The 70,829-nt window shown below is 45.6% G+C and overlaps 3 protein-coding genes across 5 annotated transcripts; all 3 read left to right on the forward strand.

Moving 5' to 3' along the window:
• The first annotated feature begins 3,416 nt into the window (after positions 1-3,416).
• CD5L (CD5 molecule like) lies at positions 3,417-13,805 on the forward strand. Its single transcript, XM_025430739.3, has 6 exons — positions 3,417-3,594; positions 5,987-6,013; positions 9,099-9,419; positions 10,462-10,779; positions 11,506-11,826; positions 12,884-13,805. Exons 1-6 carry the CDS (start codon positions 3,567-3,569, stop codon positions 12,889-12,891), a joined length of 1,023 nt encoding a protein of 340 aa, XP_025286524.3. The 5' UTR covers positions 3,417-3,566; the 3' UTR covers positions 12,892-13,805.
• Positions 13,806-22,608: 8,803 nt separating this feature from the next.
• On the forward strand, positions 22,609-36,463 carry FCRL1 (Fc receptor like 1). Of its 3 annotated transcripts, XM_025430744.3 has the most exons (12): positions 22,609-23,189; positions 26,687-26,713; positions 28,896-29,165; positions 29,650-29,700; positions 30,218-30,505; positions 30,668-30,943; positions 31,276-31,389; positions 32,411-32,438; positions 33,411-33,493; positions 33,704-33,772; positions 34,429-34,460; positions 35,378-36,463. In XM_025430744.3, exons 1-12 carry the CDS (start codon positions 23,159-23,161, stop codon positions 35,456-35,458), a joined length of 1,350 nt encoding a protein of 449 aa, XP_025286529.3. In that variant the 5' UTR covers positions 22,609-23,158; the 3' UTR covers positions 35,459-36,463. The 3 variants fall into 3 exon arrangements, with proteins under 3 accessions (XP_025286529.3, XP_025286530.3, XP_025286531.3); XM_025430745.3 differs by lacking the exon at positions 29,650-29,700; XM_025430746.3 differs by lacking the exons at positions 22,609-23,189; positions 26,687-26,713 and adding an exon at positions 26,732-28,292.
• A 6,885-nt stretch (positions 36,464-43,348) lies between these two features.
• On the forward strand, positions 43,349-61,505 carry LOC112648856 (Fc receptor-like protein 2). Its single transcript, XM_025430743.3, has 12 exons — positions 43,349-43,592; positions 45,043-45,063; positions 47,686-47,952; positions 48,187-48,471; positions 50,973-51,260; positions 51,657-51,935; positions 52,242-52,358; positions 57,635-57,662; positions 58,604-58,689; positions 58,955-59,020; positions 60,172-60,203; positions 60,293-61,505. The coding sequence occupies exons 1-12, from the start codon at positions 43,559-43,561 to the stop codon at positions 60,329-60,331; spliced, it is 1,542 nt and encodes a 513-aa protein (XP_025286528.3). The 5' UTR covers positions 43,349-43,558; the 3' UTR covers positions 60,332-61,505.
• Positions 61,506-70,829: the final 9,324 nt, after the last annotated feature.

Consider the following 70,829-nt stretch of genomic DNA (forward strand, 5'->3'; position numbering starts at 1 on the left):
CCTCATTCTGAGCTCCTTCTCAATCCTGGACATAATTGGGGTGGAGGAGGAAGGCAGATAAACAGATGAGAGGAACAGAAGGGGATCAGGGGTGCTAGTTATAGGTGTTTACAGATATACAGAAGGAAGAGCAGCCAAACCCACCAGAATCCTCTTTTCTAGATCTTTTGCTTTTGGAAAATCAGAGCAAAGGAAACCTAGTCATTCTGGCAACCATCTCAGACCGCCAGTTCTTACCTGTTCCTCACAGAAAGCACACCCCAGTGACTCTCACCTGTGGGCTCAGTCCCATCTGTCCCAAAGCCAGACCTATATAGCATGGATGCACATTCAAGCCTTGTCCCCCAAAGAGTGACTGCAGTGAATCTCCTGGAAAAATAACCTACCCATCATTACAGTGGTGGACCCCTGTAGACTTGGTATCCTGTTAGCACTTCTGATCTTCTTTTGATCATGCAATCCCCACATAAACAGAATATTTATTTCCCACCAGTTTTTCCTCTTGGAGAGCCCATGGCCTCCCTCCTTCAGCCCTTACAATTCAATGTGAACATAATGGGCAAGACATTGTGTTTCTGATGTTTCTAAAGACTCAGTGATGTTCTCTGGCTGTCAATAGTCATTCACTCATTCACAGAGTCAACAATATTTATTGCATGCCGAGCTCTGGGAATATGAAGGGGGAAAACTCAGGTGGTTTTCTACTCTCATAGAGACCATTAATAATTGGCATACTCATTACTCATAGAGAGGTTTCACCTTGGTGCTAAGACAGCAGAACAGGTAACTCATCCTTCGATAGAGTTCTCCAGTGAGCGTCTTCTGTGCTCTGAGGTGTGTCATGGATAGACATCTTCCAGATAGTGATTCATTCCCACACAGCTTTGGGCTTCCCCCATCCCCTGTATCCCACCAGTGTCCCTCATCTGGATAAGCCTCTTACTGACACAGCCTCTTCTCAATCCCCTAAACTCCCAGATTCTGAAACTTCCACCTTCACTCCCTCCCAGCCCCCTGATCTGGGCCTTGTCATTGCTCAGTACTTCTTCTCCTCTAAGACCTTAAACACCCCTCTCCAAATCTCCAGTACCTTCCCATCCCATGAACTTCCTAAGCCTTGCCTTCCCCACCCTTCCTCAGTGACATCCCCTTTCCCACAGCTCATTTCTGTTTTCACTTTTTCTCAGCCCATTTCCTGGCCTCCTCTGTCTCGTAGGCCCCTTGGGTCGCTCTCTCAGCCTGAACCTCAGCTTGATCACCCCTCAACATACTTTCCTTATGAGCCTCCAAGTCTGGATCTGTGAGGCTCACATCTCACCCTGACCCTATGACTGCACTTGGAGAGGGCGTCACAGCTGCCACATGATGCTCCCCACAGAGGCCGGTTTCCAGCCCTGTGCTGAAAACAGTTTCTCTGCTCACCCTTACCTGGGTCCCCTTCCTCTCCATGATGGTTTCAGCTTTCACCACTTTTCAGAGGCCTCTGTCCAATCCAGCCTCCCTGGCTCCCTGGAAGCAACGTATCCCCCATAACACCCCCTGGACACCATGCCTACCCTGTGCAGTCCCTTACTTTCCACCTATGGTTGCTGACATTTATCTGTATTTTCATCTTCTGTCATGTTTTTTACTTCCAGAAATCTGAGAATTACCTGAAACCATTAATTACTCTCATGTTCACATCCAAAGAGTAAAGTCTTCTTATAGATTCTACAGCTAACTAGGTCATGCAGTCCTCCCCTCCCTCAACAGCCTTCGCTGGCTCCCCATGGATCAGTGTCTCTTTGCTAGCCTCCCTGAGTTAGACTTTCCAGCTCCCCTCCACACTGCAGACAGAACACACACTCCACGTGTGTCCCATCCAACTGTGCCTCCCTGTGCCATCTCCTTTCCTTTCTTCAAGTTTGTGACCCTGCTGGAAAAATATCATTTTGGTGATAAGGCTTTTGTCTTTATTTTTTCTCCCTTTTCTTTCTTTCATCCAGAGTTCCACATGAGAGGAGGAGAAATAAATTGAACCCAGAGACCTGAGCTCTCTGGTGTTTGGTGGGCCATGGACTACAGGAGGTCCTTTCTCCTCCAAATGCAAACTCAGTAGGGTACGTCTGCCTCTGAAGCTGAAGGTAAACGCACAGTATCTGGGATCCCAGCCACAACCTAATTGAGATTCACCGAAAGGAAACTGATGTTTTTAGCCTATTCTGCATCCTGAGTCTATTGCTGCATCATTTAAGAATTTGGAGAGGGAAGGTGTGAGTAATTAGCATTTACAAACCTGTTTGTAATAGCCCCTCCACTATGTGTACCTTTGGATGCCAGTATCCCTGACACCTGTCCAGGCTGAGATCCAACCCTTCCAGACTAGCCTTTGTCATTGAGATGGATGACACTGTTTTATTCATCTACACATGCAGAGGGAAGCCTTTCTTGCTCCAATTCTCTAGCCCATGATGGCTACAAGACCATGTCCCTGGGAGTGCCAAACCCCTCCATACATCAGCATGTTCCCTGTACCCATCACATTCCCCCAGGACTCAGGCTGCTCAGAACTCTACTGAAAACAATAATAAATAGGTGAAGAAATACAGGATTAAACAGGGAGATCAGTAATGAACCAAGCTTTGTGAAGAATGATCTGAGTATTACAGAGACGTGAAGATGTGTCACTGTGGAGGGAAAACCACCCTTTGAGGAGTGGTGGGAGCAATGTTAGCCTATAGAGTTGAGTGCTTCCATAGTGTTGAATAGTTCTTGATGCACAGTGGTGCTTAGTAACAAGGCTGCAGGAAAAAACTGGGGGTCTTACTGTTCAACTGCATCCATCAGATCCTGGTCCTAAGAATGACTTGGTTTCATTACCACAGGAACTTCTTTCCACTCAGCTTCCGAAGGTTTGATAAACCAGGACAGAGACAGGAGAAGAACAGATCCATGGACTAAGCCCTCTGCTTCGCTCTGGAAAAGCTGGTTTGAAGGAAAAGCCAGCCCGAGATGCAGAAATTGACAACTTGACTCTGGATTATGGTGCCTCCAAGGGCAACTGTAGATTTATTCTACAATCTCTAGCGTCTCCATTCTCCAGGAACTTCCATCTGAGGTGAAGGAATCAAAGTTGGTCTATTGCTCCTCATGAACCACATGTGGAGGTCAAGTGTGGTCTCATCTTTGAAGATAACATGGCCCCATTCTGGGTACTGACCTTCCCTTGTGAGAGCTGTTTGCCCCGTTTATGCAGTGAAGGGACTGAAGCAGAGGTGGATGGAACTGGGATACCACAGAACCAGGCCAGGCCAGCCTGGGGCTTTCTGTAGTTTCCTTTTATTTTCTGCATCTTTCTGCCCAGTTCCGGTCACCTCCCTTCCTCTGGGGATATGCTGAGCTCAGCAAATCCAGCTCCACCCATCGGCTTCTGGTCATCTGATAATGCTTCTGATAATGCTTCTGCTGCAGATAGGACCTGCTTCTCTCTGTCCTGCTGGCACACTTGTGGCCAAAGCTGACTATTGCTGCTCTGTGGCTTCCTCCCAGCCTCAGATTTTAGGTCAGCATCTCCAGCAGCCTGGCTCATGGCTCTGCTCTTCTCCTTGATCCTCGGTGAGTATCTCTGCCCCTGCTGGCTGAGGCTTCAGAGTCTGCCCACAACTTTCATCAGAAGAGCGCTCTCCCTGTCAAGCTGGTGGGGTTTTCAAGGCACAGCTTCTCCTGCTCTCCTGCCTTCTCTATAACTGGCAATTTCTAAACTTAATCTATGCCTAATTTATAATTTACTTTGATCACCAGGGTTTTTTTCTATTTTCTTTTATTGAACTGACAAATTTATTATAGTTTTTTCCTATTTCCCTTTTAAATAAATTTCCCTAAGTGCATTCTTTATAAAAAGACAAGTGAACTGCAAGACAAATCCCTTTCACAGATCACACTGTCCAGTTTCCTCTCAAAAGTGTTTTGTATAACATTTCCTTAGGGTACACCCAGATTAATTTACAGTAAATGGGGATTTTGGAGTCAAAGGGATCTGAGTTTCAATCCTTGTTCTTTGATTTCTTAGCTGTCTGAATGATTAAATTACCCTCCCTCTCTGGAATCCTATTTTCATCTGTGAAATGAAGATAATATTATGTTCTTCAGAGACTTGTTAGGAGACTTTTCATTAGATAATGTGAGCTTGGGGCACCTAACAATGCCTACTAGGTCCCTTCCCTAATCAGTCACATCCATTTTATTGTCTGTTTTTTTTTTTTAATTTAAAAATTTTTTAATGTATTTTTTTATTGAAGTTCGATTTGCCAACACATAGTATAACACCCAGCGCTCATCCCATCCAGTGCTCTGCTCAGTGCCCATCACCCAGTCACCCCATCCCCCTGCCAACCTCCCCTTCCACTACTCCTTGTTCGTTTCCCAGAGTTAGGAGTCTCTCATGTTCTGTCATCCTCACTGATATTGTCTTGATAATTCGATGCATCACCAAAGCCCACATTGATTGGGCATTTATGTGCTCTCTGCAGGGGGCTATGTTCCTAAACACTGATGCATCCCCTGTATCACCTGAAAGCTAGTCCTGCCCCATCAGAAGCATCCTATCACCTCTCCCCAGCTTTCCTTCAGCCTCACCGCCTTCATGAAACCTCTCTGGTCTAGCTACCCATAGTCATCCACCCCGCTCGAGAGTTTTCAAGTCACTCTTGGGCTCTATCATTTTCATACCTGCATATCAGGCTTGACACCCTCAGTTTCCTTTGCATGAGCATAGGCTTTGTGGTCTTTACTAAACACATGGGGTGTTATGTGTAATATAAACTTGAGATTTAGACAGTTATAGACAAGGTCTCACTGAGTCTAAGAGTGGCCACATTCTGAAGATTATGGACATAGGGTTGTTTAGAAATTATTTGGAAACAAAGAGAAGGAAATATTCCAGAACAATCCACTGAAATTCTTGGATTTGCCTGAAAGGCTCCAGACAAAAGATCTCCTTCAGAAATATTCCATAAGATATGGTGAGGGCCATGTCAATTCTGTCTGCAGTTCAGAATACCTAGGGCCTTGGGGAGCAGTGATGGACACAGGGCTCAGGACTCTTGGCGGCATTAGAAGGAAGCCTAATGAAGAGAGGAGCCCAATCACTCAGAGGTCTTATAGGAGAAACTATGATGCCCTATGATGTGCTGGTGCTTAAGCCTGAGGGTTTGGAACCAAATGTAGAGCTGCTTTCTGGCCTGTTGATTAGGGGTCAGCAAATTACAACATACAAGCTAAGAATGGTTTTTATCTCTCTAAATAATGGGGTAAAAATCAAAAGAAGAATAGTATTTTGTGACAGGGAAATCTAAATTTCAGTGTCCATAAACAAAGGTTTATTGTAGCAAGGCCATGTTCATTCATACCCATATATATACATGGCTGCTCTCATGCTACAGTGACAGAGACGGTGGTGGTAACAGAGACCATGTAGTTACAAAGCCCAAGTTATTTAAGGTATGGCCCTTTACAGAAAAAGTGTGCTGGCTGTAGTCTGAATGCAGTGCCAATGGTACAGACAAATCCTGCCATTTCCCCAGCTCCATGCTGCCCCCATGGCATTGCTGTCCTCCACATCAGAGCCCTCCTGGTGGCCCCCCACACGCCTTCCTGTGGAGCCCAGAGGCTGCACACCACCCCTCCACTTCAGGCAGTAACTGATCAATTTAATTGGCTAGAATAGAAAGTGAAGCTATCCATGCCTGGGGCAGGGCAACATCTCGTGTACAAGGAACACGTTGGGCTGTAGTAAAATTGGTCTTTGTGGTTCCAGTCAGTGTCCATGTGTCCTTCGGGGCTGGTCATTGCAGGAGTAGGTATCCCTAGGACTGACTTTGGAGGCTCTGTACCCAGCACTCTAGCTTCCCCACAAAGTCTAGCAAAGACTTTCTAGAGAGTTGTGTTGTTTGAACAAAGCCTTGGGATTGATCATATGATCTCACTTGCTTTCTTCTTCCCTCCTCAGCCATTTGCACTGGACCTGGCCTCTTAGGTAAGACTTTGTGGGGTCCTGAGAAGGAGGCCTCCAAGCTCTGGGGATGGAAAACTTGAAGCTTCCTGAGGACATGGGGAGAGGCTCTAGTTCAATAAAATCTTAGTAGATTTCTTCTCCGGTTTTTCAATCCACCCACTCTGTTTATGTAGGTGGGTTTCCACCTCCAGAGTCTGGAAGGGATTGTGGTGATGTTTCCTGCAGGAGGATTCCTTTCCATTTGGTCTCTGTGGCCTAAAACTCTTGGCCATCTCCAAGTAACAAACAAACGGCTTTGTTTGGAGCTCAGAATGTACCTTCCTTCCTTGTAGGCATATCTGAGAGAGGAACTTCCTTTGCCCTGACGGGTTCTACCTGAAAGGCACTTTTGAACTAGAAACACATCTAGTTGTGTGCAGCATGTGGGGTGATCAGCAGTGGGCAGGCTGGATTTCAGTCTCCACTGACCACCTGTGTGAGGGGTCCTTGGACCATGTACAAGCTGCACAGATAGGCCTATCAAGAGGAAGGCTATGATCTCCAGACTCAAGGGGGTGCTGATTGTGGACTATCAGTTTCTTATACATTATCCCATTGGTCCTCTTTCTCTTGATGGTAGAGGCTTTACCAGAGAAGAAGAGCAGCCACAAACTCTGGTGTGGACATGGGGGACCCCATACCAATGAGATGCAATTCAACTCTTTCAGGAGTGCTGCTTTGGGTTCTTAGTCTAACCATTAGATTACATGGTCTTTTTCCTGTGGTGTCAGGGCTGTCCTCACTGCTTGTACAGGGACCACTGCTCTCCAGCTTTCTCATGGCCTAGGTCTTGCTTCTCCACCCCTGCTCTTGAGTGGTGAGCCAATAAAGTAGGCTTGAGGACACTGCCCAGGAGGCAGCTGTCTCAACTGAACTTTCCGCCCTTCTCTCTGGCTTTCAAATCTCTTCTCAGCTGGATTTCTTTGATACTTAGGCTGTTTCTTTCTTACATATTTCTTCTTTCCTAGGAGGTGTTCTAATCGTCCTTTCCATGGAAAAGAAAACTCATTTAAAGCCCAAATTTTACAATTCAAAATCAGATAACATGCGCATGATTGTGATAGCTGGTGTATCCTGGAGTACACAACCATGCCTGCCTAAATGCTAATCTTGCAATGACCCAAATGCTATTCCTGGGTGACTCCTCTTGAGTTATTTACAGTCTGTAAACTTAGCAAAAATGAAAACTCTTCTTAGTTTTTTGTAGTTAAATTTTAAAATCTATTTCTAGTCTCCATTCCTCATTTTGCTTCCCACAAAAAACACATGGAAGAAAAGAAGACACAAAAACAAATGAACAAACCAAATGTCAACTTCCAATGTACTTTAACATCACCCAAGTCAGTGTTTTCTCACTCAGCAACTTCTTCTGGTGTTGATTCCAGGTTTTAGGGAGTTTGTGCAGAGCTGAGACAAGGTAGGCAGTGGAAGATTTGGCCCTTCAAAGTCATTACATTAGTGCAGGTGCCTGAGTCACCCACGTGTCCCATGTAGTTATAGGTGACATTGTTAGGGTAGGTCACAGACCAGCAGTCACATGTGACTCCTCCATGTGCCCCAGACCTGTCTGTCTAGTGCTTTATCCTGGCTTCTCACTTCAGGCTCTTGAAGGGAGCTGAGAGCATAACCACATACATGTTCAACATGCACAAAGCCCAGCACACCTTCTGTAAGAGATGTGGTGTTCAAATTTTTACACTCCCCACTCAAATCCTGGCGGCTTCAGGATCACCCCACACTGCCTAGATGAGGGCATTGTGTGGAGTGTGGTCATTGAGGAGTTCAGTGGGATCAGTTGGGAAAAGGCCATGAAGGAGAACAAGACCATCAAGAACACGTCTAAAGAGTGAGCTCCTACTTCTCCCTTCCCGAAAAGGAGGAACAATTGGGGCCAATAGCCATGCTGTGCTGTCCCTGCTGTACCCTGGTTGGTGCCTGTGAATGTAGCTCACCCAGGCCACTGGTCCATCTCTGCAGTTTGCTCAGCTACCAGCTTCTTTATGCAGCTCTTTGTCCTTTCAGCCTAGATTCTGATGTAGCCTATTCAACATCCTTTCTCTTCTTGACTTTTGTGTGATCTTTTAGAAGAATAAATATTTTTATGTGGAAAAAAAAAAGGCCATGGAGGCATGGCCTATTCAGCTCTTCTGTATCATGCTGTCACTCAGGGGTTGCCAGAGACCTTGTAAGGTTGCCCGAGACCTTTTAAATATTATATCCTGGAGGGCAACAGTGCTGACTATCTTGTTCATTGCTGTTCTCTAAGTTTATAACCCAATACCTGGAATGGAGTATGTGCTCAACAAAACTGTGCTGCCTGATAGGCTCTTCTCTGCTCTCCCACAACCATCTTTACTCTATGTCTTTGTCTTGGTGGAAGAGGAAGAGGATTTCCATTACCCTTTTCCACCCTCAGAGTTATAGTCAGGAAGCAGAAACATGTTCTAGATTCCTCAGAACTTATCTGGAGGCTATAGGGAGACTGTCTCCTACCCCAAGCCCTGATACCCTCAAGATATGAATTTGATGCATCAAAGCTCTGACCCATCCTTCACCCACTGTTCTCTGCATTCCTCTGAGCTGGGTTCTTGGATGCGGGAAGATGTGGTAAAAAGCAACAAGGATAAAAAAAAAAAAGAAGAAGAAGAAGCAACAAGGATGGGTAGGGGGATCATGGATATTAGGAGAGAAAGAGAGTCAGGTTGTTCAGCTAAAATTATTCCTAGACACTCTGCCTCAGTCTGGCTGCCACAGGGAAAGACAGAGTCAAGAAGAAGAGACAACCCAACAGAGAACATCACTTGTGTTCTGACTGGGGGCTTCCACTGCTCAACAGTGTGAGCAGGTGTCTGGAAGTAGAGTTTCTTGGCAGGGTACGTTAAGAGTGGAGCAGAACGAGAACTCAGGGATGGGGTCTTAAAGCTCCTCTCCCTTCACTTCCCTTTTGAGCTCTCCTTTCTCAGCTCCCAATATCCCACACCCTCTATGAGTGGTGGAAGAGTTCCCAGATGCCTGAGTTCTCTCTGGGCTCTTCCAAATGCCCAGCTAAGCTCCCATATCTTTTCAGAGTCTTCGTCCAGAGTGCGGCTGGTGGGAGGTGACCACCGCTGTGAAGGGCGGGTGGAGGTACAACGGTATGGTGAGTGGGGTACCATATGTGATGATGGCTGGGACATAAAAGACGTGGCTGTAGTGTGCCGGGAGCTGGACTGTGGAGTGGCCAAAAGGGCACTCAGTGGTACTTTATTTGGACCACCGACACAACAGCAGCAGAAAATCTTCATCCAACAAGTCAAGTGCCATGGCATGGAAGAGAACCTGTCTCAGTGTGAAGAAGAAGATGCTTTTGACTGCACCCATGAAGAGGATGCAGGAGTCGTATGTGGGTGTGAGTACTGCAGCCCCACACTCTGTGCCACCCACCCCGTGGGGCATGCTAACCTGTCTTACCCCCCACTGTGGACTTCACAAGTGGCTAACTAGCTCTTTGCCCTTTGCATCTTATTTTTCTTAATTGTGGGGCATGCAGACAAACATTATCCTTAGTTAGTATTATTCCTGCTCTTTGGTTGAGTTGATACATTCACCTTAATTTTAACCTAAATGAGAGCTTGCTTCTCTCCTTCACACACATACAAGCACACCTAGATCCATCCACCACTAAGTGTTGGTTGAAGAGTATAACCTGTGTGTGGAGTTTGTGGGAGCTATGGGGAAGAAAAGAGCTGGCAAGGTATGTTTCCTGGATTTCAGCCCTAAGAAAACCAAGTACAATGCATGCTTTTCCAGATCTCAAGAGTTCCACCAACTAAAGAGTGGACAAGAGATACTCTTAGGAAACCAACACAACACTTTGCTTTCTGTGCATTAATAATCCCCTCTCTGTGTGAACTTCCCATTAGACTGTGATTTGGTGGAGGCGCTGGTCCATGTCTTTTCTTTGTTTTCCTGCAGACAGGGAAACAGCCATTAAATCTTTATGTCTGATGCTGAGATCTCATTCCTACTGCTTAGAGAGATTGAAGGTTGGGAGCATTCATCCATGATACTTGAGTGATAATGCTGAAAATGAATCAGAAAGTTTTTGGGCTTGGACACATTGTGTATGTTACTATTGCATTTTATTTTTTAAATATCTACACGATCCCTCTACTGTCCTCTTGTGAGGAACAAACAAAAATATGAATTTGAAAATAATTTGAAAAACTAAAAATGTTACAGAAACAATTAATACACTTGGAACTGAAAAATGACATTCACTCCATTGATTCACTCATCCAACTCTTTCAACAAACATCTATTGGACAATGCTAAGCACTCTAGACACGTTGTACTAAACACCAAGAACAGAGGGATGGTGCCCATGGGGCTCTATTCTGGGAAGATCATGTTCCTGCTTGAACAGACACCTCCTCTTTCCTTTCCCATAGTTCCAGAGAATGTGCGACTGGTTGATGGCCACAAGCGCTGCCAGGGCCGAGTGGAGGTGAAGCAGCAAGGGCAATGGGGCACCGTGTGCAAAGGAAGCTGGAACTTTGCAGCTGCCAAGGTGGTTTGCCAGCAGGTGGGCTGTGGGCGGGCCATACTGACCCGGAAATGCTGCAACAAAGCCACCCAGGGCCAAGGGCCGATCTGGCCGAGAAAGGTGTCATGCTCAGGAAAAGAAATCAGCCTCCAGGATTGCCCTTCTGAAGTTTGGGAAAAGAACAACTGCACCCACGATGAGGACATGTGGGTGGAATGTGAAGGTAAACTCCATGAGTCCAGAGACTGACTAGATTCATTCATGAATTTGATTAAAGAGATTCCATTCAACCAATGTCTATGGAGAGCTAGTTATGCATCAAATGACAGCGACAGAGCCACTTAGTTGTGCTGCTGATCAATTCTTATGTTTTTATGTATTTATTTAAGATTTTTATTAATTTTTTGAGAGAGAGAGTGAGAGAGAGCACATGCAAGGGGAGGGAAGGGGGAGAGAATCCCAAGCAGACTCTGCATGGAGCATGGAGCCCGATGCCGGGCTTGATCTCACGACACTGAGATCATGAACCCAGACAAAATCAAGAACTGGTGCTTAACCAACTGAGCCACTCAGGTGCCCCTCTTGTGTTTTTAAAATGCTAACAATAATGCTTCCCTTTCTACAGGAAAGTGCTTTCAGCAATAGTTAAGTGCCAGATTATGTGAGCTATTACTATAAGGAAGTCTACATAATAGGAACAGAGCATGCCACTACATGTATTGTTGAGCTCTTCCATTTTTAAAAACTATTAGAAAGTCATTTGGTAATATTAGACAGAGAACTGGAAGATCCCAGTTAAGGAAAGGGAATTGAGCCACACAGGTGGAAAGAAGATGTAGGCACAGAAACTCAGGGGAGGGTCTTTTGTGCTGATGGGATTTGAATGCAGAGGAGTTTATCCGTCAACCCCTCTGCCTCCCTCCACCCTCCCTCCCTCCTGCACCCGCAGATCCCTTTGACTTGAAGCTGGTAGGAGGAGACAGCCCCTGTGCCGGGAGGCTAGAGGTGCTGCACAAGGGCGAGTGGGGCACTGTCTGTGATGATGACTGGGGAGAAATGGCGGACCAGGTGGTTTGCAGGCAGCTGGGCTGCGGGGCGTCCCTCTCTCCATCTGTCAAATTCCGGAGAAGATTTGGCCCTGGGGTCGGCCGCATCTGGCTGGACGACGTTGCCTGCTCAGGGAATGAACGGTCCCTGGAGCAGTGCCGGCACAGGTTTTGGGGCCATCACAACTGCAAGCACACAGAGGACGTGGCTGTGGTCTGTGCAGGTAAGTCCTGGGTCGGAGCTCATTGGGGGAGGGGAGGGATGGGGGCTTCTGCCACAGTGGTCACCTTCTTCACACTTACTTCACGGGATACAAGTGAAGCATTTGAGCAATAAATAGAAATAATGGTGATATCAATAATAAACCCCATACTGTAGACTTACTGATGTGAGAGTAAGAGAGATTTTAAAAATTAATGGATCAACACCCTTATATTAAACATGAACAAAGTAAGAATCAGAGAAAATAAACAACTTTCCAAATTCATAAAAATTGCTTTGAAGTGATAGAGCAGAACTACAGGGACCAGTCCTGACTCTGAACTCAGGGCTTTTTCTCCCAGATGATCCCAACCCTCACACCTAAATTCTACATCGTGTCACTCCATGGATGGTAGGTGAACCTGTTGGAATGGAGGTGGGGCAGGGGTCTCTTTGGGAATGCCCAAGAGACAGAGTCTTTCCAGACAGTGGGGGTACATAGGCATCTTCAGGGAAGGAAGGAGGAAACTCTGCCTCAACTTGAGCCAGGAAACGCAAATGCAGCCCCTGGGGGCTGAAGCCCAGCTTGGTAAGCATGGTGGGAACGCAGAGCTGCTTGGTTTAAATACCCTGCTGTGGAGCCAGGTGAGGGCTAACGGTTGACCAAGAGCTTGACAGCAGCTAATGCCAAGAAAAGGAGGGATTTAGTCATGGAAGACTATGGTTTGAGCCCTGCGGCTGCCATTTGAGGCTCTGCAATCTTAGTCACTTGACTTCTCAGGACTTCTTTGTTTTCATCTATAAAAGAGAAAGACACTTGTCCCACTTACCTTGAAGAGTTTTGTGTGAGGGTGAGATGTGTTAATATACGTGAACACTGTGTGTGGCAGCTGGCTGAGTAAATCCCTGGGATACAGCACCTGATTCCAACCTGGCTCACATCTGAGTGGGATGTGAGCCCACTTTTCTCTTTCTGCTTCTGGGGCCTGATCTTCTTTCTTAGCCTCTTTGAGTTTTGAGTGAAATAAATCTCTCTGACGCATCTCCATCCTTACTGTACTTTATTCTTCTCTTTACAGAACAGTAGCCTGGCCTACCTGATGCCTGAGCTGACCCCAACAGGCTCCAAGTGTCCCCTACTTCTCATAGGCCCTGATTGGCTGGGTTTGGGCCCTGGGCTGCAGGCTGTACCCACCTCCCGCTCTGCCCCCCAGCAGGAATCTGAACTCTGTGCCCTGCCTTTCCCTAGAGCCAAGCCCTCCTGTCATTGCCTGGAGATGTGAGCTGTGGAATGCCCTCTGCCGGGGAAGATGAGCTCATAGTCCCCCTCTCTTCCCTGAAGGCCACCATAGCAGCTTGGGCCTGTGCTGCCTCTTTTGCCCAGTCTGGGATCCCCAGACTGGTGCTTTGACCAGTGTGGGCCATCACTGGGCACCATCTATGTCTGAAAGAACATGAAAGGAACCAGATCATTATGTGGAACTTGGGGGAGTCTTTCAGCTCTCTTTCTCACACGTGGGGTGATCGCATTGATAGCACCTCACTGTCCTTCTACTCCTTGGTGGCAGCACATTCTTTCAGGAGCAGAGCAGCGTCCTGTAATTCTAGCTGTTTTCACAGTACTTGGAAACAATGGCTCATCCCCTGAATGCCTGTGATTCAACACCTTTGCTGACCCTCCATAATGGCTAGCCGACGTGGATGCCGTTTATCAAGAAGAATCTCACAAATGCATTCTAAATCATCCAGAGAAACACATGTTGGTGATGCGGCCGCCTCTGGAAGGAGGGGAGGCTGAGGCAGAAGAAGGTTGGGGAGGCGGGACTGATGCCTTACGCCAATCAGATGATACCACTTTCACTGTATCTACTCAGACGCTGGCGCCTGCACATCTGGGGCAAGGCACAGTGATGATAAGGAGCCTTCAACTCTGAGGCTAAGCTGAGCACCTGCTTATGCCTGCTTTTCCGCTGCCTAATAAAGCAGACCTCACAGTCTCTACAGCTGCCTTCCGTGCTGTGTGCTCTTCCTGCCACTGGGAAGCAGGTGTGTCAGCTTCTCAGCCACCGCCTTGGGGGCAGCACTGGGTAGGAGAGAGCCTGCCAGCAGTAGGACCAGGTGTGATACAGAGCCCTATCTTCCTCTCTTCCCTGGCACGGGAACATAGAGCACCCTGGTTTCGTAGTAGAGAAGAGAAGGCCTCGACAGACATTTGGGAATCTACCCTGCTTACCCAAAGAGATTTTGCTTTTGTCTGATCAGCTCTCTCTATCTGATGAGGTCTTCCTGATTTTCCCTACAGACTAGTGTCCTGTTCCCTTTACCCCACAGTAGCTGGAATCCAGAGGCTCGCTGAGCTGACTCCACTGGGCCATTGAAAAGCTGTTTTATTCTCAGTAGAGCAAGTAGGCTTGGAATTTCACAAAAGAACTCCCAACTCCCCTTAATTTCTACATAAATCTTTCGTTTGTTTCCATTCCACTAAGTCCCCTGAGAACCAATCAGGATAAAAGTAACAGCTCCTGGAAGAGACACAGTGAATCCTTTCCAGAAGGAAGAGCTGACAGTAGCCTAGATAATCAGTGTCACTGAGGAGGTGATGTCCACAGTGGGCATGGATGAAAGAGTGCATGAGGGCCTGAACGGATGAGCATGGGACACTGGCTGCCAGCGCTCAGACACTGCTGTGTCTTGCTGGACACGCCGCTAGCTTCTCCCAGGTACCTCTTATCAGAAGACACACCAGCCAGCACCCCCAGCCCCTCCTTGACAAAGTCCGCTCACCTCGAGCTCTGCATTCAGGGGAAGTACTGCCCGGGAGGTCAGGGATTGTGAGTTGGTTTACACCTTCTCCTCCAAGAGGTCTCTGACACCTGACTCCTCCTGACCCATGCCAGGGTCCATATCCTCAGGAACTCTGCACTCCTGGGCCACACATGCAGTGTGCGCCCCTTCAGCTGGCCTGGGGCGGACAGGGCCCTCTAGGCCTGTGGGGCTGGACACTGGCAGTAGCCACCTGCACAGTCTCCACTGCACAGAGGGCCCCCGCCCAGGAAATCACCCCAAGGCAGCAGCTGCAGATTTGCCATAAGCAGTATCCACCTGGACTTGCTGCCTGACGGGGTCCTGGTCCTCACCATATACAGGGCTCCTAGATCCATCTTAGTAGAAGACACTGTGAGCAACCCTCTAGCTTGCTCTGGTGGGCAGGCCACTCTCCTGCCCCTTTGTTGTCACTGTGATATTGTCCCCTGGGTAGGTGAGCTTGCAAGCTCAGGGCTTGTAAGCTGGCATACACCTTGTTCCCCAAGGGCCATGCTTGGGACCCTGCTTATCCCTCTCCTTGTCTGGGTCTTGATCACAGCACACACAACTAACACCTGCGGTGGCTGGGGCATAGTCCCCAGTAGAAGGGTGCTAGCCCCTGAAGTCACCCTGAGGCAGCAGTTACAGATTTGCTGCCATCAGCCCCCATTGGGACTTGCTGCTTTATGGTCCCTGGCTCTTCCAAGCAACCAGGGCTCCCAGGTGTCTCTCCTTTGTAGATGGTGCCATGTGGCCAGTTCTCAGAATGGACGTGACACCTTCCCATTCAGGTAGTTGACAGAGCTTGCCTCCTCCATGCTCTCTCTCCCTGTATGCTGGCTTCTCAGGCAAGACCCCAGTGACACAGGGGCCAGCAGAGTCAGAGCATGGAGGGGCCAGACCATTCGAATGACCGGGTGGCCGGTGCCTCACGCAGTCTCTGCTGATGGTTGCATGATAAGAAACAAATATGATTTGCATTAAGCCAGGGAGATGTTTGGGTAGCTTATTAAAAGCACTTAGCTCACTCCAACTAACACAGACATGAATAGTTTTTACAAAATCAATTACATTTCTTCGGAGTTCCCCAACAAACGCCAATGTGCACTTGGCTTCCTTGGAAGCCATTCAATACCTAATATTTGGTGCTAATCAGGAGAGGTGCCACCTGGCTCGCTTATAACTTTATTTCTAGGATAAAGTAATCGTATTTTATTTTTGACAGTCTTTGGAGCCTTTTTGTTTTTAAACTACCCAAATGTCCGTTGCAGACATTTTGTATGTGTGTATTTTTGGAATTTTTTTTTTTTAAGAGCAGTTTTAGGTTCCCAGCAAAATGGAGAGGAAGATATAGAGAATTCCCATATACCTGCTGCCGTCACACGTGCATGGCCTCCCCCATTGCCAACATTCCTCACCAGGGGGTGCATTTGCAACAATCAGACTGCTTTGACACATCATCACCCAAATTCCATAGTTTATATTGGGGTTTACGCTTAGTGTTATTCTATGAATTTGGGCAAATTTTTTCTTTAAAGATTTCATTTATTTATTCATGAGAGACAGTGAGAGGCAGAGAGAGAAGCAAGCTCCCTACAGGAATCCTGATGCAGGATTCCATCCCAGGATCCCGGGATCACGCCCTGAGTGGAAGGCAGATACTCAACCGCTGAGCCATCCAGGTGCCCCGGTTTGGGCAAATTTATAAACATGTATCCACCGTTAGACTGCCACACAGAGGAAGTTTATCTCCCTAAAACTCCTTGAAGTTCTTCTGTGCTTTCCTATTCATTCCTCTAACCTCTAACCCTCTAACCCCTGCCAACTACTGGTCCTTTTACTGTCTCCCATAGTTTTGCCTTTTCCAGAATGTCATAGAATTGGAATCACACCATATATAGCCTTCTCAGACTGATTTATTTCACTTAGTGGTATGCATTTAAGTTTCTTCCATGTCTTTTCATGGCTTGATGGCTCATTTCTTTTTAGCATTGAGCAATACTCCACTGTCTGGATGGACCACAGTTTATTTATTCATTAACCTATGGAAGGACATCTTGGTTGCTTCCAAGTTTTAAAAAACATGAATGAAGCTGCTATAAACATCGTGTGCAGACTTCTGTGTGGACATGTTTTCAACTCCTTTGGGTAAATACTAAGGAGCATTTTTTTATTGAAGTTTGATTTGCCAACATATTGTATAACACCCACTGCCCATCCCATCAAGTGCCCTCCTCAGTGCCCATCACCCAGTCACCCCATCCCCCGCCTGCCTCCCCTTCCGTTACTCTTTGTTCGTTTCCCAGAGTTAGGAGTCTCTCATGTTTTGTCATGCTCTCTAATTTTTAAACAAAACAATCCTGTTCTCCTGGCCACAATTAATGGGTACCACGAATGGGCGTCTGTCCCAAGTTGGATGGATTGGCCCTGCCCAGGAGGTGGGAACTGTAATCAAAAGCATATTAGTTTCTCCAAGTGGCTGGACTTCTAGCAACTTAACCCAAGAGGTGTGTTTTCCACATACCAGGTGGATCAGAGAACAAGAGGAAGCCCTTCCACAGAGATATGCTAGAAGGTATAAGACAGAGAGGAACCCAGATGAGACACAGAATCTGGAGAGCACTTTCTGGTCCTGGTTCTCGTCTTTCTCTGGATTCCAGCTGTATTCCTAATTTTGGGTTCTGTGACAAACTGCTGTATGCTTATAATATACATTTTATGTATAGATATATATGCATATACCAATATGTATATATTTAATTTTTTTCTTCCAAAATTTTATTTAAATTCTAGTTAGTTCATATACAGTGCAATATTGGCTTCAGGAGTAAAACTCAGTGATTCATCACTTACATACAACACTCACTGTTCATCTCAAAAAGTGCCATCCTGAGTATCCATCCGCCAACCAGCCCATCCCCACCATGTCCCTCCATCAACCCTGTTGGTTCTCTGTTGTTAGGAGTCTCTCATGGTTTGCTATATATATTATGTATTTAAGATTTTGATCAAATTATCTCATGGGTTTTTGTACTGCTAACCAAAATAACCCTAACTAATTTTCTTGTTTAAAATTAAGAAAGTGACAATTTACTCACTTTGTGTTATGTTAGTTAGATAAACCCATTAATTAGTAATGAATCAATTCTCGCTGCACTTACAGCATCGAGTTATGGATCCGAAAATGCGAAGACCAAGACCTAGAGCAGAGATGCCACTACAACAGATTTAGGCAGCTGTGCATCCCAGAGTACTAGAGCTTAGTCCATGCTCAAGGTCATGGCCTCTCTTAAATTGTCAGAAGCTGATGTCCCTCTAGCCACATTCTGTCCAGCCTCTTTCCAGGCAATGTCTGAAGTCTATCTGCTCTTGACTGCCTCAGCAGACCCAAGTGACACCAACTTCCCTGCTGGGTTGGTGGACGCTCAGTGTAGATGATGTGCAGTGACAGCCTGGAAGGAGGCTCAGTCTTGCTAACCCTGAGAGAAGAGAGGGATATATCGGTTGCTAAGTGGTCCTTCTTTTTTTTTTTTTTTTCTAAGTGGTCCTTCTGTTGGACTCTGTCTCTGTGAGAAACTCCACATGAATTGTGACCTGATACATCTTGTCTATAGCAGTGACAAGACTTATCCCCCTGGTGGTTATCCTAGAGACACAGGAGGGGAGCCCTGTCAAGGTTGAAAAAGCAGGAGGGAAACCACTGAAGGTGGTCCTTGGTTACGTGAGGAGAGAGAGGGAAAGCCTGAAAACATGAGTGTAGAGGAAGACTTTTTGTTGAAGTCATAAAAAGTCATGGTCCTTGTTTGCCTAGGACAGGATGGTTGATGTCTGCTGAGGGTCAGTTATTTTTTGTTAACAATTTTTGTGGACACTTCTACTCCCAAAAGTGTCCTGGTTTGGATGACAAATTCTGTGTTCATTTTAGCATTGAAGGATGGTTAATATTTGAGAACTAGATTTGACAAGATAGAGATGTATGGGAAGTGGGGTGTTGCCCATAGCTCAACACTTTCTTCCCCCGAAGAGCAAACAGCCAAGGACCCAGCAGGTGGATGAGATGAGTCTGATTTCTTGGCTGCTTCTTTCCCACAAACTCATCTCCCTCCCCTAGGTGTTTCCCCCATGACTTCTTCAGCAGGACCAGCCAATAACCTGTGCTGGGGTAAGATGACCTAGATCACACGTATTCTATAGGATTGGTATACAGTTCAATTTGAATTCATGGCAATGCTCTGAAAGTTGTAAGAATGTCCTCATCTCATGACTTGCTCCTAAGGCAGGACCCTAGACCCAGCATGCTCCTCGGAGGTGCTGTCATTTCAACTCTTACTGAAACTTAGGGTTTCCCCATTAGTGTTTCTTTTCTTCTACTCTGACATGGGGGCATCACATTTTGTGGGGTCTTGACACAGGCAATGGCCCAGCTCCAGGTGTTCCCTGACTTCTGACTGTAAGCAGAGTGAGGACATCTCTTCTCACTGAGGGCCATGGTTGAGGAGCTCTGTCCAGTAGATACATGATATGAGCCACAGGTAGAATATAGAATTTGCTAGTAACCATATTGGAAAAAAGTAAAAAAAAAAAAAAAGAAAAGAAACAGGTGAAATTAATAATTGAATTGTAATATTTTAAAACTTATTTATATATGAATTATTATCATTTAACATGGAATTGATATAGAATTATTAATGAGGCATTTCACTTTCTTTCTTTTTTTTTTTTCTTCAGTTTTCAAATCCCCGGCATGTAAATAGTACTCCTAGCGCATCTCAATTTGGACTAGAGAGGCTTCCAGTGCTCAGAAGCCCCGTGTGGTTAGGGGCTGCTGTCTTGGACAGCAGACACATCCAAATGTAAAATGAAACCAAGGGTCACATCAACCTTAGTTTTCACAGCCAAGGCTTTGAAAATTGTGCAATACCTTTGAGTTGCAGATTCCTGATCTGCAAAATGAGTAAACTTTCTGCCTCAAAATGGTCAAACTCAGTATGTTCCCTGATTTTTCATTTTCATTGGGTTTGGTTGTTTCTTCCCTTATCAACATGCATGGCACCCAGGGCATATGTGCCATACAGAAATGCTTTGTTTTAAAATAATTTTTAAAAATTATTCTCAAACATTGAAAAGTTAGTGATTTTACATAAATTCCAAAATTCCAGCTTTGGTGAACAATCAGATGATTGAGCATCATGTCCTTTGAAGCTCATGGCAATGGCCAACTGCTCCCTCAGATAGGAGGTGCCTTCTCCAGCCCAGAGAGCTCCACCTGGCCCTGCTCCCCATCTGGATTCCCACATTCTTAGTATGGCGCATGAAACCTTCCATGGTTTCTCTTCTACCCTCTGTCTCTTCAGCCTCATGCTTGTCAGCACTTCCTCAAATTCTGTTCCAATAATCAAACTTCAAATGTCTCAGCAAAATGCCTTGCCATTTCATGCCTTCATCCATGCATCTGCTCTTAGCTCCGTGTAGTGTTCTTCCGTGCTAGACATCGGGCGGGGATCCTAGTCATCCTTGGAAACCAGCTTAGATATCAAACCCTCTGCAGAGCCTCCCTATTCCCTACACCAGCTCACCTACATTCTCTGCTCTTACCTCTCTACCAGGCCTGACTTATTTATCATGATTTTCACACTCCCTGTGTTCAGTTTGCTCATAAATCTTTCTCACTGCACTGTGAATTCTCGGCACTTAGGAACATGCATTTCCCACCTCCATACACTCAGAATGTAGGGCTGTACAAGGCACATATTGTCGTTTCTTGGGGACAGCTAACACCCCTTTCTTATCCACCCACGGTCAGGATGAGTGGAGGGTAACAGGAGTCATGCAGAGGGGAGCAAACTTCAGATTTCTCACCAGTAATAATGATTTTGGAGGAAGTGGCTTAGCTGTGTGGCCTTAGTGGGTTCTCGCAACTCACCACTACACAAAGCAGATCTACCATCTGGATAGCCCTGGGCCTTTGCAGCAGGGGCAGACCCTGGTGTGTGGATGATGACCCATGACAGCATGGTGAGGCCTAGCTTCTCAAGGAGAGAACCCAGGTGGCACCAAGCCACACATGCTCAGTTGCTTCTCCTAAATTTATAAGCCAAATAAGTCATATCTCCTTGATAATTTTCTTCCTGAGGTCTGGAGAGGAAAATCTCTCCTGCTTATAGAAACATGAGGAGCATTGGTTGTGTACCCCTAAGAGTTCATGACAGAGGCCCAATAAATACATGAGTCATGTTAATTTGAAGATGAAATCGAAGTGATAATGCATATTATTGCCCAGCCATTCTGTTGCAGAAGCGTGCTAGCTTTTCCTGTGGTTGTTATTCCACCAATGCTCACAGAAGATGTTTTTGTCTTGCCCAGGCTAACCAAGAGCTGCAGGTCAGCTGAAGTTTAGCTGGGCTCGGCTGGGTTCAGCTCGGCTTGGCTCCAAGCCATGGGCTGGGTTCAAGTTCCCTCTGTCTTCTCACTTTAGAAAATAGGTCAAATAGGCAACCAAGCGAAATCATACAAGTGCAGCCAGTGTCTGATGGCATGCAGCAATGCCTTGTATCCTTACACCTTGCTGGCCAAAGCATGTCACAGAGCCAAGCCAAAGCCTGTGACCCAGGCACATCCACTCCTTCCAGAAGATTCTCGAATGAGTGACTTGATCATGAGAAAGCCTGTATAATTCCCTTATAAGAGGGGAGCCAATACTTGGAAGCAGTAACCCAATCTCTAACAGTGACTTGAAACAAGTTTCTTCTCTATGGGCCCCATTTGCTTCATGTATAATGTATGGGTATGAAGAGTCTTCCTTTTGACCACATATCTGGGCACGGTGGCCCAGCCAAGCTGAAATAAAATTAACCATCCCAGCCTCCCCTACAGAAAGTGAGCCCCTGCTTACTCTCTATGGCTGATGAGTGCTGTAGATCCCCCCTTGGTCAAGAGCTCAGGCACCTCTGTGTCCTCAGCACTGCTCTGCGGCCCAGAGGTGCAGATTTTCCAACAGAAACACCAGATCATTTTGTGAAAAGTCTTGCCCTGACTTTGGAACCCTGGTGACAAAGCTCTACCCACATTCCTCTCCTTCCTAGTGGTGCACCCTCTGGCTCACCGCCTCCACGTTAGACCTCACCCCCATCTACCAGATTGGAATCTTTGTGTAGGGGTTCATGGGTTTGCATTTCATCAGAGCATCTCACAATCTATATGCATGCTACCTTTCTTAGTGTGCCTATGTATAAAATAAAAGCTTGAGAGAGCATAACGAATACTGTGCAGCCTTTAAACTAGAGGAAGGGGTGGAAGATTTTAATTTAAAGCAATTGCACAGGTGTGCACATGAGCACAGGCAGAGAGGTATATGCAGGGTGTGTGCACACACACGGCCATACACGCTGGGCCAAGAGGGCTCTGAGCTCCTCAGTGAATAAGAAGTCTTGGTCTTCAAACGTTAAATGAAGCAAACCCACATCAAGACAGGCTTTCCAGAGCCAGCAAACAAAGCCAGATGCACTGTTGAGTCTTTGGAACTTCCCTGGGGATTCCGGTCAGTTCCCAGCACTGCTCCCTCCTCCTCCAGCACTGGCCATGTAGACCACTTGTTTCTCTTCTCACACCTTCTCTACAGACTCTTGCAGCCTGAAGAGAAGATACCTGAGATTACTGAATGGTGTCTTGTCATGTCCCCTAATAGCTTTGAATTAACTGGTTCTTAACCCTAGACCCTCAAAGGCTCAAGAAGTGTTGGAAATTAAGATGGTTTATTGTCTTCTAAGCATGATCTAAATTACATGCAGGCTCCAGGTGCCGAGGACCAGGAGTGCCAGGGTGCTCCAGGGAGGGATGGGAGAGATGACACACACCTGATGTGGGGAGGGGCAGTGATCATGATGAACTGTCCCCAACATCCAGAAGCTAATTTGCCTATGCTTATTTCCTGTATTTCACTTACAAACACCCCCCCAGGTGGTAACTTCCTGTGATACTGTTTTTCATCTGTTTTTGCTTCACTGACCACTACCCCATAAAAGTTTAAATATGGGTGGGAGTATCTTACAAATAGCTTGACCCCGTACTCACCATAATCTGTCAGGCCTTGCGCGTAACCCCAGTGACAGTCCACCTGGCAAAGCTCGGATGTTCATGCACAGAGTGACAGCGTGGAACTGCTGAGAAGCGAGAGTGTACACCGAGTGGGCGGGGTGGAGGGGACATCCTTCCCATCCAGGACAGCACCCACTGCCTTCTGCAGGACCGCAGTCTGAGGAGTGCTCTGCAAAGTCAGAAATCACTTGTGGGAAACGTCCTTTGAGACTCCACTGAGCTCTTGCGGGAGGTCCTAATGTGCTAAAGTGCACCACGCTCTTCAAGTTGTGGACAGGGAACCAGCCTTCACTGGAGAGGAAATAGAGGTGGGCCTTGGGAGGCTCTCGTTCTTCTATTTCTGTAAACGTGCTGCAGTGGGACTTCCCATCCCGACTTCCTCAACCTTCAGACCAGCCGCTGCCTCTCTGAGCTGGAGGATAAATATCTGAGTGACAGTCCCTGACCTGGTCCTCATGCTGCTGGGGCTCGTGCTGTTGCTGTGCGGTGAGTAGGATGTGCCAGTGAGTGTGGGGTCCCAGCCCCAGTGCCCCCATCCCTCTGAGGTCTCCACTTGTGCCCACCGATGCCAAGATCTCTGCCTCCAACTGGCAGCTCTGAGTCAGGCAGTGGGTGGTAAAGACTGGACAGCCAGATGTTTGAAGAAAACTATCATTTTGGTTTTTATCTCATAGGAAACATTGAGTGTCTGTCTTTCCTTCTGATATGAAATCTGTCTTTGTTCTCCTGTTGTCAATAGCCGTGGGGATAATTCACACAGCAGACTGGGCTCTTTGTTCCTTGTGCTTGCCGTCAACGTCTTTCTCTATCCTCTGTCCTTGGTCCCTCATTCATACCATCACATCCTAGAATTTATCATTACCAACAACAGTTGGCTTTCAAAATCCCTGTTTTCGGCACCCTACTGCAATCCCACCCACTGGCCACATTGCATTTGCAACTTCCCTTCTGAACCTCCCAGAGTGACTTTTCCCTGCTAGTTACTGTCTTCCGCACCCCCGCCCCTCAGCTGAGATGCTGGGGCTGGCCCAACATTCCCCCGGCTACATCTCTCCATCAACACGCTTCACACTAGTGCCTAGGTAGCTGAATGTGACTTCACATGGAAGGCATCACCCCTTAACTCATGTCCCTTTATATATAGGGCACACGTCTGTGGTGGCACTGGCAGGGCCAGTGACACTCCTACACCTTCCTAGTCAGTGCTTCACACTCAAACCACTGTCTGCTACCTTCTCTGTCTCCTCAAACTCCTCCTCCTCGCTCTCAGTTTATAAGCTGGCTGCACGTCACGAGGAAGGAAAGCCATGAAAAGAGAACGTCCTCAGCTTTCCACAGCCGTGTCTGCAAACCCCCGCCCCTGCTGTGTGTCCCTCATCAGGACCACACTTCCCATCCTCCGGTGTAGGACGGGACTCCTCCCTTGTGCATGGGTCCTTGATGCTCTCACTTTCTTACAGCCATCACTGTGCCGTCACTACATTTCTTCATTCTGGGTTAGTCCTGTAAATATACAAACATGCCACCATGTCTTTTCTCCTAAAACGACGGAAATGTGCCCTGACAGTGGCCTGCTCCCTTTCACAAAATTTCCAGGGAGCTGCTGGGAGTGCTTCAGCTCCTCCCATCCTTCCTGTCTCAAACTCATTTTTAACTTACATGACAGTAAAATTCACTTCTTTGATGCACCATCTATGATTTTTCAGAAGGATCTGCAGTCATGTGAGCACCAGGACCATCAAGATGCAGAGCATTTCCATTGCCTCAAACCCTCCCTCCTGGCCTCCATCCCTTTGGCAACAAACCCTCCAGGTTCCTAAGCCCCGGTGACCACTGGCCGGTTCTCGGTGCTGACAGGTCCCCCTCACCCTTCTTTGAGCCACGGTTGCCCACCTTCTGTCCCCTCCATGGCTCCCGCTGAGACCACCAACCCTCTCCATGTCACCCTGACCCAGGCTCTGTTTTCAGCTTCCTTTCCCTCGGCCTCTCAGGGGTGTTCCTTCGCTCTGTCTTCTGGAAGCACTTCTTACCTCAGCTTCTGGAACACCACAGGCTGCTGGTTTTCTTTCTAACTCAATTTTTGTTGCTTCCTGGCCATCAGGGTTGGACTTGCCCTAAGGCTGGTGCCCAGACCTCATGCTCCACTGGCACTCACTTCCCAGCCCAGTTCAGACACTTCAGCTCCACTTTGTTCTTAAACTCAAGCTCCTTTCCCAGCTCTGGTCTCTCCTCTGAGCACTTTTCATGCATCAATGGCCACTCAGCTGTCCCATCGACACCTTGCACTCCACACGGCCAAACACATGTCCTGATCTCCTGTATGTTCCCCTCACTTAACCTGTTTCCTACGGTGACCTCCACTCTTCCAGAGGCTGCTGCCAAAAATCTAAGACCTATACTCCTTCTTCTCTTTCTTCTACACTTGACCTCCAAACTGTAAGTAATTCTTACTGATTCTGCTTTCAAATTTATACTGGAATCTTCCCCTTCACGGGCAGCCCTGCTTAGCCTGAGCTGGTGTCCTCCGTCTTCCTGACTAAATCGCTACAAGTGTCCTCTCTGCTGCTCCTGCATGACCGTGGTCTGCCCTTCTCCCAGGGTAAGAGTGATTTTACAAGCGTAAGGAATCAGAACTGCCCACAGCTCCCCATCATACCTGGAATGAAATCCAGACCTGGGGCCAAATCCAGGAAGCCCTCCATGACTGGCTCTGACCACCTCCCACCACACCAGTGCCCACTGCTGCCTCTGTATCCACTCTAGGGGCACCGCCTCTCCTTCCTCCCCCCATGAGTTCATTTCTTCTCAGGTCCTTTGCATTTGCTCATTCGGTGCCAGGGGTGCTTGTTTCCAAACACTCAGAAGGCAGCTCTCTACTTTCATTCTGTTTTCTACTCAGTTAGCATCTCTCCTAAGAGTCAAGACCATCCTGAGACACTCCAACCTATCTTGCGGCTTCAGCTCTCCTATAGCACTGATTGCTCTCTGAAATCAGGTTATATATTGATTTGGCTCTCTCTCTAAATTCCTTGATGGCAAACACTGTTGTTCACATTCATTCTTACAAACCCAATCCCACGTGCAGTGCCTGGCACACAGTAAGCACTCGAAATTGTTTGTAGTATGGGTGGCTTAAAAAATGTGATTTTCATGCCAGCTCCACTGATTGCATTCTGCTGAGGAACAAATAAGCTAAAATAGCAGGCTAAGCATCTCAGAGTAAACATGGGCTCGAATAGGTAGCAATAATGAGTAATATTTACTGAATGTGAAATAAATGCCAAGCATGATTCTAAACATTTTATGGATACCAATATATTTAATCTTCACAGAAACTCTGGAAAGTAAGTCTATTATTACCTACATTTCACAGAAAAGGAAAGTAGAGCCCAGAGAGGTGAAGCGTCTTCCTGGGGTAGAACAGTTTGTAAGAAAAAGAGGCAGCGTTCAGGTCCGTGCTCTCTGGCTGCAGAGCCTGCAGCTCCCCAGAATGTTCTGTTCTTGATCCTCATGCTGCAACACTACAGTCAAGCCCTTGGGGTATGGGAGGATCTTTGGAGAAATCCAAATCCCTTCTGTGGACCTCCTCTGCCAAGACATTGGTGCATAAAGGGCACTGAGTGTGAAGCAGGACCTAGCTGTTGTCACTGTGGTCGGCCCAGGCTGGGGTTGTCAGGACATTTGAGAGGAGGGATGAGGGCCAGGGGAGTGAGAGCCATGAAACAAAGGCACCACCTCCTAATCATGGATGGGAGCAATGACTGGGAATGATTTCCCAACCACGAAGGGAACTGTGTGGTGATGGGGCACATAGGAGAGGAAGAGGTAAAAAAGGGCAGAGGGAGAAGAACAGGGGGCAAGAGCCAAGGAGAGATGGGAGGGGAAGGGGGGAAGAGGGAGTGGGGGAGGACATGCGGAGAGCAGCATGGGGCTGCCCATGGGCCATCCACACTGGCACTGATGTCTCCTGAATTCTCTCCTAGCTCAACCCCGAGAACCAACCAGTGAAGGTACGTAGCACTTCCCTTTCCTCTTCATGGTCTGCAGGCATCTTGTCACTGGGCCGGTCCATGCAGGGGGCCCGTGGATGCTGTGTGACATTTGGTGACAGCCGCTGAGGTCTACTATGACAGCGGCTCCCCCGGGGACCAGCTGCCTGTGTTCAGACCAGTTTGTGCACCTGACACATGGCTGCTCAGCTAGGAGAGCAGGCCTTGCTCTGACCTTCTCAAAACCACAGTCCTTTCTGTGGGAAGTGTGAGCTCAGGAAGGGAGATGCGCTTCCACAGGAAGTCAGAGAGTGTGGAAGATAGATATTAGAAGAATCTCTGCCTTCCCAGCCTGGGGGGCTCCAAGGCCCCTTGTCTCCCCATAGAGGGCTCCCCAAGGAGTGACGGTGGAAACACTGCCATCTGACATCCGTGGAGGACATGACGGTCGGCCCCTGGGTCATGTGAAAGTGCAGTAGCTCTCTGCCTCCTTTGCATTCCCGGCCCTGCTCTGTCGCCACAACTGCTGCCCTGTGCGGCTTCCTTCTGAGGCCCTGGTTGGTGCAAACCTGCCATTGCTCGGATTCTGATTCACCTTTACCAGACGAAGAGAGGAGGAAGATTTCCCCCAGAAGGAATCTTCCACTGAAGTGGGTTTCAACCCAGGATACATCAGAACTGCTCTCTTATACTTAGGGCACTAACCCCAGGGCTCAAAGAGACTTCCTGTCACCTCAAGAACACAGGTCACACGTACAGCCAGGGGACAAAGCTCTGGAGGGCCAGTGGCCAGAGATATTTAGGGCCAAACCAGCCTTCTGGGTGCTCTCCTAAGGTTTGTCCAAGCTGAACTCAGGCCGAGGGTTAGTGCCAACATGCCTCATGCCTGACCCTTTCACCCTACAAATGCATGTGCCCAATCTGAGCCTAAGCAGAAATCCAAAACCACATCCAGAAGAAACAAAGCTTCCACCCCCCGGCATTTGCCAGGTACTCCGGGGAATACCTGAGAATGATCTGAAACAAGTTCCGAGCTGCAAGACTGAGCTCCCGCCCTTGCAAACTGCCTGTCCGGTGTCTGCTCTACACCACCCGCCCCATTCAGAAGGGTGGGGTCAGGTGCCTAGATGTCTGCTTTATTCCCTTCTTTGTCCAAGAGCTGTGCTGTCCGCAGTGCTCTGGGGACTGCATTTTTCCAAGGAGAGAAAACAGCCCCCAGTGCACAGGAATCCCAGGTCCCAGAGCAAACATCCTGGTACCAGTGTTGGAATTGAGTTTTAAAAGTGCTTGGGTAAAGCATTCGAGGAGCCAGGCTGGAGGATGATAGGTGTTGGTGCAGCAATCACCTCTCTGCGATTGAGAACACTTGGCATTTTCATCTGGTGAGGAGGGAAACTTCCTAAACTTTCCTAAAGAGCAGAGGCTCTGAGTTGGATAGACACATGCCTCAAGAGCCAGTGTACTCAGGGATTTGGTGTTTCCTGGGTGCTGCAGCTGGGCCGATGGAGACGAAGGGAAGCGGGACCCAGCTTTGCCCGTCTGTAGCCCACCCCGAGAAGAGCCCTTACAGCCAACAAGGGAGACATTCCTGAGGGTTAAGGTATGGATTGAAATTGTCCCTCACAACTGTGGCTTCTACAGAGGTTTGCATGAAATCCCAGAGCCAGGGAGCTGGGTGTGGGCACGTGGCACTTTCAGGCAAGTGTGAGCCTGTTCCTTCCATGGGGAGCAGCACTAACAGGGGTGGGAGACAATCCATAAAGAAAGCACTGAATTCCTCTAACTTCCCCTGATTGGCAGACCCTCTGGTGTCACATTCTGTCCATGAAAGACAGTGTGGCTCTGGGATGCCCGGCGGGGTGGGCAGAAGATAACCAACTAGTTTACAACAAGAATGAATGAGACACACTCACTTTTTCTGAAACCTCAGGCTTTACCATCTCTGATAACGGTCATCAGCACCCTGTCCTGTCTCCAAAACAGGGGGTTTTAACTCACAGAGTGGGAATCAAGCTGAAGATGGAGGTTGCCTTGTGGAGAGAGGAGGTGCTGCCCAGGGGCAGGTGGTGCTGAGCTGGGGGGTGGTCTCTGCACTCAATATGCAGGTTGTTTGGGCCTTGTTTCAAATGTTGAGAACACAACGTGCCTCTTACAGGAACTCTGAAACCCATTTCCCTGGCATGTCTTTTGTCCTCCTCTCTAGCACTGCATCTGACAGCCAGGCCCTCCTGGCCCTTGGAGGGGAGATCAATGACCCTGACCTGTGAGACTGAGGCCACTTCTCAGCAGCTGGATGACCAGCTCCAGTTCTGCTTCTTCAGAGATGACCAGGCCCTGGATCTGGGCTGTGGCAGTGACCCGGTGCTCCAGGTTCCCACTGTGTGGAGGAAAGACTCGGGATCCTACTGGTGTGAAGCAAAGACCTCGGCACAGAAAGTCACTCGGAGCCCAAGGATCCAGATACAGGTGCAAGGTGAGCGTGGGGGGCCCTGCACTGGGGGCTGACTCAGGTAGGGCACGGGTTTGCTCTTTCCTGCAGAAGGAGGAGCTGTTGGAAGCTTGCCTGAGCCTGAGCTTCTCTCCTTATCAGAGTCCTTGAGGGGTCTTCCCTTATTCTTGCTAATCCTGCTCAAGTGCACAGAGGAGTCTTAGGAACCCCTCACTGTGTCCTCCGGTGCTGGAGAGTGGGGGTGAATCACTACATAATCATGGCCCGTGATGTCCAGAAGTGCCCTCGGCACTCTCCACGGCTAGGAGGAAACGCGTGGTGGTGGTGGGAGTCAAGGGAGCTGCAGAAACCAGACCTGGATGGTAAGGGCTGGCTTTGTGCAGGAAGCTCCCGGAGGAGAGGCTGGGGCTGGGTTTTGAAAGAGAGGAAGAGAAGGGAGTGTTTTGTGACTCTGAACCATGTCACTCCACATCAGGGTGGACACTCTAACGTCCTCCCCCATTCTCAGACAAGGATGCGTCCATGGTGCCGGGAAGCGGATGTGGAATTCCTCCAGAAGGTTGGCTTTCCTACCCTTGCTCAAAACTCAGCACTGGTGAGGCTGGACCAGAACCAACAACTGCTGGGCAGCAGGCCCCGCTCTAGGCCCCAAATGCATTATGTAATGGAACCGCCCCAGCTGTAGGAGATAACTATCATGACCTCTCACATTGTTTAGACTGGGAACTGAGTCTCAGAGAACAGAGAAGAGAAGCCATTGGAGCACACACAGTAAGATGTACAACCAGCATTCCAGGCCAGAAAGCTTGATCTGCAATCTGGACTATGGCCACTGTATTGCTGTGCCTTGTAGAGTGAGGGTTTGAGAAGCCAGGGTCCTGGAGGGAGGGGGTGCTGTACCCATTGGCCTTCCTCACCCTACCACCATCCACCTGACCAAGGCTGACCCAAATCAGCAAAAACACCCTTCAGAATACCACCACCTGCCACCATTAAACTGTACAAATTATTGGCTTTACCTAAGACCTTTGCTTTCAGGACGGTCACCCCACCTGTGTCACCTTGTGTTTGTGTAGGAGTCCCGGTCTGGAATGTGAGCTTGGAGACACAGCCTCCAGAGGGACAAGTGCAGAAGGGAAAGAAGCTGGTTCTCATCTGTTTGGCCACCCAGGGCACGGGACACATCACCTTCTCCTGGTACAAAGGGGCCCTGGGTTTGAACCTGGAAACAAAGACCCAGCGCTCACTGTCCGCGAATTTCGAGATCCCAAGGGTAACGGAGAGTGATTCGGAGAAATACTACTGCACGGCCGACAACGGCTACGGCCCCAGTGTTAGCGAGCTCGTGAGCATCACCGTTAGAAGTAAGTTTGCGACCTTCTGTCTCGCTAGCATCCCCACTAGCTGGGCTCCACGTTCCCCTGGGTTACCCCGGGGAAGTTCAAGGGGGTTGAGCTTGTGTGGGCAGGGATTATGGGTCTGTCACGACATGGGAACCCTCTCTGATGGCCCGCCATCTCCCTCAGGTCCAGTGTCCCGCCCCATCCTCACCCTCAAGGTGCCTGGGGCCCAGGTCTTCCCTGGGGACATGGTGGAGCTTCACTGTGAGGCCCACGGGGGCTCTCCCCCGATCCTGTACCAGTTTTATCATGAGAATGTCACCCTGGGAAGCAGCTCAGCCCCCTCTGGAGGAGCGTCCTTCAACCTCTCTCTGACCATGGAGCATTCTGGAAACTACTCCTGTGAAGCTGACAATGGCCTGGGGGCCCAGCACAGCGAGGTGGTGACACTCAACATCACAGGTACAGCTCAGGCTGTTGAACTGTCTTGGTCAATCAATGCCTCTTTCCAGCATCCTGACCCCACAGAATTTCTGGCACTGTGCTACCAACGATGGAGTGTCTGTGGGTGGTGCTGTCCTGGGAGGTATGTCTGAGGGGCACAGAGCATGTGAAGGCTGGTGCCTCTCTCCTGCCATCAGTGTGATGAGCTGCAAGTCACATCATTCAGGCCTGCCACCCCTGCCCCCCTCACTCTGGAGGAGCAGACCTTGGCCTCAGCCCAGCCTCGAGACATCTGCTCTCCCAAGGCCAGCACCTTGCACGGGGGCTCATGTGTAGACCTCTCCCCTCAGTGCCCGTGGAGGACAGAGAGGAACTGCTCACCTCAGGAATCTTGGAGGGGCTGCTTGGCGTCCTCGGTCCCACCATTATGGCCCTATTCTGCTGTTGGCTCAAGAAAAAAATAGGTTAGTATTTATTTCGGGTATTTTGTTACTGTGACCTTTGTTTTCATGGAAATAGGCACGACTGGGGATGTGTCCATGGTGAGGGACAGGAAATGTCCTGCCAGCAACCCAAACCGCGATCTGCTTCCGGCCCCTAGCAGTGTCTGGTCAAGTCCTGCCCTCTCCCTGCGCCCCGTGATCAGTTGGGGTTCAGCTGATGTCTGGTGCTTCTGGATCTAATCTTCACTCAAAGCTGTGACTCTCTTTAAGATAATTAGTCAGCCACTGGAAGAGAAGCACAGCAATTCCTGCTCTGCTGACCACCCCCCAGTTATAGTCACTGGCTCAGTTCTCAACCCCCCAGAGCATCATGATGTACTTTTCCCCCTTCTGGAATGCTCGTCCATGTATCCTTACATCCTGCTGGCTGCGGGGTCTCTCCTGCTTTTCATCTTAAATGTCTTTTTCCCTGAGAGGCTTCACCCGGCCACACAGCCTACAATGCTCTCATCCTACTCCTCATCAGAGCACCAAGTTATTTAGCTTCACCTGGCTATTACTAATTACAGTTGGTAATTACATATTTATTGGTGTATTTAATGTTGGACTCCTGTTCTCCACTGAGCAAGATGAAGACGGTGTGAGATTCTCATTTAAATTCCAAGCTTGTCTGGCACCTGGGGGCACCTCACCCCATCTGTAACATGGCCGTGGCAGTGTCTGCTTCTGAGGACCCCTGTTGTGACAAGAGTAGGTAGTGTGTTATTAAAGCCAAAAGCAAAAAGTGCAATAGGTGTTCGGCTTCAGAGACTTGGGCTCAGGTCCTCGCTCTGGTACGAGCTGTCTGGGAAGCTCGACTAACCATCCTGTACTGAGTCTCCTTGCCTGCAAAGTGAGGGATCTGCGTAAATGATCGCCAGCACGCTCTCTGGTACATGAGAGCACCCTGGCCCAAGGAGCAGTCCCCACACGAGGCCCATCTGCAAACAATGACAATCACATTCCCCCTTTTGACATGTTTGCTCATCTGCTTGACTTGTAGGAAGACGTCCGGCCAGGGACCTGCCCAGGTGAGGCTCTGCTCCCTCTGTGTGCACCGATAATGCAGAAAAACCTATCTTAACAGCTTTGTGTTGTCCCCTCTCATGTGTTTGTTGCATATTTTATTATCCCACCTTCCACTCCACAGTTCTCTCACTGGCAACTGAGTGTCCATTTGTCATTCCTCTTCATTTGTGCATTAATTAATTTAAATCCTTCTCTGTCATTCTTCCTAATTTACCTCCTTCATTGAACTACTTTGACCATTTCACACATTCACCAATGAATTGATTCATTCAATCAATTGACCAATATCTGAGGGCCTAGGAGTCATTCTGATGAGGCAGGAGAACAGGATCCCGAGATCCTGGAAGCGTCTCAGAGGCATGAAGATATGTGTGTTTTTCTATCACTCAGGCCAGAGAGTGATAACCATCCTGAAAACTCGCTGGTGAAGCTGTTTAGTTTAGAGAAGGAAAAGATTTTTAAAACACTTGCACCTGGGAATATCAATGATTAGTTGACATATTTTTATGCTGTGTCGTTGTTTATGCTGACAAAAATCAGATTATTTTCCCAAATTGGAGTAGTCTTCCAGGAGTACACGTACCCCCACGTTCACCTTCTTCTTTCCTTTCCGCAAGCTGCCTGTCCTGCCTAGCAGCCTGTTCTCCATCGGGAGGAGTTAATATTCATCATTCAATGTTCACTGAGCCCCTGTGATGGGAGGGGCACTATTCCACACTGAGCCCATCAGGTAAAGACCTGCGCTCATGGGCTCTACACTCCAGAAGACTGCCGTGCCCTGCTCGGCCCAGGTACAGGGCTTGTACCACGCAGCTGAGCTGACTGCCGATTTTTCCCCAAAAGTCCTTATTCTGCTCAGGACCCTTGCTAACAGGCTTCTCTGCTTCGATGTCTTGCTCACAACCCTGGATGGTGATGTCTGGGGTGTCTGGGATGCTGTCCCACCTAGTTAGCGTGTGTTTCCCTGTCTGCAGGAGCCCTCCCCGCCCTGTGCCACAAGCTTCCAACTACGTCAACTCAGCTGCCCCACTGCAAGGACAGTCTGTATATGAAAATGGTGAGGTTTCCCAAATGGCCTGGCCCAAGTAGCTACAGTGAGCTGAGGAAGGGACGGGGGGTGAAGTCTGCTGGCCCACTCCGTGCCTGCTGTGTCCCAGTCACCTCGGTGAACAGACAGCACATCTGTCCTCGTGGTGACAGGTGGTTGGCACGGAGTGACATAAGTGGCAGGAAGAAAGGACTGTGTCACACCTCCTTTCTTTTTCAGTGAATGTCGTAAGCGGGGACGAGATTTACTCTTTGGTGTACCATACGCAGCAGGAGCGGCAAGCAGCAGGTGAGATGTGAGGGACTAAATTTGTCTCTGACTTTTGTCTTTCCTGGAGCAAAGAGGATAAATCAGTGGCCGCGAATGACATATAGGAAGTGTCCTTGGGCGCTGCTGCTCTGCTTTGGAGCTGGCTCTGGGCTCCGCTCTGCCTTTCTGAGCACTGGCCTTGGGTCTGGGGGCCCTGAGTAGACAGCCCAGTGCAGGTGCTAGCTCAGCGCCTACTGTCAAGGTGGCAGCTGGGGTGGTGGTGTCCGCCTGTCCTCTCTGAGTGGCCCCGTGCCCGCACTCTCTGTGGCACCTACACGGCTGCCCACTTGCTGCTGTTGTTCTATCCATACCTGGTGTGTCCAGAAATGTGAAAAGAGTAAATGCCCAGGGAACCTACTCACCTGCCCACCCCTAGGCTGCCCATCATTTTCTTTACAGTGAAGAAATCATGTTTGTGATAGGCAGAAAAGCAAGACTAAAAATATTGATGAAAATCAATGTGATTGATTTAAATTACATTAAATTACGAAGGATTTAAATTAATTAGCTAATGTATAAACGAAGAGGAATAGCAAACAGACACTCCTGCAGATAGGAGAAGAAGCCTTTATTAGCATGAGGTTAGTGAAGGACTTTAAATATAAATGACATCTGACACATCTTTTATTCCCCAGCAAATCCCCTGAGGACACATACCGAGGACCAGGTGAGTTAAAATCCTTCCTGTACTTTCGTTCCTGCTCTTCTCTCTGTCTTCTAGGAACTGGTTCTCAAACTTTTAAAACTATGGCCACTTAGGAAAAACAAAAGATCTCTGTGGACCATCTCTTCCCTTATCTCCCCACACAGTGGGAAAAACATTCCATCATTACAGTAAAGCCTCACTGTACAAGGGAACTGTGGAGGTTTGCACAGGTGTTTCCTTTAGCCATGGAGACATGGATGATTTGTAGTTACACTCTAGTGCATGACTGGTCTAAAAATTCTATTCTTCGAAAATCTTTATCCTGAAATAATGTTGAACCACACACACACCGCTTTGTATTGTGAGGTTAACCACACAATCTGTGGAAAACCAAATTAATATTGAACAAAGCTAAACTGATAGTGGTTTGTGTCAACTCAGTAATTTGTAAACCTTGAAAAATTCAACACATCACTGGTAATACAAAAATACTTCCAGAAAATTGCAGGAATTTTAGCTCCATATATGTGCAAGAACAGTAGGTGCTTTGTAAGTTTGTCTAGTGTGGTAGCGTAGCCAGATGTCTCAGGACAGAATTTGTATCCTTGGTAAACTCTAGTGACATGTTAAATGTAGGTTATGAGTACAAAATCCTTTAAAAAAAAAATAACGACCACCCGTGGAACTGCCTAAGAGTGGTCTATTAGAACGGGAGTTTGCATGTTTGGTTGAGCATATGGCTCATCAGGAGCACCTCTGCAGCCCACCAGGGGGACACAGGCCTTTTGAAAATGCTCACCTAGGGTCAGTCTTCCACTTTATGTGCTGCGTGGAGTGCACATAGGATGCATCCAGGCTGATTGGGGAAGAGAACCAGATGGAAGCATGTTCCATTTGTCTTCCCTGCTCTGGTCCTATCCATGTGCCTTTGCTTTTAGGATGCCTCAGCCATTTACTTTAGGCTGAAGAATACAAGCGATACAAGTGTTACAGATGTAGACTATGAAGATGCTATGTAAAGTTCTGGAAGATTCTGCTCTTTGGAAACCTTGCATGACTCCAAGCCTCAGAATCAATGTGTTCTTCAGAGACCCTGGGGTAGTCAGCTTTCTGGTACTTCTCACCCAGGTGCTTTGCTCCCAGAGACTATTCTTGAATCTACTGTGAAGTGGAAGTGGTTCTAGCCCTTGAAGAAACCACCCAAAAGAACCAACATGAACATGGCAGTGGGAAGGACCTTGTTACCATAACCCGATTCCAACTGGTTCTTTAAGCACACGTCAAATTGTGTTCTAACTTCTTTTTATCAGAGGAAACAGAGTGGGTGAAAGAACTTGGGACCTCTGGGTGGAGGGACAGTGAAGCTCACTCAGACTGCATGGACACAAGGTTAGTGATTCTGCAGGACAGCTGCACACAGAGGTGGCTGCTGTCCCGGCCCAGGGCAGACGAGCTCTGTACTCAACCCCAGAACAGAACTCCTGCCCTGACTTACAGGACTCATCCTGTTTCTGCATAAAGTATGTGACTCAGTGCATTAGAACTCAAACAAAGTTTCGTAAATAGTTACTGTGGCTACATTCAATTTTAGTGACATATTTGTATGTACAGGTCAATCTAGATGCCCCCAAATTTATAATGAAACACAATCTTTCTACGTTTTACCACATCCAAAATTCTGTATTTGTTGCACCTCTAAAAGTTTTATGAATATAATTTTTCTTCTCTTACTTAACAAATTTTTTAAAATGTGATAATACAATTTGGAGTCTATATTTTAGTTTTAAAAGAATTATACACCAACTCTTACAAATTAAAACAATTTAGAAGTCTATGATGTAAAAAGTTAGAACCTTTCCTACATCTAATACCGCAAGTGGTATCCATTGTTTAAAAACTCAGTGTTGCTAACTAAATATTATCCTAACATATTTTAACCTTTTCAATCACTGATGGATGTTAGGTGATTTCCAAAAATTTTATATTATAAAAATAATACTAAAATAAATGTCATTGAACAAACATTTTTCTGTGTTCCTGCAAATCCATCTGAAGGATAAATTTGTAAATCAGGGATTAGGACATTTTAGGTTGTGAACATTTGACATTCTTGTTAAATACACTTAAACTGCTCTGTAGTAGCCTCTATCAGTGAATACATCAACCAGCAATACATGAGAGAATCAATCTGTGAGAGCAAAGTATCATTGTTATTGCAATTGAATTGTTTTATTTTATTATAAGATTTTATTTATTTGAGAGAGAGAGAGAGAGCGAGAGCGAGAGAGCGAGAGAGCGAGAGAGAGAGAGAGAGAGAGAGAGAGAGAGTTCCAGCAGGGGGAGGGGCAGAGGGAAAGGGAGAAGTAAACTCCCCACTGAGCAGGAGCCCGACAGAGGGCTCTATCCCAGGACTCTGAGATCAGGACCTGAGCCGAAGGCAGGTGCTTAACTGAAGGAGCCACTCAAGTGCCCCTCAATTAAAAAATTTAAAACAACTAATACAGTTGAACATTTTCCCCCATAAATTGGCTGTTAATCTGTAGTTCTTCCTAAAATTTCCTGTGCTGACCCTTGCACATTGTCTGTGTTCATTTGCCTTCTTCTTATAGCTTTTGTAGGAACTATTTATAATTTATATCTAATGAGGTGCACACATTTGAGGTGCTTGGCTCCATCAGTCTGACAGACACATGCACCCAGGTAACCCAAACTCTTGTCATGATGTAAAATTCCTCCATCATTCCAGAAACATCCCTCACATTCCCTCCCATGTGATAATGTTATAAAAATGTTCTTATATTTTCTTAGAATGCTTTCATAATTTTGATATACATCCACAGGATCATATGTATGTTTGGTGTGAGGTAAGAATCTGATTTTTCCTGTTTTGGCATTTTATATTATATTTATATTATGACTTTACTTTTTGGAATTAAACAAATTATGTGAGATAGAGATAAGTATTTTTTCAAAAAATATAAAGAATCTACTGTTTTTTATTAAGTCGTCTGTTCTTTTTTCTTTTATTTCCATGCTACTTTATCTCATCAGATAATACACATCTGACATGAACTTCCTGTTTAGTACTTCTGCTTAACACTAACACCCTTTGAACTTCTTTCAAGGATGACTTTGCCCATTGCAGGATTGGCTCCAACTGTGTGGTCCCCAGTGTTCTTCATGCACACGCCCCATCAAGTCGTACCAGCTCAGGACCTCTGCACCCACTCTTGCCTGTGCCATGATTGTCTTTCTCTGGCACCCTCGCTGGCTCTCATCTCCTCAGCTGCATTTCTCACTTGCATTTCTATTTCTGGCCAATGGAAATGTTTAACTTTTTCTTTTTTAGGACACATGTAGGTTTTTATATTTTACATTTTATCTGACACTGCTAAGTATTTGGACCTTAGAGAGGGCTCCAGGAATGAAGTGGGAGCCCCCAGGGACTAGAAGGTTGAACTCTTTCTGGATTTACAGGTGCATTCCACCATTTACTTACTAGCACTGCAATTTGGTCAAATTAGTTAATCTCTGTGTATTTCTTCATGCTTAAAACTGGGATAACAATTGTTAACTAATATACAACACTGTCTTGCTCATTATGTAAAATCATTTGTTTAAAATGCTTCAAGGTCAACTGATGAATCACCAAACTCTACCTCTGAAACTAACAATACACTATATGTTAATTGAATGTAAATAAAATTTTACTTTATTTTTAAAAAGATTTTATTTACTTATTCATGAGAGACACAGAGAGAGGCAGAAAGAGAGAGAGAGGAGAAGCAGGCAGGCTCCATGCATGGAGCCCCATATGGGACTTGATCCCCGGACGCCCCGAGCCAAAGGCAGATGCTCAACCGCTGAGCCACCCAGGCGTCCCAAATGTAAATAAAATTTTTAAAAAGATTTAGAACATCGAAAAAAAAATGCTTCGAGGTACACACAGCACACATTAAATGCTCAAAAAATTATTGTTATTCCTTTTCAAATTTCCCTTTTTGTTTGCTGTTATGGGTGTAATACTTTATTTTATTATTTTAACCACCTTAAAATGGCTTAAATACATTAAATTTATTGTAAGTCTTAAGTAGCTCTTCTTCCTGAAGGTTTAGGTACTTAAACCTGCATTAATCACGTTTTGAATCTTGTTCATCATAATTTGGTGTGTTTTGTGATTGTTGATGGAGACACTTCCTCTGTACAGTAGGAGCTTCACATGATCTGTGCTTCTGATTATCCCTCAAAAGCCATTTTGTAAGTGCTGCTTCTAAGCCCCGGGGGCGTTTCTAACTTGGGACCACTTTTTATGACAATTATTTATCTCACCCATGGGAGTGGCACAGTTCTGGGGTTTTGATGTCTCAGGGGAAACTATTTCCCCCAGAGCTCATAGAAAGACAAGGTTGCTTGTCATCTCTGGTGGTGGGTGAATCTTTTTCCCACTAAGCCACTCTTTTATTACAAAGAAAGCCTGCTGGTGGTCCAGACTTTATGTGTTTTGGTTTCAGGCTTCTCCCTCTTATAGATGGAGGGTTTTGCCTTCCTAGTTTCACACGGACTAAATGCTAAGTTCACAAAAAGTATCCACTGTGATAGTTTCCTCCTCTGGGCATCAGTAGTGTCAATTTACATACATGTGTAATACTCTGTTTCCACTTCCTTTTTTCTCCTATCTGTAATGGAGGAATTTCCCTTTTTTTTTTTTACCTGTTTAAGTATGCATTTAAAAAATTATGCACTATTTATCCATCACTGACTGAATGAATACACGTTTCCTCTGACCGGTGAATCACCACCTCCTGACCTCGGAAGGAGTGGTTAGCAGAGTATGTGAGAAGAATAAGCAAATCCCTGGAAGGGGAATCAAGACCAAAAGCCACAAGTACAATCTGGATCTTGGTTCTTTTTTTTTTTTTTTAAGATTTTATTTATTTATTCATGAGAGACACACACACACAGAGAGAGAGGCAGAGACACAGGCAGAGGGAGAAGCAGGCTCCATGCAGGGAGCCTGACATGTGACTCGATCCCGGATCTCCAGGATCACACCCTGGGCTGAAGGCGGCACTAAACCGCTGAGCCACCCGGACTGCCCTGATCTTGGTTCTTGATCGTCTTCTACCACCAATAGCCGATATTTACTGCTGGGAAGATACTCAAGGAAACAGCTGTGGGTGGCTCTGCTAAGGGTGAGTGTGCTAAATGCCCCCAAATGTCCCCTCTACCCAGATCACACATATACAATTAGAACAGAAAACAGAGAGCTTCAGATTGAATGGTCTTTGATCCCCCCAGGGGCCCCTTCATGCCTGCCACCCCCAGGGAGTCCGGGCAACTTGGCAGGAGGTATCCTCACAGACCCAGGGAGGTCTGCTCCCTGTTGCACATGCTGCTCAGATATCTACTCAGAGCCTCACTAAGTGCCCCTGTGCCCCTCCTCACCTCAGACTTTTTTTTTTTTAAGATTTTTATTTATTTATTCATGAGAGACACACAGAGAGAGAGAGAGGCAGAGACACAGGCAGAGGGAGAAGCAGGCTCCATGCAGGGAGCCCGATGTGGGACTCGATCCCAGGACTCTAGGATTACGCCCTGGGCCAAAGGCAGGCGCTAAACCGCTGAGCCACCCGGGGATCCCCCCAACCTCAGACTTCAAGATGGGGCTCACCTCTATTCCCCATCACAGGAATGGCAAGCTTTCTTCAAAAGGGGTTTGTGATACTTTCTACTGACGCTGAAGAAAATGATCCTCTTCATGGAGAAGAAAAATTTGAGACCTGTAAAACTTCAGTCTTCTAAAAACAATCACTACTTGAAACTAAACTTGCTCTTGTCCTTCTCAGATTGCCTGGAGTAGATGTATGGATAATTCTTGGAGCAACTGGATCTCTGGAGCACCTTCATTTTCATATCCACCAGGGAGGAAATGGACAACAGTTCCCAGGCATTCTTGGTCCAAATTCCCTACCATGCTATCTGGACTATGGAGGACCCATCAGAATTCTAGGAATTAATGAACTGCATTGTAAAGAATCTTCTGGGCAGAAGGGTCTGCGTTTACCTAAATAACATTTGGAGAGCATCTGCAGAGACAACATTGAGATTCCCACTAGCCAGCTCTGCTCCAACAAACATTAGCACCTCCAAAAAAATGTATCTCTTACCCTGGAAATAAAATTTCTAGGTCAAACCTCATTCAACAAAGACGTATCATATTGTTCAAGATAATTATAGTAACAATTGAAATTACTACTGTAACTGCTCCCCCACAAGGATGATGGTGGTGAGTTATCACCATGTCCACTGTGTACAGCAAAGTGTGCATTAATTCCTGCAGGAAGTGAATGCATGCATCATGATATTCAATTCTATCATCCTGGCCTTGCAGGCCCAAGTTCAACCAAATATATCCTCTGAGGTTAACCAGTTTCATTTTCTTGTTGTGACTATCCTGGTAATCAACATCCTCAAATGGGAGATGGTAGTTATTTTGTTCTGAGCTGTAGTTTGTGAAGACTCTGTCTCTGTCCAGTCCTGATGCACCTCATGTTGGCATTGCACCTTGTGTTCCTTCCAAGACATGGAACAGAGTTGACAGGGACACTGTTGCTCTGTATCTGACAGAACACTTTTGTTGCCACCCGCAGGATCTCCAAGTCAAGGGTCTACCTGGTTGGCCCCAGAGGCTTTTGTGTCTATAGGAAACTCTGGTCAAGACTCCATCTTGCTGGTAGCCAAATAACCCCGCATAAGGAATGTTTGTATCTCTCACTTTGGCCAACGCACCCCACCCTACAGTTTCAGTTCTGCCACTGTAATCTTGAACATGAAGCTACTTTGTCCTCCAATGAGCTACTGAGCTCGTCACATCTGGCTGCAGCCGCTCATTTGCATCTGAGTTTAGATGGGCCTGCAGATTGTGTCTGTCCACATGTAAATGTCTGCCATCTGTCAGATGTGAGCAAGCACGCAGGTGGAACATACCATCACCTCAAGGACATGCTGCCACCCTAGTGGCCCACTTACCCCACTGTAGCAACTCAGTTCTCTTCCCCTGCATCACTCACTTTCACACAAAGCACACCCTCTACCATTTGGTAATGCCATGGGAAAAAAATGAATTCTCAACTCAAGAACCCACATGCCCATACAGGACAGAATGCAACCATAAATATTTCTGTGAAAAACCAATACCTATCAGCAGCTCTTCCTCCACCTTTTGCATATGCCTTTTTCTGTATCGTCTTCCTTAATTCACTGTCATCTGTCAGAGTCCTGTGCCGTCCCAACTAGGCAGGGCTTGACAAGAAGCTCAGTGAGCAGCTCTGGTGCCAGGGTGAGGAGCATTCACCCTCTTCCAAACACAAATAAACCATTTGTCTCTGCAGAAAGGTGAAATAGCATTGCTTGATACACTTTGAGATGAGAGAGATCCAAAAAAAATGGGTCTTATTTTTTATGAATCTTTTATTTTTATTTTTTAAAAGATTTTATTTATTTATTCATAAGAGACACACACACACACAGAGAACGGGGGTGGGGGCACAGAGAGACACAGGCAGAGGGAGAAGCAGGCTCCACGCAGGGAGCCCGACGCCGGACTCAATCCCAGGTCTCCAGGATCACGCCCTGGGCTGAAGGCGGCGCTAAACCGCTGGGCCACCGAGGCTGCCCTTCTATGAATCTTTTAGAAACATATAAATAGCATGTATTTATTGTAAGAAAGCTAGAACACAATAATGAGCAAAATGAGGAAATTAAAAACCACCTTTAATTACACCAGTGAAATACAGTCACACTAACACTTTGGTGTTTATTGTTCCACACAATTATTTTTTTTATTGGGCAATCAGTGGAGAGGATGGTGTACAGCAGATAAATTGTATTCAGCAACCCCTTTTTCCTTAACAGTATATCATGAACAATTTTTATTGCTATTAAATGTTCTTCAGAACCACTTTAATGGCTGCTTGGTAGTAGTACACTGTTTAACATATAATTTATTTTTTTAAACTGCTCTTTTGGGGTATTCTTAGCACTTACTTTTTACACGCCTTTAAGCAAGGCTTTGATGATAGGATGTACGACATCACATACATACATCAGCACTTCCTACAGGAAAATTATGTTTATGGTGAGTGACAATGTTAAGTATTCCCCTGAACACATGACACTGAGTCTGTGATTCAATTCAGTATGAGTCAGTCCCCATATTACAAATATCTATGATTTTAGGATTTAAAGTTGCTGCCTAAGTGGCAGAAACTTTAAAGTTGCTGCCTAAGTCCACAAAGGCAACTTGTATCTGCCTGCTTAGCCTGCCCCTGAGTGGACTGTTACATAGGACACCTAGGGGACCACATCTAATCAGAACAGGGTGATAATAGGCTTTGGGGATGTGTGCTCTGGAAGGTATGGCCACATTGGGAGCGGTGCACTGTCCAAAAAGCAACATGGATTAGAAATAAAGAAGAGAACAATGTTTTCAATGATACGGAGCACATGTTTTGAATGTTAGCAACATTAGCAGTTCTAGATGGCTAGATATGGGCTGAAGAAAGGGTCACCCGGGGACTCTGAGCGGTTACACCAATGGCCCTGCTATCCTAAGGAACGGTGAGAAGCATTATATATCATGGTAAGATCTGCTAGCATTTGAGTCAGACTGTAAGACAGGGCTGCCTGGGTTTGACTCCCAGCTGTCACTACTGGAAAGTGACCATGCTGATCTTGGTCCATTACTTATCTTTCCTGCTGCCTGTTTCTCTAACTGTGTAAAGGAGATTGTGCAGATTCCAGAAGCTTCTTCAGGACATCAAATAACCCTGTGAGCATAAGGCGCTTAGAACTGTGTCCAATCCGTGAACAGCTGTGTGTCAGTGTTAACTGTCATCAGTGTCAAGAGGAGGAGTTTCTTTGGCATCTAGAGGACCATCCTCATTCTCATAGCACCTACAGAGAAGAAGACAGTGGTCAGACGTTGATAAACCCTTCCACTTCCTTTTTTTCGCTAATTGCTCAAAACTAACTTTGAAAAGCAGTTTCCATTCCCTGCACAGAGACTCCGGCTGGTGACTGAGGGAACATTTCTTCTCGGGTAGCTGAACCAGGTCCTCATGCTGTTGTTGTGGTCATTGCTGGTCATCTTTGGTAAGTCCAATAATTTGAGGTAGAACTGAGGTGGTACCAGAGGAAGTCTCCAGCTCCAGAAAGCCCTGAGGGTTTATCAGAGCCCGGAGACCAGTAGGCAAGCCCAGGTGTCTGCTTCCAGCTTAGAGAGCAGAGTCAGATGCACAGCAGTGGGCCCTGGGCAAGTCAGACTGCAATGCATCCTTGTCCTTAATGTTCAAGGTCGGCTACTTTATTGTTCGTGGGTTATGAGTTTCACGAATTACCATTCGTGAATTATCTTAGGTAATTCATACAGTAATGAATTCTCATAAATACAGTTTTAATTATTTCAACATTTACTACTTCTCTATGAGAACTGTTTGGACAGTTATCTCCAAGTTGGACTTTGGAGACACATGCATACCCTTTGCTCAGGCTCCTCTGTTGAGCCGAAGGTTACCTGGACAGGCAGGCTGCTATAGGGAAATGAGATTCCTTTCTCTACATTCAGGAGGAACTAAGCCAACATTTGTTAATGAGTAAAAGAACCCTCACATAAAATACAGCCAGAGAAAAGGAATCCATTCAAGGTGCCTTCAGTTTTCAAAACTGTGTGTGCCCGTCTCAGCCTATCAATAAGCAAGGTTGTGGCTGGACCAGCCCTCCTGGTTCTTATCATGACTGCAAAACCCCCTTCAGTAATAATGGTCAAGAAACTTTTGAATACTAAAGGTTTATTACTACACAGCACCCCTGAGATCACACAAAGAGGTCGTGGGGAGAGAGACAACATGGGTCTGGGGTTCTGCTCTTATTGGGGTGGAGGCTGGAAGCCCACAGTTTCATGGGCTTGCATTTTATTGGTGAATTCAAACAAATGAGTGGGAATTTAAAGTTGGGAAGAGAATAAATCAAGTGGCCCACATGGTCAGTTATGGAAATCAACCAAGATTTCTAAAACGAAAGCCTCAGAGTGGGGAGGTGGCCTGGCTCTTCATTTAGTCTGATGACTTCAGTGTGTTGTGATGACAGTCTTCGAAGTGGATGCCTTAGCATCAAAGCTTAAGTCAGGCACAAAGTCTGGCTGAGAAAAATCCCAACTGTCAGGGTTACACTACAAACTCTGGGTGTTCCCTGATGGACTCTTGGTGACTTGGGATATCATGTAGCCAACACACTGGGTATGCAGGAGATTGGTGGGGGGAGGGGAAGGACAAAGGATTGAGAATCACTGAACTTCTGGCATCCATCTGTGGGACGTCCCCCAGGTGCTCCCTTTGGTCAAAGGAGAGGTTTGCACTTGCCTTGTGATTGTAACATGAGTAGGGGTCAGTTGGTGTTTGAGGGAGATTGCATTGTTGGTGATAATGGAGTAGAACAGAAAAAGGGGTGATGGGGAGTTTGGGGGCAGTTTAGCAGAGTAATAGAAATGTCTAAATTTTGAAGGCAAATTCTCTGGGCTAACCTCTGGTTTTTGATCCCCTCACAGCTTCCGCCAGTGAAGAGGCAGGTGAGTCACTTGCATTCTTGTCCTTCCTGGGGTCTGGTTTGTCTGTTACCTGGCACCCACGAGGTCCTGTAGAGAGAGATGAGGAGAAGCCACAGAGATGTTCCAATGTCGTTGCTCCCCTGGGCCAACCTGCCACAGGGCCAGTCCGCTTGGCTTGGTGATGGGTGAGAAGGCCTGCCTGGCCTGCCCAAGTGGAGTCCACCACCCAATCACACAGCCCCAGCCATAGAGGGAGTGGCATCTGGAAGAGGGTGTGCAGGCTGGACAGCTCATGGGGGAGGATGGTTCTCTGGGCCAGGGACCATAGCCCTCCACCAGGTCGGGCTAAGTGTCCCCACAGCTCTGAAAACAGTTGTTCTCTCAGAAAAACAGTCAAGAGTGTCTGCATGGTCGGGATGGTGTTGAACCAACACTGCTGCTCTGGCTTTGGGTGGGGAGTGGACACATTGTCCTGCGAAGTCAGAGAGCAACTCTGCAGGCATCTGTTGTAAGCACTGAGCCGCCCTTGAGCAGGACAGCTGCTGTTGGCCACACTTCCTTTCCCCAAATAGGCATCCGGGCAGCTCCCAGACCCTGGTCCGCCCCTGGCTCTAGAGCACTGCCAAATTCTGTGTGCCCACACACGTATGCTACCTTCTTATGGTTGTGTGACTACAACTAATCTCACCTTGCTCTTCTTGACTTAAAGCTGTGCGCACCAATGTATAGAAAGCAAGACTTTATTCTGTATGTACACGAGCCTGGACTGAATCTAGAGAGATGGAGGATTGCTCCTGTGCCTCGCCAGCACCAACTGCCAAGTAGAAGGGGCCCTTAGGGCTCCAAAGCACTGTCCTGGGAGAACAGAACCCTGCCTCACCTATTATGGCCAGACGTTAAGGGAACAGGGATGCCAGGGTCACCTACAGGAGCTCTGGCACAGAGTGTGCTCAGGAGCAGGCCTCATCTGTTGCATTTGCGCTCTGCCGTGAACAATCCTTAGCAATGGACTCACAGGCTCACCTTGTCAGCTGCAGCCCCAAGTCCGTGAGATTGCCTACCATGTGACTTTTCAGTGGCATCTCTAACCATGACACAGAATGTTTGCCCCCTACCCTGACAGTGTTCTCCCTGGGAATCCTTCAAGTTTCTGGATGAAGACTGTACTAGCGGTTTAAAAATCAGCTTGATTTTAAGTCCCACAGCCAAGTCCCGGTGAGATCTGGTCTCTCCATCAGTGAAGGAGGATGAAAACCTCGAATTAAGTTAATTGTTTCTACAACCCACCTTTCCTGCCCTTCTGATTTCATTTTTCATAACCCAGATTGTTTCCCCCAATGTCCAACAGGTAAATTTGATTCCCCACCTGGAACAGTAGGTAGCATGTGTTCCAAAAATTATGATTCTAAATTTCACGAGTTTTCTGAGGCATTTCAGCTTTGGTTCTGCTGAAGTATTTGATGAGGCCCTTCATCTCTTATTGGGGTGACCTCTAGTTCCCTACATTACACATCCAAATTCTGGCAGCCGTGCCACCAATGAACAGTGGCAAGGAGATTGCTGTTTGAGATATAACTTATTTCCTCACCTCGAGGTCAAAACCTTCAACTACAACCCTAAAAGTTAATGCAAATGTCCCAAACCCAGAAGGTGGTCTGGTACCATAAATAAGTGGAGTCACAGGGTAGAATCTGAGAGAAGCATTCCCAGGGGAGCACATTTATTTTTGGCAATGACTTTTCTCACTACAGTCAGTCCCCTAAGACCTTATTACACATGGAATGGACGGGAAGTGTTTGGAAAATAGTCAAGTGGAAAGTTCTGAGGATTGAGATACTGGATCTTATTTCAGTAACCACTTTATTCCCCGGCTATCTAGGCCCCTTGGCTGTCTCCTCTGGTGAGGCAAGAAAAAGGGGCAGAACATAAATTGAGAACACAGTGTAGTGCCTTTGAAGGCTGGATAAAAGAAAGCATGGTGGTGGGTAAGCAAAATGTCCCCTGACGACGATGGTCCTCCGTGTGACGTCACCAACAGAGAGAGCTAAGCAAGAAGACCTTTGGCAGGACACTCCTGCACCTATATCTGTGTAAAAAATTCAGACTACTTTGACCTTCCCTGCCATTGATTGAATGTTGAGTCTCACACCCAAACTCGTATGTTGAAATCCTAATCCCAAGAGGATGTTATCTGGGGGTGGGGCCCTTGGGAGGTGATACAGTCCTGGAGGTCCTCATGATGGGATTAGCACCCTTAGAAAAAGAGGCCAGAGAGCTCACAGGTGAAAATACACAAGAAGTCAGCAAGTCTATAACCTGAGAGAGCAGCCTCCCCAGAACCTGACCCTGCCAGCACCTTGATCTTAGACTGTCAGCCCCCAGAACCATGAAAAATAAATGTCTGTTGTTGATAAGACACGCAGCTTATGGTATTTTGTTATAGCAGCCCATGCTGACTCAGATACCCCTCAGGAAAAAAGAGGACGTAGCCCCGAGAAGGTGAGGCATGGATAGGGGTGTCTGTCTTGCCTGAAGGTGAAGGGGCTGCTCTGCCCAAGAGCTCAGAAAAGCTCAGGGAAAGACCAGACATCTGGGTTCCTCGCGGAAATGGCAAATCCAGTCCCCTCATGCCCTCTCTTGCAGACTGGCTGACTCTCAGGGCTCCTTCTGCTATCTTTGAAGGTGACCGCATAGACCTGATATGCCAGAGGAAAACAGACAAGTGGAAAATCCAGACTATGGCATATTACAAGGATGGAAAAAAGTTACATTTTTCAAATGAAGTCTTCAGCTTTTCTATCCCAAGTGCAGTTCTAAGTGACAGTGGCAGCTATTCCTGTAGTGCAACTGTTAGAATATACCTCCGGTATTACTCAAAAAAGTCAAATAGCATCAAGATTCAAGTCCAAGGTAAAGCCTTCCTTCCTGTGGGAGCCAGGCTGGAGGAGACTGTAGCAGAGCAGGGTGGGTCCCTGGAGGGGAAACCTGCCCCCACACCACATATGAACCAGAGTCCTGTAGTTTGACTGCAGGAGGGGGTCATGATGGGTGACAAGTTTGTCTGAATGCCTTGTTTGCTGGGGTTGCTTTTCAGCAGGAACCATCAATCTCACTGCTTGGGGCACTTGTGATCCTTCCTTCTAGAGCTATTTCCATATCCCGTGCTCACCGTCAGCGCCTCCTGGCCCACAGAGGGGAGCCCAGTGACCCTGACCTGTGAGACCCAGCCTTCTCCACAGAGGTCAAATGCTCAGCTCCGATATCGCTTCTTCAGAGGTGGCAGGGCCCTGGCGTCCAGCTGGAGCAGCTCCCCAGAGCTCCAGCTCCCTGCTGTGTGGAAGGAGGATTCAGGGTCCTACTGGTGTCAGGCAGAGACAGTGACTCCAAGGGTCACAAAACAGAGCCTCCAATCCCAGATTCAGGTGCAGAGTAAGTATCAGTGGGTCTGAGCATGGGCAAATCAGGAGTCTGGCAGCTTCACTTCGGGCCACTTGTCTTTTGGGTACTTGTGTAATTCCTATCCTTGTGGAAAGTTGGTCCTGAGCTAGGGAATGGGCAGTTCATAAAAATAGCAAATGAACAAAGCTACTGTTAAAAAACAGAACCCAATGGAGCAAATGTGAAGATGGAATTGACTTTATCAAGCCTTCATGAATTGGCAGGATCCCAACTAGCAAGCAGAGAGATGCCCAGAGGAGTTGTAGGAAATGGAAGTTTTTTTTTTTTATAGTAAATTTATTTTTTATTGGTGTTCAATTTGCCAACATACAGAATAACACCCAGTGCTCATCCCGTCAAGTGCCCCCCTCAGTGTCCGTCACCCATTCACCCCACCCCCCGTCCTCCTCCCCTTCTACCACCCCTAGTTCGTTTCCCAGAGTTAGCAGTCTTTACGTTCTGTCTCTCTTTCTGATATTTCCCACACACTTCTTCTCCCTGCCCTTATATTCCCTTTCACTATTATTTATATTCCCCAAATGAATGAGAACATATAATGTTTGTCCTTCTCCGACTGACTTACTTCACTCAGCATAATACCCTCCAGTTCCATCCACGTTGAAGCAAATGGTGGGTATTTGTCATTTCTAATGGCTGCAACTCAAAAGTCTTAAACCTGCATTGCTCAAACTTCAGGGCTGATGCACAAAGATACACTTAAATTGGAAGTAAGAATGTTGGGCAATGCCCCAGAGGTCACTTTTCTGCAAGTGAATCATTTGTATTTATTTAGCGATTTAATCATGAATATCCACAGTTTTATAAACTTGGGACGAATTTCTATCACTAGTAACAATAAAGCAGCACCTTAAAATAGCTTTGTCTTCCAAAAGCATGCTCTGTTGTCTACTGTTTTAAAAACCAACCAACCAACAGAATAACAAATTGCTCCCTCACCGCTTGTTCTTCCATAGCTAGTATTCCATTTCTCCACTCCTTTCCCAACAAAACTTCTCAAATGAACTATTTTTTTTCCACTTCTATTTCTTTGCCTCTCATTAGCTCCTCAATCAATTTCACTTCATCTTCCATTCCACCACTCACTGAGACTGTTCTTGTCAAACACACTAGAACCTCCTTGCAGCAAAGCCAATTGTCACCTCTCCCTCTCCGTTACCATCTTATTCAACCTCTTGGCCGACCAGTGCTCTCTCACAGTTAGACATTCCCCTCTCTTGACTCTCCTGGTTTTCTCCTGCCTTATGGCCACTCCTCCTAGGTCCCTCTACTGCTCTCTCTTCTCTGTTCACTTTCTTCTGGAGTGTTCAAGTCTGACCTAAGCTCTCATCCCTTCAGTACATTTTCCTCCTAGCCAGTCCATCTCACCATGAACCTTGGCCTTAAACACCACCCACATATCAATGACATCTGAGGTTTTATCTCTATCCCTGACCACTCTATTAAAAACCAAACTAATTTACCTAACTTCTTTTTTTTATATATAATAAATTTATTTAATGGAAGTTTTTATAGGCACGAGTGAGGCAAAGGAGATTATTAGCAAAATAAAAGAGAGGATTTCCACAGGCCTGGACATCTTTGGAGAGGAAAAGGAAACGGCAAGGTGTTTTTGTTTGTTTGTTTGTTTGTTTGTTTGTTTTTTGTTTTATCATGCGGATGACCTCACTAGTGTGGGTCAGATTGACTTTCAGAAGGTCACATTCCAGGGATAGGCTGAAACTGTAATTAAGCCTTGGTTTGCTGTCTGTGGGAGACAGATACTTAATTTTGGCTTTTCTTCTTTTTAAAACACTCCTTATAATCCTGTCTTCTTTATTCAAGTAAAATCCATCAATCATATCTTCACTGATCACTTCATGCTGTGGTGTTTAGGAATGGGCTGGGACTTTTCACAGCAAGGCACCTGCTCTTCAGTGGCTCCACAGGTGGCCTCATGTGCTGCCTTTAAACACAAGTTGGTTTCTTAAAAGGCACCACAGTGCTCCAGCATGGGGAAATAAATGAAGCAACAGAGAAAGCAGAAATCTGAATGAACCAAGTGGCTGGAGAAGGGGTTGTAATTCTTGTGGACCCTTGACATTGAGAATAATGGAGGAATCTTTATTGATATTGTTAGTGGAAGCAGTGCCTTTTCTGAGGTAGGACTGATGCTACCAGTGACCCCTTCACACTGTGCAGATGGCACTACTGTGCACAGCGACTCCTCCCTCAGGAAAATGTTTCATGTCTCACGGAGCAGATGACCCATCACACATTCTTTAGTGGTTCCATGAAAATAGGGGTGATGGGGAGGAGGTTGGGACACAGTATCTGTGTCCACATTCTTCAAGAGTAATCACCGCAGATTCCCTACTTTGTGTGCTTATAATGGATTACATGAGCCCTACCCATACTCTCAGTGAAGCCAATCATGGGCTGGTCTCAGAGTCCTCTGCAGTCAGCTTCTGACCTGTCATCGTCTGTCCCTCCAGGAGTGCCTGTCTCTAATGTAAGCTTAGACATCTGGGCCCCCAAGGGCATGGTGATCGAAGGAGAGAGTCTGGTCCTCCTCTGCTCGGTGGCAGAAGGCACAGGAAATATCACATTCTCCTGGCACAGAGAGGACACAGGAACCAGTGTGGGAAGGAAGACCCAGCGTTCCCTGTCAGCAGAGATGGAAGTCCCAGCTGTGCAGGAGAGCGATGCCGGCCGCTATTACTGCAGAGCTGACAACGGCCATGAACCCATCCAGAGCAAGGTGCTGAGTATCTGTGTGAGAAGTGAGTTGCACTCTGACTCGTCCAAGACAGAAACCCTAGAGCCAAGGCCATGGTACCAGAGGTCCATGCCAGGGGTCAGTGCTGTGGAATACCAACAGCAACTGAAGAGTGGGTTACCCTTGCACGTTAAACTGTAGATGTCTTTGTTTCCATGGAAAAGACTAGAAAGGGAGCTGGACTTGGCATTAGGAAAACACAAGCTGACAATGACAAATGACCATGTCTTTAGACAGTACCCCAAGAGTGATATTCCTCCTAATTTCTAAAGAGGCTGTTGAGAATCTTAGAGATACACAATGACCAAGGGGTGAGGCCCTTCGCGAGGTCCTAGTCCGGGGCTCTGTGTGTCTACGATGGCCTCACAAACCCTCTCCGCTGGCCCCCTGTCTTCCTCAGGTCCAGCATCCCGCCCTGTCTTCATCCTCAGGGTGCCCGGGGCCCAGGCCATGGCGGGGGACGTGGTAGAGCTTCGCTGTGAGGCCCACAGAGGCTCTCCCCCAATTATGTACCGGTTTTATCGTGAGAATATAACCCTACAAAACAGCTTGGCCCCCTTTGGAGGAGGAGCATCCTTCAACCTCTCTCTGACCATGGAACATTCTGGGAACTACTCCTGTGAGGCTGACAATGGCCTGGGAGCCCAGCACAGTGAGGCAGTAACACTCTCCATCTCAGGTGGGTTGATGGTCCCTGGTTACAGGAGCATTATGACCAATGGCTCTGCCCCAGCAGTCTTCATTGGTACCATATTGGGGTTTTGGAAGGTAGGTGGAGGTCCAAGGGATGCCTACTCTGTGTGGGAGATTGGAGAAGAAGATGAGTGTCTGGCTGCTTCTCTTTTCTCCACACAAACCTGGAAAGTACACATTATACTTGGATAATATTGTGAGAATTTATATTAACCATTCCTGCAGAGTGTTTGACAAGGGTCCAGGAACCAAGTCTTGACCCTCTGAGGCTGATGCACCTGTCTTCCCTCAGGGACCAGAGGCTACAGAAGAGACCGCATCACAGCCAGAGTTCTTGGAGCACTGTGTGGTGGCCTCGGCTTTATAGTTGCTGTTCTGCTGCTCTATTGCGGGTTCCACAAGGTATCAGGTTGGTTATCTACCATTTGTTTTGATTGCCCTTTATTTCTGTGAACTTTTCCATTACCGATACAAATTGGATTTGAAAAAAAAGAAAGAAAGAAAACCTCCCCAGATCTGATCAATTCTTTTCACACTTCATGATTTTCTAGGGTTTCATGCAGTGGACAATGCTTCCATGTTCTCATTTAATAGTATGTCATTGGCCCCTGTGTATAGATTAAAATAGTTAACACAGTCCTTTATGCTTTCCTTTTAAATAAAAATTTCAAAGTATTAAATCATTTAATAGCTTTCAATAGACAAAATCAGTTTATATGTAGTGGAGTGAAACATAATAAGTAGCTGGACTTAAAGGAATGAAAATAATCTAGTACATTTTCTCCTTCATTTATCGATTTCTTTTTTTTTTAAGATTTTATTTATTTATTCATGAGAGACACAGAGAGAGAGGCAGAAGGAGAAGCAGGCTCCCTATGAGGAGCCAGATGCGGGACTTGATCTTAGGACTCCAGGACCATGACCTGATCCAAAGGCAGGTGCTCAACCACTGAGCCACCTAGGCATCCCTATGGATTTATTAGTTACCTACTCACAGAAAGAGCAGTGACTTCTCTTTGAATTCCTGAGTCTCTTGGATGGGTCATGTGGGGGCATATTCACGCATGCATGATGGCTGGTGCTGGCTAGAGGTTGGGACCTTTGCTGGTACTCTCAGCTACAATACACACACAACCTGTCAGTGTGGCCTGGACCACTGCAGGGCATGACGCCCACAGGGTGGTCAAAAATTTTACGTGGTGACGTCTGCTTCAAAAGTAAGTGTAAGTAAGATAGCTAATCTGCAATGTCTTTTTCAACTAATTTCAGATGACAGTTTCATCAGGTCCCAGTGCCTAGCAAACTTGCAAGAGGAGGCAGCACTGTCTCCACCTCCAAATCAATATCAAATAATTGGCAGCCATATTTAAAAAATTTCCACACAAAGCACAGCAAATTCCCATCCGTGCCTCCCTGCCCCACCAGACTTCCTGAAGCACCGGCCCTTGGGCTTCCCTGTCCAGCCTTGGCAAATGCCCCGCAGGACCAGCGGTTTCAGAGCCAGACCCCTCACCCAGAGCCTCTCCCCTCTCTAACCTGGCTTCAATAGTTCTTCACTTAAATAGACTTCTACCAATATTTTGTCCAATATTTCCAGTTTTCAGAAGAAAAGTCTGTTCAATTTCTTTTTCTGTCATCACTGGAAGCATGAAAGCACTCCCTTCACTGACCAGCAATCCCATAGAGCTGCTGTGTTTTCAGCATGATGATATCTCTTTGTAACATTATTTGTAAGTCTAAGAATTTAGAAGACTCCTGTAAGTGATATCGCATACTGACCCCTACTAACATTCTGCTAGCCAAGACATGTTACCAATGACCAATTATTGTATCTGTTATGTATGGCAAGCTTACACATATTATCTGTAATTATAAAAAATAAGTGTGTGTCATGGTCTAGGTTTAACCATCTTGGGAAGTTAAGTGAGCTGTCTTGTTCACACAGCCACTAGAGGGCGGAGCTAAGACGGAGTCCACACCTCCTGGCCACAAAGCCTGAAGCCTGCCTCTAGAATCTCCTGACCTTCACCATTCTCCTCTTGCAAATTCCCCCCACTTCAGTGGGCTGTCTTACATTAATTTGTAAGATTCAAGACAAGCATGGGGCACAACAGAATCACAAGATAAACTTTTAAGCTCTTGCAAAATGCTTGCTTAGACCTATCAACTACCACTAGGTAAAAGAGATTTTGGAAACTCATCAAATAGTGAAAATGTAATTCAGTTTTTTCAAGTCCAATGGAAGTTATATTTTTTATTTATTTTTATTTTTATTTTTTTTTGGAAGTTATATTTTTTAAACAGACCATTTAAGACTAAGGAATTGTGATTTTTTTTTCTCCATTATACTTTTTAGTTGATAAAAATATATGTATATGAAGAGAGAGGTTGTTGGTTAACATAAAATAATTTCTAAATCATCCGTTGTGATGAATTCTCTCAATTTTCAAGTTACATACCAATATATTAATCACTTTTCAAATATGGAAATAATCTACAAAGCCATAAAACATTTACTTTCTCCTTTTCCATTTTTAAGCAAATTATTTTCTCATGTCTAATTATATACACAATGGCCTCTGGTATCTTATGTGGATAAGCTTGTCTGGTTCCTGTTTTTGAGGGAAATTTTTCTAGTATTTCTATGCTGTGTAACATATTCAAATACCTCTTAACATTTTCTCAGAAACAACTTTTATTTTTTTTAATATTTTATTTATGCATTCATGAGAGACAGAGAGAGAAAGAGAGAGAGAGGCAGAGACACAGGCAGAGGGAGAAGCAGGATCCCCAAGGGAGCCTGATGCGGGACTTGATCCCAGGACTCCGGGATCACAACCAGAGCCAAAGGCAGATGCTCAACCACTGAGCCACCCAGACATCCCCAGAAACAATTTCTAATTTTTGCTAATACTCGTTAGTATTTGTGAAGATAATCACACGTTTCCTTTTTTCATCTATTAAATTGACCAATTACATTATACCAGAATACCTAATATTGACTAATCTTTGCATTCGTGGTAAAAATTCAATTTTAGTGACGCATTTTTAACAGAAACTAGCATTGTTTCAAAGTTTTTTTTTTATTAATAGTAATGTGTGACTTTTGCCGGGTTCCTTGTTAATTGTGATCTTTTCTGGGTTTCATACTCAACATTACAAAGGAAATTTAACACTTTTCCTCTTTTCATACGTCTTACATGTTAGGGAATCGTTTACATGACAATATAGAAAACATGGCAATGTTTTCTAAAGATTTTGTGGAATTGTGCCTGTTGGGGTTTTGGAGGAGCAGCTCTTTGACAGCTGTCCCTAGCTCTGCTCTTATAAGTCATCTTGTGAGAGGCGCTGCTAATGCTCACTGACACCCGGCCCCCCTTTGCCTCTGGGCTCATAAGCAGGTGCATTTCCTTGTCTCCTTGAAGTAGATGCAGACAGTGAAACGTCGGCAGAAGCCGCTTGTGTTATTTCCCGTCAGAAGAATTTATGAGCAGGGCTGTTGCCTCCTTGTCCTTCCCAAGCAATGGTGCTCACGCAAACTCACGCTGAGTGACGGTGTCTTCTCCAGACGGCGTGGCCTCCAGCAGCCTCCTGAGTGACTTACTGGCATATTTTCTTTTAAGATTTTATTTATTTATTCATGAAAGAGAAAGAGAGAGAGAGAGAGAAAGAGAGGCAGAGACACAGGCAGAGGGAGAAGCAGGCTCCACGCAGGAGCCCGATGTGGGACTCAATCCCGGGTCTCCAGGATCAGGCCCTGGGCCAAAGGCAGCGCTGAACTGCTGGGCCACCCAGGGATCCCCCCCAAGCATATTTTTGACAGGTCTGCGGCACAAGTGGGAAATTCACAAACCTGTGCTGCTTTAAGTCCCTGCAGACTGAAGTTTGTTTTTCAATGTAGCATAACACACTCCGTCCTGACTGCCACATTCTGTTCACAGTTTCTTTGTCTTCTGGGGAATTTTCCTGGAAAACCATCTGTTTTATCCAGGGCCCAAAATCTGCTTACTCGGAGTGGAGTGAAGTGGTGTCCTGTGATTCCTCTAGCTTCTCTGTGGCTACATTTATTTCTCCATACCTTCTCCTTTCGCATTCTTAAGTGGCATAGAAAAAGAGGTATCCGCCCTTCTGATTAAAAGGTGAAGCTGCTAGAGTTATTTATTTGATCTACCATTTGCTTTCTAATTCTGACATTTCTGCTTTTATCTTCATTAGTTGCTGCATTCTGTTCTTGTTAATCTTATTCTTTAGAAGAAATTTGGCATTTAATAGATTTGCTTTCCTTTGTCTTATATATTCATATATGTATTTAGTAGCTGAAGACTTAATTCCCTTAAATGTATATGTTGTAGACCTATCTAGTTTTCTTTATCTTTTTTTAAAAGATTATTCATTTATTTATTCATGAGAGACACAGAGAGAGAGGCAGAGACATAGGCAGAGCCTGATGCCGGACTTGGTCCCAGAATCCCGGGATCGTGACATGAGCCAAGGACAGATGCTCAACCACTGAGCCACCCAGGTGCCCCACATATCTAGATGTCTTCACAGTTTTGTGATGAATTACCAGTTATACTAAGGTCAGAGAAGATAATTTATACCATTATACCATCACTTGTTAGAATATTTTTGGAATTTTCTTTGGGAGCCAAGATATCATCAATTTTTGTTATTGTTCAAAAGTGTTTAGAAAGTAGACTAAAGTCCATTTTTAAAAATAATTTATTCAGGATGGAGTTGCTAGAATCACATACACCAATTTCCTACTGTTTGAAGATGTGCATCCTTTGCCTTATAGTTGAGTGACTGGCTTGGTAGAAAATCCCAAGGTCATTCTTTTTTCCTTGAAGAAAATAAGTTAGTTCCTCCTTCTCTTTGGAGAATACACTTAGGCTAGCCTTCTAACACTGTCTACAAAAAACCCAATACAGTTGGAGCGCTGGCTATATCACCACGCAATGTTTTTCATGATTGCTGAGCTGCATCTAAACTGGAAGTGCTCTGAGTGGGGTTATAAATGCTCAGTGAGAAGCAGAAATGGGCACATCCCCAAGTGCAATGCGACTCTTGAGACTAATCACGTCCCTTGGAGTGGCCTGTGCTCCCATCCATGTGGACTTGTCCCAGAGCTGTTAGTTGAAGGACCAGGAAAGAGCTCCTTCCCCCTGGTGACACAGCTGACACATCCATGCTGACATGCTGTGTTTCTTGTTCTGCATCTCTCTGCAAAGCTAAATGGTGCAAAGAAGAGTCCACTGGGTCTTATGAATGTCAACATCAAGCCTAAACCCAAAACCACTGCTTTGCGGGGGTGGGGGGGGGGCGTTGCAAATATCAGAACATTGAAAAAATGAGAATGTTTCACCTAAACAAGGAGAGTGGTGAAGTCATCAGCAGGTAACATATATTTTGCAATAATTGAAATAGCAATAAAAAAATCCAGAAACAGTAACCTATGCTTGTGGGGTTTGCCATTTGAAGTGGCATATCAGATCAGTGGGAAAACAGAATGGGTTGTCCAAATAACAGTGTTGGAGTAAATAAGTGGTCATCAGGACACAACATAACTGGATCTCTATTCTGTATCTTATATCCTAGCAGTGACGACATGTGGTTAAGTCAGGTCAAAGTTCTAAGAGGTAAGGACACCTCCCCTAAAATGAATATTTCTTTATCTGCTTTTAGGTGGACACTCTGCCACTGATGCACCCAGGTGAGAACTTTTCTTTTTCAAAATGGGAACTCTAGGGGCAGGCTGGGTGGCTCAGTGGTTTAGCGCCGCCTTCGGCCCAGGGTGTGGTCCTAGAGACCCGGGATTGAGTCCCACGTTGGGCTCCCTGCATGGAGCCTACTTCTCTCTCTGCCTGTGTCTTTGCTTCTCTCTCTCTCTGTCTCTCATGAATAAATAAATAAATAAAATTTTTAAAAAAGCAAAATGGGAACTCTAGAGAACTTCCTCATTTATGATTTTAAATACTTACTGCTCCTTCTGCATGTACAGATTACGCAGTATCTTTCTATGATACTCAACCATGTCTGTATTCATTACATTTTTCTATCAGGGTGCTGTCTTGGGGTGGCCCATATGACTCTAGGTGTTATCTTGCATAGGATTCAATGTTTCTAAATTACCTTACTAATTCACATACTCAAGATTATTTATGGAGTATTTACAATACACGAGTAAGTTGTTGTTAGGCTTTTAAAAACGTGAAAATATGCATAAAATGGAATTTATTTCCATAGGACACATAATGTCTTATGGAGAATGTAAGACACATACAATATACAAAAGAGAGATAAATTGAGGAGAAAGAAGCAGATGAAGTTCTAGAAGAGTTTATAAGAGAAAAAATGAAATCTAAGGCAATATCATTCTCTTATTTATAACTTTTGAAAAAGCCAAATATGAGGAATAGAACATGTTTGCCACATCAGAGAGGCTATCCTATTAAGAAAGTACTTTGTGATGCTGTGGCCTGTCTCTGGCTGCCCACCTGAAAGACCATACCTTAAGAGTCTAGATGAAGGGCCATCAAATCACCCAAGCCAAGTGCCCTGTCTTCCTGGCTCCTCCTACTCTCTCCTCAGCCTACCTCCTCTCTGTTCTCACTCTTGCCCTGGGGACTTCATGTAGTTAGTTTGTTTCCACAGAGATGCTTCCAGTGCAAACCCTCAAGGGTCCATTCGCCCCAGCTCACTCCCAGACACTGAGGAACTGCAGCCAGAGTATGTCAATGGTGAGTCTCCCCACTGAAAGGGGCTTTAGAGCTACAACTGAGAGGGAAGAGAAAGTAGGTGAAAGAAAAAACAACGACAACAACAACCATGAGATGGTCTACATGCCCTGACCCCATGAAGCCCAATTTCAATAAATAAATGACCTTCAGAATCATGTTGGGGTTGGGAGGACAGTCACAAAGCAGGGGACTGGGAAGGCACATATGAAGGTTGAACCCCTGTCCGTGGACACCTGTGAACCATTGTGCACACTTTTTCCTGCAGTGAACCCTGTAGATGTGGATGTGGTTTATTCCCAGGTCTGGAGCATCCAGCCACCAGAAGACTCAGGTGAGAAACTGCAAAGTGGTTCTTGCCAGATGCATCTTCCTAAGAAAGTGGCACCATGTGTTCAATAGAGGCTTTCATACAATATTTCACCTTGGTATGAAATCTGTAGATCCAAGAGGGAGCAAGAGATATTTGCAGGCAGATTCTCGTGGAGAAGCTGAATTACAAAACAAAGCAAAAACAGATGGTTGGTTGAGAAGAGACAATAGGGAGAATCTGGAATACAAGGTCCTGTCAAAGAAGCCTGGCAATGACCTTTCTCAACTGGGACAATTCCTCCTGGACTGTACATACCATACTTCAGGTATTCCCACCCTTATGTGATTTTATTTTCCCCTTGTCTTGTATTCCAGATTCTCCCTAATTGTCTCTTCTCAACCAACCAACCTCTATTGTTGCTCCAGTGTCCTTGAAGCTGCAACCTTCAAACATGCCCTTGGCTCTATGCTCCAGCTGTTTCTGCTGGAGTCAGAGGCTATTGGTGCTTAGTGGGTTTCCTGGCAAAGGGTCACTCAGTCATGTTCCTCTGAGCCACAGAGGCTGGGTCCCCAGCCAGCCTTGCTTATGGCTATGCCACTACAGCCTGCAGAGAACCAATGACCCTGTCATTCTCCTTCCCTGTCAGGGACCAGCCTAGCAAAACTGAAAAGGTACAGTCATGTCCACTGCATGTTTATTCTCCAGGCCCTTGAAGTGTTGATGTGTTGTTAAGGGCAGGGGGAGATTCAGTTCCAGTCTGCCCACCTGGAATAAAGAGAGGAAGAAGCAGCTGCCACATGCTCAAGCTGCCGTGTGACTCAGGATCTCCCCTCCTGTTTCCTTCTATATAGTACATCAACCACCTGTGGTCATTATCTGAAGGACATAAAGGGCTGACAGGAGAGTGAGCTATGACAGCATATTGTCAATAATCCATGGAAGTTGCACCAAAGAGAGGAATGATTTTGTTTAGCAAGGGTTGGTGGGGAGCTTAGAGCATGGGCGGTCTTAGAAGGACTGCAGAGTGGACAACATTAAAGCATGGATTCTAGAGAAGAACAGGAGAGGCTGGAACCCACACATTAAGCATCACCAGCATGTGCCCTGGAGCACCATTTGGGCATGAGGTCTAAGTGGAAACCCAAGAACTGAGTAATATTTTTTCTCCATAGCAAACATCAGAAGGACAATTCTGGAGAACAAGGTGAGCTGGACTCCTGGAGAGTTCTTTCCCCTGTTGTCTCCCCCTCCAGCCATGTTCCTTCTCTTCCTTCAACTGTGCATCTCTCCTAGGACTCCCATGTCATCTACTCTAATATAAAGGAGACATAACACTCAGAGGAATTGGGAGACAGATCACCAACAAGGACAGAGCAGCACTAAGGGCTGCGAAAAATGACAAAATGCCCAACCCTCATGAAGCCTCACAGATAGAATGTGCTCCAAGGGCTGAGCAGACCAGCGGGTTCATCATTTTTGTTTTTATCATGTTATTTCCCAATGTCTTCTTTCATTCATTCAGTATTTATTGAGCTGCTGCCGCATTCCAGATGCCTTGTGGGGGGTTATCTTTGTTATCTTCTCTTTTAAAAATTTTTTTATTGAAATTCAATTTAGTTGACATATAATGTATTTTTAGTTTCAGAGGTAGAGTTTAGTGATTCATGTGATGAACACTGGGTGTTATAGTCAATGTTCATCACATCACATGCCCTCCTTAATGCCCATCACCCAGTCACCTCATCCTCCCACCCTCCTCCCCTCCAGCAACCCTCACTCAGTTTGTTCCCTAGAGTTAAGAGTCTCTTATGGTTTGCCTCCCTTAATGTTTTTATCTTATTCTATTTTTCCTTTCCTTCTCCTATGTTCATCTGTTTTGTTTCTTAAATTCCACATATGAGAGAAATCATATGATATTTGCTTCAATGTTCAAAGAGATGAGGAAGAAGAATGAACACAAGAAACAAGTTTTCTTCTTGTCTGAGGTGTTGTGAACAGAACCTATTTCTGGGCTTTGCTTTGTTTTCCAGACTGGGATTTTGTTGTCTTTTGTTTCTACAAACAGACATCTCAAGTTTTAAAGAAATCCTCTCTTGCTCTTGTGAAAACTTTAGAGTTCAGTTTGTGGGAGGGAACAGCAGCTTGAATTAGCTTGCCATATTTGTCCTTTCTTGAATGCTTGGTTTGTATATTGATCCACATTGATTTAAAAGTAACGAGGATATTTATATCTTCTTGAAATGCTAAGTGTTTTATGTTCATTTGCACCATCATGTAGGGAGTAAGGTCACAGCCTTTGAGACCCCCTCCCTAGGGTGGTGTCCCAACCTCATCCCCCACTGAATGTGTGGTCTTGAACAAACTACTTAACTTCTGTGTACTTCAGTTTCTTCATCTTTAAACGGGGAAGACCATTTGTTAAATGTTCATAAATCACATAGAACAATGTCTGGCATATAAGTAGCACTAATTAATTATTCAACAAATAAAATATGCATAATTATCACTTAGCCTCAAACATAGTTCAAAAAAAGTTCAAAAAGTTGAGTAATGAGAATTTCTAACAAAATGACTATCAAATGCAACTATCAGAATTTTTAACACTGTAACTCTTTGAATAACATCTTGTATAATCTACTCCTCTGCTAAAGATAGATCACCAATGGGAAGAACACAGGTGACTGTGGGCTTGGGATTGGCCATTCATCTACAAAGAGGTAATTTGGGATATTTTATAAATTATACACAAAAAATTTGAAGTTTACCAGAAAAAACAATGAGGAATACTTACAGTTATTATTTAAAGTTTTATATTTAAATAATTATATACCCTTAGCAAGATCACATGACCTCTGAGCTCCAAGCATTAGGAACTGAGAGTTAACATATCCCAACAATCTAATTATTACAGGATGAGGGTACTCCCAGCTCTATAGTTAGTGTTGTTACCACCTTAGCAGCGACAAACGCCCCATAGCTGTTCTTTACACCCAACCATCTCTGAGGTATATACACACTGTCATTATTAACAGTAACCCTGGCATAAAAACTTCTAGGGGAACATATGAAAACTGTATATAGGGACACAGGTAAAAAATTTTTTAAGAATTTATTTATTCATGAGAGACACACAGGGAGAGGCAGAGAGATAGACAGAGGGAGAAGCAGGCTCCATGCAGGGAGCCCGATGTGGGACTTGATCACCGGACCCGGGATCATACCCTGAGCTGAAGACAGACACTCAACTGCTGAGCCACCCAGGTGTCTCCAGACATAGATAACTGGATGCATCTCTGCTCAGCCTCCCACTAAGCCACCCCAAATCACCCTTATCCATTACAAGTTACTTATCTACCTATTTCTGGCTTGCCAGAATTGGTGGGAAATCATAGGTGGTCACGAATCCTTCTACATTACCAAGGTTTGTTCCAATAGCTAGGTAACCAATGGGCACTCTGATCCATAGATGGGGACAGTCTGACTCAGAGCTGACCCTTAACGCTCCTCTGTCCACACACTGTTATATGCAGACATGCATATAACCTGACTATTCTGCAATCTGAGGGCTACCACCTGGAGCTGGAAGAAGCTGCAAAAACCTATGGACTTTAATATATAAGATAATGAGATGTGGTTTATGTATACAATGGAATATTACTCAGCCATTAGAAACGACAAATACCCACCATTTGCTTCGACGTGGATGGAACTGGAGGGTATTATGCTGAGTGAAATAAGTCAATCGGAGAAGGACAAACATTTTATGGTCTCATTCATTTGGGGAATATAAAAAATAGTGAAAGGGAATAAAGGAGAAAGGAGAAAAAATGAGTGGGAAATATCAGAAAGGGAGACAGAACATGAGAGATTCCTAACTCTGGGAAATGAACTAGGGGTGGTGGAGGGGGAGGTGGGCGGGGGATGGGGGTGACTGGGTGACGGGCACTGAGGGGGGCACCTGATGGGATGAACACTGGGTGTTATTCTATATGTTGGCAAATTGAACACCAATAAAAAATAAATTTATAAAAAATATAAGATAATGTATCTTCATTGTAGAAAATTTAGAAATGAAGGCAGTGAAACAGGCAACTATTAGATTCATTCATACTTCTATCAGTCAGACAATTGTGCTAATATTTCAATATCTATCAGCCAGAGTATTTTCTATGGATGTCTTCCCATGTATGTAAAAACATGTGATTTTAAAGGAATGATAACTATAATCTATTTTATTCAAAAATTTGTGATGTTTTCATGCTGTTATATGCTCAAAGATCTTTGTGGATCTTTGCTTGGTATTTTTGCATAAATAGTAAGTTGCTTTATAAATTATTTATTTGGGAGCCATTATCATATTGACAATTACTCACTATGATAAACAGTGTTGCAATGAATTACCTTGCTTCTAAGTCAACATTTTGTTTGGGTAGTATTACAGTTTAGAGAGAAATAACCTATTACTCTATTTAGAGTCAAACTCAGCAGGATTTCTCCCAAGAGACTGAAGTGGTTGTGCGAAGGGTCCATCAGCTTATTGTGTGCTATACCATGACACGAAGTGAAGGGACCTCAGAGAACAGAGTAATGTCCATTCCTCTGACTCCTATGTGAGAAAACAGAGGTCAAACCCTGGAGGAGTCTTCTGCTTCCTTACTTTCTTTTCATTCAAAATATCCTGAAGACGTGGATGGAACTGGAGGGTATTATGCTGTGTGGAGTAAGTCAATTGGAGAAGGACAAACATTATATGGTTTCACTCATACGGGGAATATAAAAAATAGTGAAAAGGGATTATAGGGGAAAGGAGAGAAAATGAGTGGGAAAAAATAAGAGAGGGTGACAAAACATGAGAGACTCCTAACTCTGGGAAACGAACAAGAGGTAGTGGAAGGGGAGGTGGGTGGAGAGATGGGGTGAATGGATGATGGGCACTGAGGGGGGCACTTGACGGGATGAGCACTGGGTGTTATACTATATGTTGGCAAGTCGAACTCCAGTATATATATCCTGAAGGGCAGTTTTTGGTTCCTGCCTCCTGTGACTCTTGTAAGACTCCCTCAGGCCAGCTGCTGAGAGTCTCCTCTTCAATAGCTGAGTGAGAAAGAACTTGTGCTGCTGCACTAGGTGCTTAGTGCTGCAGGTATGTGGGAAGTGGGACAACGGGAATGGGACTGGGAAGTAAGAGGATGGAGACTGAACATGTGGGCATCCCGGGGGCCTTTGTGAGGTCCAAGCCTCTGGCTAAAGTGTAGCAGCCAAGCTGGGTCCCCATGGCCAGTCCAGTCTCCAGAGATCTTTGGGAAGATCCCAGTTTCCAAGAGTGTATAAAAGTGGTACATCTCAATTCCTATCAGGAAAAAATATAGTCCATCTTTGCATAAATTTCTATTCCATCACATGGGAAACTTTGTAAATGAATGTAATTAGCATTCTTTTTTCAATACTAAACCCTCCATTCCTCCTTTGTGCGTTTAAAGTGAAAAATGAGATGCTAAACAGCGGGTTAAGGTGCAGTCTGTGGAGAGATGTGGAAAGTGGGAAGACAAAGAGGACAGGAAGGGGAAAAGAGGAAAATTGAAGTAGGGCAGAGACCTGGGCATCACGAGCAGCAGACTTATGCTCAGGCACAGGACCCTGGGCCCCTGAGCCCCTTGGCCCTGCACCTGATGCTCTGGGCAGCAAAGACTTGGGTAGTTTCCCTGCTGCTCCATCTCATAGGTTCTGAGAAATGCTGTCCTGGTCAACTCAGGAGACACATGGATTCTGCTCCAGACTCCCAAGGTTGAGGATGGCTCACCGTGCAGGGCCCAGGCCACTACTGGCACATGACCACTGCACAGTGGACAGATGCTGATCGGCTGTCTGAAGCTCTCTGATACTTGACCCTTTCTATCAGGGGCACAGCACTGGTGATGCCTGGCCTGACTTTAGCTCACACACCTCTTTATTTCACTAGCATTTGGGGGGTTTTGTTCCCATTAAAGCCTTTCCATTTGTGGACAAGATGGCTTCAAGCTCTTCCTCCTAATCCATATCTTGGAAATACATAAATAAGAGGAAGGTTGGTGCCTATCAAAACTTTACATGAACTATTATAAATGCAGGACACAAAGATTCACGGAAACAGAAGCTGCTCAAAGAAGAAGAGGCAGACTGAAGGACGTGGTGTTCTCTGGATGAGACCTTTGCTCCCCAACATTGCTCCGAAGGGATCCTTGCCCAACCCTGTGGGACCTTTGTCCCACCAGCAGGAACCAGGCCACACAGGAGCCCAGCTGTTGTGGGCCGCAGATTTAATAGCAGGTGCAGGTGAGCCGCTGGGCTCCCAAGAACTCCCATCTTCCACCATCACCCACAGCTCCAGGATTGTGACTGTCACTGAATGGGGCAGAGATATACTTGGGACAGAACAGTGACCAGAGCAGAAGCACAGAGATGTGCACCGTGGGTGGACAAGTGGGGAAGGACACAGCAGGCAGCCTCCCCTCCACACCCCTTAGATGCATCAAACTGTGCCTAGTTCAAGAATAGCCAAGTCAAGACCACAGATGTGTAAATTATAAAAGTCAGAATAAATAACTGGCAGGTGGATGAATTCACACATGGAATGATACTGAGGAACAAGAGAGTAACCTGGAATATCAGAAAAACTCCCCTGAAAATACATAATGGGGTAGAGAAATGGAAAGTCCAAAGGAAAACAATCTGGGTGCTGGCTGTATCAGGGTCCCTGTGTGTAACATCTGCACTACAGGCACAGATAAGAGAGAAGAAAATCTTGGGGATGATAACCAAGGATCTTACATGAGCAGAGAAAAGAAAGATTTCACCCTGGAAGTATCATAATTTGCTGAGGGACACTGGGTGGCTCAGTGGTTGAGCATCTGTCTTCGGCTCAGGTCATGATCCTGGGGTCCTGGGATCAAGTTCTTCACCGGGCTCCCTGCACGGAGTCTGCTTCTCCCTCTGCCTGTGTCTCTGCCTCTCTCTTTCTGTGTCTTTCATGAATAAATAAATACAATCTTAAAAAAAGGAAGTGTCATAATTTGCTGAGCTGTATAGATAGTGAGAACCAAACATCAGAGTACAGCTGATGAGTGTCAGAGACCAAGGGACTATTCCAAAATATTCAAGAGGGTAAAGCATCATCAGTAAGTCAGTTAGCTTGACTTTCGACTTCCTCACAATAACAATAAATATGAGAAGTCAATAGAAAATAGTATTTTCTTTTTTTAAAAGATTTTATTTATTTATTCATGATAGTCACAGAGAGAGAGAGAGAGAGAGGCAGAGACATAGGCAGAGGGAGAAGCAGGCTCCATGCAGGAAGCCCAACGTGGGATTCGATCCCAGGTCTCCAGGATCGCACCCTGGGCCAAAGGCAGGCGCTAAACCACTGCGCCACCCAGGGATCCCAGAAAATAGTATTTTCGAGGTGGAACTTATCATTTCATATCTAGCTGCCGTTTACTTTAATTCTGAGGATGAATATGATTATCCCTGGCAAAACGGGCCTCAGTGTCTTACACACACATCATGTACCATGCACTACACATACACACCATATTCACACACATACCACACACAGATACACCACAAACACACATACACATCACACACAGACAAACACACATGAACACATACCACACATTATACACATACAACACAGAAACACCACACACAAACATACCATACACCTCACACACACACACACACACACACACACACACACCTGAAGATATTCTTAAAGGAAGTACTCTATTGAGCAGAAGAATATATTCAGAGATATGCCAGAAGATATAGAAAGCAATTTTGAGTAATTAAACAGTAAAATTTTGTTGTTTATTTTTTATTAATTCAAAGTACATTTATTCAATGCTTATTGTGCCAGGCCCTAGGAGTGTGAAGTTTACTAAGACATAGTCTCTAACCTTAGGTCTAATGGGGAAGACAGAAATTTTTAAAAATTATAAAACCCACAAGAAAAGCAAACACTTCTGTCATGAGAACAGATAGAAGGGATTTTATTCTGCATCCCAAACCAGGAGTAAGTTCTGTCCTTTGATTCCAAGAACTTTCATTCCACTCCTAAAAATATTTATGTCAGGGAAGGTAAACCTACAACACTGAGGGTGGACAAATGACAATCAGGGATTCACCAACTGAACAAAGAAAGTGTAGGTATTTTAGGCAAAGGCAAGTGCAAAGGAACTGGGGCCAGAAAGAGCAGTTCCAATAAAACATTTTTTCCCAGCCACTAGAGCACCATGTAGGAAAACAGTAACAGTAATGGTGGGCAAAACAGTTTAGTGGGAACCAGGGGCCTGTACGCGATCTATTTTTTACATAGCAGGCAAGGCACTTATGCTTTAAACACAGCTGTTTAAGACAGGACACAATTATGAGGGCTCCGCTTTCTTTGAACTTGACTCTAAGACAGCAGATAACCTGTCATTTATTTTTAAAATTCTTTTTTCTTAGTGATTTAGAGGGGCTACTTTCAAACTACTATAAATATTTTATAAGTAATATCTGGCAGTTTCCTCACCAATTGAGTATATTCTGTTGCGCAATAAACCACTTCACATTTCTCAGGAAGAAACCCCCACACACACTAAATTTGAATAAAGACATCACCCAATGAATTAGGACACAATTAAAGTTTGCTTTAAATATTTCTTTGGGGAAGGGGACACCATACTTTTACTCAAATAAGAGAAAGAGTTTTACAATTTTGAGGTCTTTTTTTTTTTTTAACACTTATCATGCCATGTATCCGTGGAAAATGGGTTCCTGTGGCTCATGTGCCTTTCCATGGTTCTCATGGTGTGTCTCTTGGTGGGACAGGCTGGTGCTGTCATGGGACCAAGTACCTTTCTCTTTGTCTTCCTTCTCTTTCTGATCATTTTCCTTCACACACTCCAGGAAGCTAGCTTGGCTCTTTGAGTGCTTAATACATTCACTGCTCACATTAATTCTCTTGGTAGGAATCTTGCCCTTAACTTGTACTTTTACAACAATGCATGTGGGGTGACACCAGAGACCCTTCCAGATTTGTCACAATGTCACCTTTCTTGTGGATTTACACGTATGTGGCCAAAGGAGCCGCTCACATTTTCTAAGAAGCTTAGAGAGCCTGTAGCAGATGCCTCTCCTCTTTCTCTTTGTGTTGGTCATTTTGGCAAATTACTAGAAGATGGCAGCTCTGGCTGAAACTTTGTTGCTGAAATAAGCAATTTTTAACTAATAGAAGAAATAAAATAAAATTTTAAATTCTATTACTTCAACCCTAGACTCTGATAGCACAATGGTAATGTGGGAAAGTGTCGTGTCAAAAAATATACATTAGTATTGTGAGTCATCTTAGTAGTTAGTCATGGGCCCCAGAAAACAGAAACAAAGTATGTGACTTAAAGAGAAGCCTGTCCCCAGGCCACAGCCACCGCAGAGAAAATGGCCATGCCTCGTGTGTGCTCACCTGGGCAAAGCTACCAAGATGTCTTCACCAAGGGCTACATGTAAAAGGGCTATTCACAAAATCTGATTTGGAAACAAAATCTCAGAATAGACTGAAACTTAACAGCCCAAGCTCAACCAACATGAGACCACCACAGAGAAGGGAAATTTGGAAGCAAGTTCAGGTGGATCAAGTGTGCCCTGACATTTGGGGAGAAGTGGAACACCACAGCACTGGGCATGGAGACCGTCGGGGAGGATGAGCTTGCATGTGCACAGAAGGTGACTTTTGATTCATGCTTCTGACTCACACTGGGGTGGTGGGATAGCTCAACCCAGATAGGATATCAGCAGGTGCACATCAGCCTGGGCTGTGAGGAGAATCTTGACATTACTGGGTTCCGGGTGCTTAGTGCTGAGTTAGCAAGGCCGGGTTGGCTGGCTAACAAATGAATTTTGAAACTGCAAAGTCCTGAGTAATCCAGAGCAACTTTGCTTGGCTCCAAGACTCGTAAGTGAATGGTAGGGCAGAGTTTGGTGGCTCCACTTACCAGAAGGTGAACAAGAAGTTGGATCTCTGGGTTAAAGATGTTTCATCTCAGTGGTGTTACCCATTCAGAAGTATAATTCTAAAAAATTCCAATTAAAAAAAAAAAAGTCCTTTCGGCTAGCTATGGAGATCTGGGATAAAGATAAGAATGACAAAGATCAGAATGCAAAGGGCTTTGGAGGCCCTTAAGCCCTGTGCCAACATGGGGAGGGGGTGGAGGAAAGACCCTGTGAAAATGTTGGTAAGGGACTGAGCGAGATTGAAGTAGCCTTGTAAGGCTAGCAACAAAAATCAAAGTCTAGTGTCTGTGAAGCTCTGGGAAACACCCTCCCTATTGCACTGGGAACTCAAAGGGTCCCACTAGAAGCATAAGAATGAATTAGAAGTATGTTAGCCTCCCTACAAATGGGTGCCTGGCTCCAGCTCCAGTATGCTAGCTTTCCTACAAATGGGTGGCCTTCTAGAAGGCGACCATGCTCAGATGTGGGTTAAGATGATCTTGCACTGGGGTCTGGTGGCTCAGTTGGTTAAGCATCTGCCTTTGGCTCAGGTCATGATCCAGGCCCACAGGACGGAGCCCTCCACCCAGTGTCGGGCTCTCTGCTCAGTGGGGAGTCTGCTTCTCCCTCTCCCTCTGCCTCCTTCGGCCCTTCTGCTCATGCTTTCTCTCTTGTTCTCTCTCTCCAATAAATACATAAAATCTTAAAAAAAAAATGGTCTTGTACTGTTAGTGCCTCCAAAACACTGATTTTTCCAAAACGGATTTAAGCAATTAAATATGCTTGGGAAAAAATTAAATCAACCTAGGCTTCAAGTTAATTCTACAAATTAATTTCTAAATGCAATCTGAACACAAACACAGGCCCGTGAGGAAACAAGACACCATGAGTCACAATCAGAAGTAATGAGAGACAGGTCACACCTGTGGTTGGCTGATCAGGACAAAAGAAGAGAGAAGGCACCAATAACCAAGATCTAGAATGAAGGACATGCCATGATTATATATTCTGAACTTATTAAAAATTAAAACAAGAGGATAATACATAATTTTAGTAAAAGTGAAATTAGATGAAACAGTTCCTGGAAAAATTAATACTTTTTTTCCAGGAAGAAATATTATAAAATAAACTAAAAAAGACAGCAAGAGAGAAAGAACACCTAACCAGTGTTATAACTATGAAATAAATTGAACCAATGGTTTAAACCTATCAACAAAGAAAATATCAGGCCCAGAGAGCATTGCTGACAATTCTACCAAGTATTTTGAAAGAAATAATGCCAATTGACACAATGCCTGCCAGTATTTGAAAATACTAAATGCATGTTGTGAGTCATTTTATGAAGTAAGCACAATTTTTTATCACATTTGTTGCCCTTTGCTATAAGAGCTGGTATGATTCTTTGCAGGTCGTTAGGGATAATATCTCATTTCTCTTTGTGTCACCGACAGCAGCTATGGGAGTTCCTGAAAGTTGGTGGCTGGGCTCGTGATTGCTTCCCCAGAACCAGTTCTGCTCCTGTGGGTATCCTCCTGGCAGCACCGCTGAGCAGTGCTGGGCAATTTTCCCAAAGACACAGGGGAAAAATGTTAATTAAATAACTCCAATGTCATTTGGCACCCCAGGGTGAAAATTCCCTTCTAATTACATTTTCCATTCCAAATTCAGTCCAATGAGCTGTGTAGAGGGTCTACGATGAGATTTAACAGTACCCTAAGATCATCTAATAGTAAAATCTGCAACCACTAGATGTCATAAATTTTGTCATTAACTCCTTTCTTGTCAATATACCTGGGAAGAAAATGAGGTTCAAAGATTAGAT

Source organism: Canis lupus, chromosome 7, assembly GCF_003254725.2.
Source record: "Canis lupus dingo isolate Sandy chromosome 7, ASM325472v2, whole genome shotgun sequence".
Taxonomy (NCBI): domain Eukaryota; kingdom Metazoa; phylum Chordata; class Mammalia; order Carnivora; family Canidae; genus Canis; species Canis lupus.

Excerpts from the sequence above, each read along its gene's own strand:
- CD5L (XM_025430739.3), top strand. The coding sequence starts at position 3,567 with ATGGCTCTGCTCTTCTCCTTGATCCTCG. Across the intron at positions 3,595-5,986 it reads GCTCTTCTCCTTGATCCTCG|CCATTTGCACTGGACCTGGC; the intron begins GTGAGTATCTCT and ends TTCCCTCCTCAG. Across the intron at positions 9,420-10,461 it reads TGCAGGAGTCGTATGTGGGT|TTCCAGAGAATGTGCGACTG; the intron begins GTGAGTACTGCA and ends CCTTTCCCATAG.
- FCRL1 (XM_025430744.3), top strand. The coding sequence starts at position 23,159 with ATGCTGCTGGGGCTCGTGCTGTTGCTGTGCG. Across the intron at positions 33,494-33,703 it reads ACAGTCTGTATATGAAAATG|TGAATGTCGTAAGCGGGGAC; the intron begins GTGAGGTTTCCC and ends TTTCTTTTTCAG. Across the intron at positions 34,461-35,377 it reads GGACACATACCGAGGACCAG|GATGCCTCAGCCATTTACTT; the intron begins GTGAGTTAAAAT and ends CTTTGCTTTTAG.
- LOC112648856 (XM_025430743.3), top strand. The coding sequence starts at position 43,559 with ATGCTGTTGTTGTGGTCATTGCTGGTCATCTTTG. Across the intron at positions 43,593-45,042 it reads GTCATTGCTGGTCATCTTTG|CTTCCGCCAGTGAAGAGGCA; the intron begins GTAAGTCCAATA and ends ATCCCCTCACAG. Across the intron at positions 58,690-58,954 it reads GCAGCCAGAGTATGTCAATG|TGAACCCTGTAGATGTGGAT; the intron begins GTGAGTCTCCCC and ends TTTTTCCTGCAG.